Source organism: Balaenoptera physalus (genome assembly GCF_965194825.1).
Source record: "Balaenoptera physalus genome assembly, chromosome: 7".
NCBI lineage: Eukaryota > Metazoa > Chordata > Mammalia > Artiodactyla > Balaenopteridae > Balaenoptera > Balaenoptera physalus.
Genome location: NC_138886.1, coordinates 80,017,976 through 80,089,741, shown reverse-complemented (window position 1 = coordinate 80,089,741; position 71,766 = coordinate 80,017,976). Strand labels below are relative to the sequence as shown.

General features: G+C 39.5%; 2 protein-coding genes and 2 long non-coding RNA genes across 9 annotated transcripts; 2 read left to right on the top strand and 2 right to left on the bottom strand.

Annotated features, from left to right (window-relative positions):
* Window positions 1–32,847: 32,847 nt before the first annotated feature.
* On the top strand, window positions 32,848–44,079 carry NDUFB6 (NADH:ubiquinone oxidoreductase subunit B6). 2 transcript variants are annotated; one of them, XM_082467661.1, is made up of 4 exons: window positions 32,850–33,162; window positions 35,105–35,197; window positions 40,448–40,492; window positions 43,901–44,079. In XM_082467661.1, exons 1-4 carry the CDS (start codon window positions 32,983–32,985, stop codon window positions 43,967–43,969), a joined length of 387 nt encoding a protein of 128 aa, XP_082323787.1. In that variant the 5' UTR covers window positions 32,850–32,982; the 3' UTR covers window positions 43,970–44,079. The 2 variants fall into 2 exon arrangements, with proteins under 2 accessions (XP_082323788.1, XP_082323787.1); XM_082467662.1 differs by lacking the exon at window positions 35,105–35,197 and having other exon boundaries at window positions 32,848–33,162.
* A 441-nt stretch (window positions 44,080–44,520) lies between these two features.
* On the bottom strand, window positions 44,521–45,214 carry LOC309663582. The gene is made up of 2 exons (XR_014265348.1): window positions 45,055–45,214; window positions 44,521–44,740 (listed from the first exon to the last, which is right to left on the bottom strand). It is a non-coding gene; the product is annotated as an uncharacterized lncRNA (long non-coding RNA).
* On the top strand, window positions 44,779–55,397 carry TOPORS (TOP1 binding arginine/serine rich protein, E3 ubiquitin ligase). 5 transcript variants are annotated; one of them, XM_082467555.1, is made up of 5 exons: window positions 45,319–45,436; window positions 46,606–46,800; window positions 47,228–47,435; window positions 50,209–50,335; window positions 51,831–55,397. In XM_082467555.1, exons 4-5 carry the CDS (start codon window positions 50,333–50,335, stop codon window positions 54,765–54,767), a joined length of 2,940 nt encoding a protein of 979 aa, XP_082323681.1. In that variant the 5' UTR covers window positions 45,319–45,436; window positions 46,606–46,800; window positions 47,228–47,435; window positions 50,209–50,332; the 3' UTR covers window positions 54,768–55,397. The 5 variants fall into 5 exon arrangements, with proteins under 5 accessions (XP_082323680.1, XP_082323682.1, XP_082323683.1 ...); XM_082467558.1 differs by lacking the exon at window positions 50,209–50,335; XM_082467554.1 differs by lacking the exons at window positions 45,319–45,436; window positions 47,228–47,435; window positions 50,209–50,335 and adding an exon at window positions 44,779–45,100.
* On the bottom strand, window positions 54,706–70,471 carry LOC309663584. The gene is made up of 2 exons (XR_014265354.1): window positions 70,303–70,471; window positions 54,706–69,998 (listed from the first exon to the last, which is right to left on the bottom strand). It is a non-coding gene; the product is annotated as an uncharacterized lncRNA (long non-coding RNA).
* Between the last annotated feature and the right edge of the window lie 1,295 nt (window positions 70,472–71,766).

Sequence of the window (71,766 nt, the reverse complement as noted above, 5' to 3'; positions counted from 1 at the left end):
TTAGCTATGTTGGGTGTCTTTTCATGTGCCTGTTGGCCATCTGCATGTCCTCTTTGGAAAAATGTCTATTCAGGTTTTCTGCCCATTTTTTAATCGAGTTGTTTGTTTGTTTACTTTTATTTTATTTATTTATTTATTTATTTATTTATGGCTGTGTTGGGTCTTCATTTCTGTGCGAGGGCTTTCTCTAGTTGTGGCAAGCGGGGGCTGCTCTTCATCGCGGTGCGCCGGCCTCTCACTATCGCGGCCTCTCTTGTTGCGGAGCACAGGCTCCGACGCGCAGGCTCAGTAATTGTGGCTCACGGGCCCATTTGCTCCGTGGCATGTGGGATCTTCCCAGACCAGGGCTCGAACCCGTGTCCCCTGCATTGGCAGGCAGATTCTCAACCACTGCACCACCAGGGAAGCCCAAGTTGTTTGTTTTTTTGATGTTGAGTTTTATGAGCTGTTTATATATTTTGGATATTAATCCCTTATCAGTCATATCATTTGCAAATATTTTCTCCCATTAAGTAAATTGTCTTTTCATTTTGTTGATGGTTTCCTTTGCTGTGCAAAAGCTTTTAAGTTTAATTAGGTCCCATTTGTTTATTTTTGCTTTTATTTCTTTTGCTTTGGGAGACGTTTCCAAAAAATATTGCTATGATTTAGGTCAAAGAGTGTTCTGCCTATGTTTTCTTCTAGGAGTTTTATGGTTTCCAGTCTTACATTTAGGTCTTTAATCCATTTTGAGTTGATTTTTGTATATGGTGTTAGGTAATGTTCTAATTTCATTCCTTTATATAGCTGCCCAGTGTTCCTAGCACCACCTATTGAAGAGACTGTCTTTTCTCCATTGTATATTCTTGCCTCCTTTGTCATAGATTAATTGACTATAAGTGCATTGGTCTGTTTCTGGACTCTCCATTCTGTTCCATTGATCTGTGTGTGGCTGTTTTTGTGCCATTACCATACTCTTTTGATGACTGTAGCTTTGTATTATAGTCTGAGGTCAGGGAGTGTGATTCCTCCAGCTCTGTTCTTCTTTCTCAAGATTGTTTTGGCTATCTGTGGTCTTTTGTGTTTCTGTACAAATTTTTAGATTATTTGCTCTAGTTTTGTGAAAAATGCCATTGATATTGACAGGGATTGCATTGTATCTATAGATTGCCTTGGGTAGTATGGTCCTTTTAACAATATTAATTCTTCCAATCCAAGAACACAGTATATCTTTCCATCTGTTTGTGCCATCTTCAATTTCTTTCACCAGAGTCTTATAGTTTTTCTAGTACAGGAAACAGGTCTTTTACCTGTTTAGGTAGGTTTATTCCTAGGTATTTTATTCTTTTTGATGCCATGGTAAATGGGATTGTTTCCTTAATCTCTCTTTCTGATAGTTTGTTGTAAGTGTTCAGAAATGCAACCAATTTCTGTATATTAATTTTATATCCTGCAAGTTTACTGAGTTCATTGATGAGCTCTAGTAGTTTTCTGGTGGCATCTTTAGGATTTTTCATGTATATTATCATGTCATCTGCAAACAGTGACAGTTTTACTTCTTCCTTTCCAATTTGGATTCCTTTTATTTCTTTTTCTTGCCTGATTACTGTGGCTAGGACTTGAATAAAAGTGGCAAGAGCAGCCATCCTTGTCTTGTTCCTGATCTTAGAGGAAATGCTTTCAGTTTTTAACCATTGAGTATGATGTTAGCTGTAGTTTTGTCATGAAAAGGAACCTACTTTAAATATAAATATAGATTAATGTAACCCTGCTCTGCCATCCTGCTCCCACACCCCCTCAACATTTAGACATTGCCAAATTTGTTTTGCTCATTTGTTCAACATCTCCAACAAAAAGTATTGGAATCCACTCTTTGAGTCCCCTGCCTACCAGTATTCTGGCTCAATTCTCCCAAGACAGGCACTGTTCTATTTTCCTAAACATCCATGTGTATGTTTCCTCCTCTGGTTGCTCCTGAAATCTTAATTACTCCCCATATCTCCTTTATTGGCAAAGTTCTTGTGCAGTGGCCACCAGCTCTTTGAGTTGCTAGCAGTCATATTCCCTGTTTCAGTTAATGGCTCCACCATCCACCTGATCATACAGGCTATCATCCAACATTGTTGCTTTCACCACCTGTGTTGTATCATCCAAGAACTTCAGGCAAAATGGACCTCACAGCACCACAGATTGTGACCTACCGATAGCCTAACTTCATAGGATGACCTCACCTAATTAGAGTTGATGGTTCTGCTATGATTCTCCTGGCAGCCTGTTAACAAATGATACTTATTGTTGGATGTATGCATTTCTTTTAACCTAACTTTCTAGGGGCCTGGATGCCCCTCTTAATGCCCCCCTCTCCTTCACACACAGTCCATTAGTAAGTCTTGTGGGTGCTACTTCCAAAACATCTCAAACATATGTCACACATATGTCTCCTTACCTTAGAGGAACGCTTACCTCCTTGTTGGTGGATTGTTGTACTTGCCTCCTGACTGGTTCTTTTTGCTTCCAAGCTCTTCTTTCTCTTGGCTGGCCTCTGCATTGTTGGGTAAATTTTGTTTTTACAAACAAACCCTGTTACTCTGATCATAAAACTTCATGGATGGCTTACAGGAAAGTCTAAACTCCTGGTATGCACAGTTACTCAGTGTCTACCATATCAGCCTCAGCACCCATCACTCTCTCATGTACGTTCCAGCCTCACTGAACATCTCTCCTTTTCCAGAATCCTCCATGTAGCTTTAGGCCTCTCTCCTCCTGTTCACACTTTGTCAAAATACCCTTTCCTTTCTTCTTCACCTAGATAATTGCTCATAATTTCAAACCTCATTAAGAAGTTTTCTACTCTGATAATGCCCAGGAAGTCTAATTCAGGAGTTCCACAATGCACAGTCCTGGGCCTTGCCCCTCATCTCTACTCTTTTCCTGGGTGATGTCATTCATAACAAGGCTTCAATTATTGGCATACATATGACCCACAAATTTATATCTCTCACACAGACTTTTCCTCTGAGTTCCAGGCTCATATATCCAACCACCTACCTGACATTGCCTTTTTTATATTCAAGAACACTTTTAATCTTCATAAAAATTATGACATAAGCACTATTATTATTCTCATTTTGAAAACTAGAAAACTGAGGCTCAGAAAAGTGAAATATATTGTGTAGGTTTGCATAACTGATTAATGTTTGATGGAACTGGAACTCAGAACTCTCTGCCCTCAAACTTTTTTTTTTGGCCGTGCTGCATGGCATGCGTGATCTTAGTTCTCTGACCAGGGATGGAACCCATGCTCCCTGCAGTGGAAGTGTGGAGCCCTAACCACTGGGATGCCAGGGAATTCCCTCTGCCCTCAAACTTTATGCTTTTATCTAACATATCATTATTGCCTCTTAAAATTTACATCAGGGAAATGGAGGTAGCTTGCTTGAAATAATAATAATTATAATAGTAATAGTAATAATAAAACTATTACTGTTAAAAAATGGAACCAACTTGTTTGAATAGGAATAAATCAACACTCTAGACAATTCAAAACTTAGACAATATAATAGAACCTTAGGGCGGGGTGGCATTTTGAAGGTCATTCAGTCCATCCATCTTTCTTTCTTACTTGATTCTGGGACTTTTTTGAGGTCATAGTTTTTTTTTTTAAGAAATATTTTTCATTTGAATGGATTAATATTACTTTTTCTGAGCAATGAGGAGAGAAAATGAATCACCTTAATATTATTTCAACTTCTGACTCCAGTTGTGTCTGATGACCTACCTCTGTGATTTTTTTTTACCTTGCAATTTGTGCATTACTAACCCTCCATTATCCTTTTTTTTTTTAACTCGTTTGGGTTGAGATTCTCTCATTTACTTGATATTGCCTTTTGGGTATCTGAAGCCATTTCGTGGTAAACAGGTTGAATACTAAAACAAATTATTTTCTCTGCCAAACAGGTCCTCTCACTGTGTTCCCTTTCCCAATGGTTGGTACCACCATTAGTCCAGTTATGCCAGTCAGAAACCTAAGAGTCATCCTAGATCCACTTCTCTCTCTCTTCCCACATCTGGCTACCATCACAGCCTGTCCTATATACCTTCTACAGAGCTCTTGACTATCCTTGTCTCTCCACTTCTACTGCCACCACTTGAGTCAACCTCTAGCCTGGATCATTGGAGTAGCCAAGTCACTGATCACTCTACTTCCTTTTCTTGTTCCTTCCATTTTTTTCTCCAGAGTGCAAGTAATCTTTTAGACACACAAATTCAATTATCTCATTCCTTGCTTAACATCCCACAATGGCTTCTCATTGCACTTGGAAAAGTCAAAACCTTCAAACATGGCCCTCAAGGTGCTGAGTGGTCCACCCTATTTTCAGTGCCTGATATACATCATGCTCCCTCCTACCGTGGGACCTCAGAACATGCAGTTTCCTCTGCTTGGAACACTGGTGAATGAAAAATGTTACCTGTCGCATCAGTAAACAAAGAATGTTGCAGCCATCAGCCACTACCGCTGCCCCCAATGGTGAACCTGAGGGAACTCAGGGTGGAAACAAACAGGATGCCCACCATCAAGCCCTCAGCCACTACAGCCACCCCCAACGGTGCATCCTGAAGGGACTCAGGATGGGAAAGAAAAGGATACTGGCCCTAGATAGCTAAGGTGCATATCAAAGGAATTATTTCAATGAGCCCAGTCTCTTGCATGTTCCCATACATAGAAAAGTGCTAAATTCATTAACTTGAGATGTCTGGTTTTCTTTAATTAACAGTAATCTTTTGATGTTCCCACTACCTGGTCTTTGTTGCAAAACTCCTATAAATACTGGCTCCTCCCTCACCTCTTCAGGGCAGTCCCTCAGGGCAATCTGAGAGGCTGCCTCTCAGGCCTGAAGTCCTCTGAAAGTCTGCCAAATAAAACATAATTCTCAACTTATAGGTTGTGCTTTTTGTTGTTGTTGTTGTTGACACACTCTTTTCTATCCTTTGCACCCATTAACTAAGACTCTGCCCCTTACAAAAAACCAAAGGGGGAGAAGACCATTTCTTCTCCCCACATCCAGGCAGGCACATGATCTAAGCCTGGACAAGCAAATAAATCTTGAGGGAAAGTTGCAAAAAGCACAGGGCTGATTAGAGGCTGGGCAGAGGGCGAGTTCAGTGTTGTGGTGGCAAGTATCCATGGGTGGCAGTCATTAGAGGCAGATGCTAGTTCCTGTAGCAGAGTCTTGACTATGCCTAGCCTCTCTTGGTTCCTGCCTTAGTCTGGCTCTTTAACATTTCTATCAATTCTGTGAGTCATCTGATACTCTTGCCGGAGGTTATTTTTCTGCTTAACTTAACCAGAGTCAGGGTAATTTTTATTATCAAGAATCCCAATGAGTAGTGCAGTGTGATTCCTTTATTAATGGCTGACTCATCTGTGGGAGAGGGAGTTCTGTGGCTCTTTTGCCCATCATTGTATTCAAAGCCCTTCATACAGTGCCTGGAATATAATTAGGACTCAATAAATGTTTTTTAGATGAGTAGATAGATCCTTCTCGATATTTCAGCAGCACTTTGCGCTGATGACTTTGTATTGTAATCCTGGTTTTGCCTTTAAAGACACATGCCTTGTCTTATTTATCTTTATGTTTTGCCAAGGGACTGACACTGCCGGACTCATAGTAGGTGCTCTAGGTGTATATGTTGATTAAATGGGAACCACAAATTAACTTGCTTTGTAGAGCTGGCTGGGAGATGCTTATCTTAGCATTGTGTTCCAAATTCACGTCTCTTTCTTCCCCAGCCCACCCCATCTCAAGCATCTGAAGTAGGTCGCATACCGGGGTACCCTTTGTACCTTAGTTAGTTAGTTCACTCTACACTTTCATTTCCTACCAGCATAGGTCTGATTAAAGATTCCAATTGTCTAGGGAACTCAGCATTGGAATTCCAAAGAATGTATGTATATTTTTTTCACCATCCTTATGCAGTGGACTTTGTGGATTTTTCCCCTCTCTATATATTAAAAAAAAAAAAATCAAAAATAAAACCCTTCATTGAGAAATAATTTATACACAATAAAATCCAGCAATTTAAAGTATATACTTTACTGAGTACTAACAGATACATACTGTTATGCAGTCGCTACCACAATCACGATACAGAACATTTCATCACGCCAAGACGTTCCCTGTGTCTCTTTGCAGTCAGTCCTCACCTCCCAGCCCTTAGCCCCTGACAATCTTTGATTTGCTTTCTATCCCTATAATTACACCTCTTCTAAAATTTCAGATAAGTGGACTTATACAGTATGTAGTCTTTGTGTCTGGTTTCTTTCACTCTGCATAATGCTTCTGAGATTCGTCCAGGTTGCTGATTGTATCACTAGGTTGTTCCTTTTATTGCTGAGTGGTATTCTGTTACCTGGACATAGCACCATTTGTTTATCCATTTACCAGCTGATTCATTAGGGTTGTTTGCAAGGTTTGACTATTATGAATATAGCTGCTATCCATATTTGTACAGACACACATTTTAATTTCTTTTGGGTAAACCTAGGAGTGGGATTGCCAGTTCATAAAGTAAATGTATGTTTAACTTTCTAAAAAACTGCCAAACTGTTTTCCAAAGTGGCTATGCCATTAGGCATTCCCACCCCCAACATATGAGGTTGTGATTGCTCCACATCCTTGTAACATTTGGCATTATCATTCTTTTTAAATTGCATCATGTTGTGGGTTTTTTGCTGTTGTTGTTGTTTTCATTTCTCTAATGCCTAATGATGTTGAGCATTTTATTATTTATAACTCTTCTTTGGTGAAGTGTCTGTTTCAGATCTTATACCCATTTTTAAAATCAGATTTTTTGTGTTCTTATTATTGAGTTGTAAAAGTTGCCATGCCTATTAAAAATCTGCTGGTATTTGGACTGGGGTTGTGTTGGCTCTATAGATCAAATTGCAAAGAATTGTCATCTTAGCAATATTTAGTTTTCTGATCCATAAACACGCTGTATCTTTGCATTTATATAGGTCTTTAATTTCTCTCAGTAAAGTTTTGTAGTTTCTCAGTGTGTAGCTCTTGCATTTATTTCATTAGATGTATGCCTAAGTATTTAAGATTTTGGTGTTATTATAAATCATGCTTTTAATTTAAATTTCTAATTGTTCATTCTGGTATATAGAAAAACAAGTGATAGGACCTTGTATCCTGCAATCTTGCTAAATTATTATTTCTAGTAGCTTTATTAGGCTGCAAATAAAGAGGGTTTTAGTTCTTCCTTTCTGATTTGTTTACCTTTTATCTCTTTTCTTAGCCATGGCACTGGCTAGGGCCTTTAGTACAATATAGTGCAATATTGAATAAAAATGATATGAGTGGGCATCTTTGCCTTATTCCCCATCTTAAGGGAAACCATTAAGTCCTTCTCCATTAAGTATGATGTTAGTCATAGGTTTCTCACAGATGCTGTTTATATGGTTTAGGAAGTTCCCTTCTTCTAGTTTCCAGAGAGTGTGTGTGTGCTTGTGTGTGTGTGTGTGTGTGTGTGTGTATTTGTGTTTTAAATCATGAATGGGTATTAAATCTTGTCAAATGTTTCTTCCTCGTCTAGTGAAGTGATTATGGATTTTCTCTTTTTTTTTATACATTTATTTTATTTTATTTTTGACTGCGTTAGGTCTTCGTTGCTGCGTGTGGGCTTTCTCTAGTTGCAGTGAGTGGGGGCTACTCTTTGTTGCAGTGCGCAGGCTTCTCATTGCGGTGGCTTCCCTTGTTGCGGAGCATCGGCTCTAGGCACGCAGGCTTCAGTAGTTGCAGCTCGTGGGCTCTAGAGCACAGGCTCAGTAGTTGTGGCGCACGGGCTTAGCTGCTCCGTGGCATGTGGGATCTTCCCGGACCAAGGATTGAACCCGTGTCCCCTGCATTGACAGGCGAATTCTTAACCACTGCGCCACCAGGGAAGTCCCTGGATTTTCTCTTTTAGTCTGTTAATATGATGAATTCCACTGACCAATTTTTAGAGAATAAACCAAAATTGTATCCTTGAGATAAGCCCTATATGGTCATGATGTTTTTATCATTTTATTGGTCTGGCCAAAAAGTTCGTTCGGGATTGACCATAAGCTGTTACAAAATCCCGAACGAACTTTTTGGCCAACCCAGTATATACTAGAGGAGGTGATTTGCTAAAATTTTCTTCAAAATTTTTGTATCTATATTATAAGGAATGGTGGTCTATAATGGTGTTTTTTCTTAATGTCTTTGGTTTTGTTATCCCTCACAGAATGACTTGGGAAGTGTTCCCTCCTCTTCTATTTTCTCAAAGAGTTTGCATAGAACTGGTGTTATTTCTTCCTTAAATGTTTTATAGAATTCACCAGTGAAGCCATGTGAAGCTGAAATTTTCTTTGTGGGCGGTTTTTAAACTACAAATTCAATTTTCTTAATAGATATAGGGCTATTCATGTTATTTATTTGTTACTGTGTGAGTTTTGGGAGTATGTGTCTTGCAAAGTATTTGTCTATTTCATCCAAGTTGTTGAATTTATTGGCATGGCGTTGTTCATTACACTCTGTTATCTTTTTTTTTTTAATTAATTAATTTATTTATTTTTGCTGTGTTGGGTCTTCATTTCTGTGCGAGGGCTTTCTCTAGTTGTGGCAAGCGGGGGCCACTCTTCATTGCGGTGCGCGGGCCTCTCACTATCGCAGCCTCTCTTGTTGCGGAGCACAGGCTCCAGACGCGCAGGCTCAGTAGTTGTGGCTCACGGGCCTAGTTGCTCCGCGGCATGTGGGATCTTCCCAGCCCAGGGCTCGAACCCGTGTCCCCTGCAGTAGCAGGCAGATTCTCAACCACTGCGCCACCAGGGAAGCCCTGTTATCTTTATTTTCATGTATGCAGGATCTGTAGTGACATTATTGCTTTCATTCCTAATGTTGGTGAATTGTAACCTCTCTATAGTTTTTCTCATCAGTCTGGCTAGAAATTTATAATTTGCTTTTTATCTTCTCAAAGAACCAACTGTTAGTTTCATTTATTTTTCTCTACTATCTTTCTGTTTCCTCTTTCATTAATTTCTGCTCTTTTTTCACCTTTTGCTTACGTTAGTTTATTTGCTCTTTTTAAAAAATTTCTTAAAGTGGAAAATTAGATAATTGATTTAAGGCCTTTCTTCTTAAATATTATTGTTTAATGTTATAACTTTCCCTCTGAGCACTGCTTTAACTGTATCCCACAAATTTTGATGTGTGTTTTTTTTTAACATCTTTATTGGAGTATAATTGTTTACAATGGTGTGTTAGTTTCTGCTTTATAACAAAGTGAATCAGCTATGCATATACATATATCCCCATATCTCCTCCCTCTTGCGTCTCCCTCCCATCCTCCCTATCCCACCCCTCTGGTGGTCATAAAGCACCGAGCTGATATCCCTGTGCTATGTGGCTGCTTCCCACTAGCTATCTATTTTACATTTGGTAGTGTATGTATGTCCATGTCACTCTCTCACTTCGTCCCAGCTTACCCTTCCCCCTCCCCATGTCCTCAAGTCCATTCTCTACATCTGATCTTTATTCCTGTCCTGCCACCAGGTTCTTCAGAACCTTTTTTTTTTTTTTAGATTCCATATATATCTGTTAGCATACAGTATTTGTTTTTCTCTTTCTGACTTACTTCACTCTGTATGACAGACTCTAGGTCCATCCACCTCACTACAAATAACTCAATTTCATTTCTTTTTATGGCTGAGTAATATTCCATTGTATATATGTGCCACATCTTTATCCATTCTTCTGTCGATGGACAATTAGGTTGCTTCTATGTCCTGGCTATTGTAAATAGAGCTGCAGTGAACATTGTGGTACATGACTCTTTTTGAATTATGGTTTTCTCAGAGTATATACCCAGTAGTGGGATTGCTGGGTCGATGTGTTTTGTTTTTTACTTTCAGTGAAAAGTGTTCCTAATTTTTTAATTTTTCAAAAAAAAATTTCTTATTTTTATTGTGATTTCTTTCTTGATCCATGGAATATTTAGAAATGTGCTGCTCAATATCCAACTAGTCGGGTATTTTCCAGTATTTTTTTTTTCTGTTATTGATATCTAATTTAACTCCACTGCAGTTACAGAATATGTTTTGTATGATTTCGATTCTCTTAAATTTGAGGCTTACTTTGTCATCCTGAATATGGTTTGTCTTGGTAAATATTCCACATGCATTTGAAAAGAATGTGTCTTCTGCTACTGTTGCATAGTATGTCTTATAAATATCAATTAGATCAAGTTGTTTGGTACTTGATTACTCACTGTGTACTCACTGATTATCTTGATATTTGTTCTATAAACTACTGACAAAGGAGTGCTGAAGTCTCCAGCTATAATTATATATTTATCTGTTTTTTCTTCCATTTCTTTTTTTTTTTTGGCTGCATTTGGTTTTTTTTGGTTTGCAGCACATGGGATCTTCGTTGAGGCAACGTGGGATCTTTCGTTGCGGCACGCGGGCACTTCATTGTGGTGTGCAGGCTTCTCTCTAGTTGTGGTGTGCAGGTTTTCTCTTCTCTAGTTGTGGCACGCAGACTCCAGGGCATGTGGGCTCTGTAGTTTCCAGCACGCAGGCTCTAGTTGAGATGCATGAGCTCAGTAGTTGTGGCACGCAGGCTTAGTTGCCCTGAGGCATGTGGGATCTTAGTTCCCTGACCAGGGATTGAACCCGCGTCCCCTGCATTGGAAGGCGGATTCTTTAACACTGGACCACCAGGGAAGTCCCTCTTCCATTTCTATGAATATTTTCTTTGTGTATTTGAAGCTCTGTTATTAGGTACATACACATTTGTCATTATCAAATGTCTCTCTTTGTTCCAGATATTATTCCTTGTTCTGAAATGTACTTTGTCTGAAAATACTGGTGTCTTCATGGTTTATCTTTTCTATCCTTTTACTTTTAATCTATCTGTGTCTTTGTGTTTATACTGTTACAGTTTATGTGGGACTCCAGTTTCACATATTGATATTGTCTCCCAGTACACTGATGCTCTGTTTATTTCTTTCAGTATTTTTCTCTCTGTGTTATTCATTTTAAGATAGTTTCTATTACTGTGTTTCAAGTTCACTGATCTTTATTCTACAATGTTTAAGCTGTTGCTAATGTCATCCATTGTATTTTTCATTTCACCGATTGTTGTCTTATTTTCTAGAAATTCTATGGTTCTTTATTTATATCTTTCAGTCTCCTCCTGTTCATTCTTAACTTTCTTCTACCTTCTTTAATATATGGAGCATTTTTATAATAGCTTTTTAAAACATCCTTCTCTGCTAATTCCACTATTTCTGTCATTTTTGGCTCTGGTGATGAAACTTATTTTTCCCCCCATTATAGATCTTAGTTTTTCTGCTCCTTTGCATGCCTGGTAATTTTTTTAAAAAACTGAATTCTGTACATCATGTTGTTTACTTTGTTGGATGATGCATTTTGTTGTATGCCTTACATAGTGTTGGACTTTTTTCCTGATATATAATTATGTTACTTGGAATTAGTTGGATTGTTTCAAGGCTTGCTTTAAAGCTTTGTTAGGATGAATCCAGAGTAGCCCTACTACCAAGAAGGCAATACGCTCCTCAGGTCATTACCTGATGTCTCTTGTATTCTGAGATGTTTTCACTATTGCTGGTAGGGAACATGAACTGTGTGAGCTGCAGGCACTGTTTGGTGTATGGCTTCCTTGGGTTTCTTTCTCTGGACTCAGGTGGTTTTCCCTCACACATGCATAGATCATTACCCAGCTGAAGACTGCAGAGCTCTCTCTCCACTAGCCCCCTCCTCTTGGAAGGAAAATCTAGCTGCCTTGGCCTCTGCAGACTTCAGTCTCTATCTCCTCAACTCAGTGAGACTGCTGCGCTCTGGATTATCACTTTGTGTTGTACAATGTAGAAACTTCTTCAGGCAGAAAACTGGGGCAATTGTAGTGCTCGCCTCATTCATTTCCCTTCTCTTGGGGATTATAGTCCTATGTTGCCTAGTGTCCAATGTCTGAACACCATTACTTTTGTTGCCTGATTTTCTAACTGTTTAAGGCAGAAAGGTAAATCCAGTACCTGTTACTTCATTGTGGCCAGAGGTGGAATTGCATACACCTTAGCTTGGCCAAACTTAATCCTTCAACTCTCTGGACACACAAATGTGGAAATTTTGTGGTCTAGAATTTAATGGTTAAGGATATATATGACTGCCATAAGTTTGGAAGAACCAGGATGGGAAATGTTTTCAATATAATGTCTAAAATAACTCAGATGACCGCAGTACTAGTGGGAAATTATTCTAACCTGAATGTACTGCTCTGATTTCTTGTCTACAATTGTGGATATATATTAGAATGGTTTAGTAATGTTGAGTGTAGTGTGACAGCTCCATTTAAGTATAGGAAGCATTTTGAAGGATGGTAAGAGGGGAGGAAGAAGGCTCTGGTCTTGGCTTCCTTTGTTTCTGGGAACAAACCAATGTTGCTATTATCAGATTTGCTAGAGGGATTATGAGAGCTGAAGTGGTAGGAGACCCCACCATTGGTCCCTTTGAGCAAGACTGAAGGTTGGGGAAGGGCAGGAAGGAGAGAGTCAAAGACCACTATCCATTTCCTTGACTTTCTTTATTTTTAATCAGATGAACTACTTTCTTGCACTGAGAGCTAGCTCCTGATACAAAGGACGCCAGTTTTAATGGATACTTAGATAGAAAAAAGAGATACTAGTTCTCTCTCGTCAGCCAATTCTGGAGATGCCTTATAATGGCAACTACCAGGCTCTGGTTGCTAAATACTGGGTTTGCAGCTTTTTATTATAATCATCCCATTTTAGTTTCAGAGCATATTTTAATTGGATGGTTTTGACTTATTTGGAGTTGTCAGAATCCATATAACATAGCAGAATAACCTTAGGGATTTTGAAATGTGTTTCTCAAAATAGAGCTGGAAAAAAAAGGAGTAGAATCTGTGTTGGTTTTAAAATCCACTTGGAGCAGAGGAAATTTACAGCTCGGGCTGCTTTGTGGACTCTCACGACATCACTGCTGATTCTGCACTTTGGGGAACAGTTTGTCATTTCAGTTTTGCCAGGTTGTTCATTTTAAATGATCTGTTCAGAACAAAATACGCTCTGTTAAGAAAACTTTGGGCTAAATTCTTTTACCAAAACAGTTTCCATGTCATACTAAAAGATGAGATTTGCCACATCAATAGTATTTTAGGAAAACCGGCTACAATTGATAATGAAGTGCCCTAAATACTTGAAAAGGTATGAGAGTTACAGTTCATCAGGAAGCTGTTCATCTCCAGCTTTGTAATATTTTGAAACAGGGCCATCTAGTGGAATTCCCTAACTATGAAAAAATGGGTGCATCCTCTAAGATCTTACATTCAAGTTTTTAAAATAAAATAAAATTTTTTTTATCTCAAAATAAAAATTCAAAAATTCTTTGTAACGCCTCTAAATCCAAATTAACTGTTCCTTATATAAATAGTCTGCTCAGAAATAAGTATCTTTCCACTCAAATTCCTGTGTTGATTAATTTGATATCATAATCTGTGGGTACACATTCAATTAAGTTTCTAAAAGTTCTAAATTGTTTACTTTTTTCTCTTCCTATGAAAAACAGCCCCTTTTAGCCAGCCTCCTCTCATGCCTCCCCACCCCTCCACCTCCTCCACCCCTTCCACCAGGAAATCTCATTGAAGAATTAAGGAATGTAAATGTGAGACAGTCTGAGAATTTTACAAGGCAGTGTATGACATAGGATAAAGACGTTTGTTACAAATGTAACTGCAGATGAACGATCAAACACATTGTTGGAATTGTATGAGGTGTCAAAGGGTGTTTCATTGGACTGACTGGAGAGAACAGGCCCCTAAGGAGAGGTATATACAAATTTCTCCCTAACCAAATGGGATGGAGGGTTTGTTCACCATACACATTTTGTTCTCTTCCTGGAAACTTAGCTAAATTACATTTCGCAGCATCCCCTGCAATTCAGTGGGGTTCTGTGATTGAGTTCTGGCAAATGGAATGTGGATGAATAAGATATACAGCCCTTCCAGTCCTGACTCCTAAGATACCCTGCACCAACCTCCATGTTTCTTTAGTCTCCCTATCAATCGCCATCTGGTGGGTGTCATTGCCCCCGTGGACAACAGGAGCCTTTATCAACTTGAGTACTTCAGTGTCTGTGTGGAGCCTACCCCTGCCCTCTGATCAACCTATAACAACTGTGACGTGGACATGAAATATGCTTTTATCATTTTAAGCCAATGAGACTTGAGGATTTTTTGTTAATTACCCTGATAAATACAGGAGAGAAGAAACAATGGAGGAAAGAAAGAAGATGATGTGAGAGAAGGGCAATAAGGTCCAAATTTCCTTCAGAGACACTGGGGAGCATTCTGACTCTTCTCCAGGTTTCAGAGTAAGCACATGGTTGAGGAGTTCTGAAAACATCTAGCAGAACAGCTGGAAGGAGAAGCACAGAGTGCCTCCAGATAGGGTTTGAGGTGATGGGGTCAGAAAGGCGGGCTGTGGATAGAGATGATGAAGCTTGGACAGAGATGCTTCCCACAGCTTGAGACATGGTGACTGCAGTGTGAAGTGTTTACAGTATGAGAAATGGGGGAACAGGGCTTGTCAGCTTTAGCCACCAGGCACTTACTTATGTTATCACACATTGTTTCAGGCTAATTAAACTTCTCAGTTAACTCTTTTCCAAGATGTCCTACAAGATGTGGTTACGTGCCTGACTCCATATAGTAATTGGTGTTCCAGGTATATTCAGGCTGGGCAGAGTGGGATATAGGAAAACCCTTCACCTGAGCCACTTGTGGAAGCAGTACTTGGCACACTTTTAGCACACAAGGAGTCCTTTATTTATTTTTTAACATCTTTATTGGAGTATAATTGCTTTACAATGTTGTGTTAGTTTCTGCTGTATAACAAAGTGAATCAACTATACATATACATATATCCCCATATCTCCTCCCTCTTGCGTCTCCCTCCCACCCTCCATATCCCACCCCCTAGGTGGACACAAAGCACCGAGCTGACCTCCCTGTGCTATGCAGCTGCTTCCCACTAGCTATCTATTTTACATTTGGTAGTGTTTGTATGTCCATGCCATTCTCTCACTTCGTCCCAGCTTACCCTTCCCCATCCCTGTGTCCTCAAGTCCATTCTCTCTGTCTGGTCTTTATTCCTGTCCTGCCACTAGGTTCTTTGGAACCTTTTTTTTTTTTAGATTCCATATATATGTGTTAGCATACGGTATTTGTTTTCCTCTTTCTGACTTACTTCACTCTGTATGACAGACTCTAGGTCCATCCACCTCATTACAAATAACTAAATTTTATTTCTTTTTATGGCTGAGTAATATTCCATTGTATATATGTGCCACATCTTCTTTATCCATTCATCTGTTGATGGACACTTAGGTTGCTTCCATGTCCTGGATATTGTAAATAGTGCTGCAATGAACATTATAGTACATGTCTCTTTTTAAATTATGGTTTTCTCAGGGTATTTGCCCAGTAGTGGCATTGCTGGGTCATATGGTAGTTCTACTTTTAGTTTCTAAGGGAACCTCCATACTGTTCTCCATAGTGGCTATATTAATTGACATTCCCACCAACAGTGCAAGAGGGTTCCCTTTTCTCCACACCCTCTCCAGCATTTATTGTTTGTAGATTTTTTGATGATGGCCATTCTGACTGGTGTGAGGTGATACCTCATTGTGGATTTGATTTGCATTTCTCTAATAATTAGTGATGTTAAGCAGCTTTTCATGTGTTTGTTGGCAATCTGTATGTCTTCTTTGGAGAGATGTCTATTTAGGTCTTCTGCCCATTTTTGGATTGGGTTGTTTGTTTTTTTGATATTAAGCTGCATGAGCTGTTTGTATAGTTTGGAGATCAATCCTTTGTCAGTTGCTTCGTTTGCAAATATTTTCTCACATTCTCAGGATTGTCCTTTCCTCTTTTTCATGGTTTCCTTTGCTGTGAAAAAGCATTTTTTTTTTAAAGGTTATTTTTTATTTTTTTAAAGATTTTTTTTTTTATTTATTGATTGATTGATTGCTATGTTGGGTCTTCATTTCTGTGCTAGGGCTTTCTCTAGTTGCGGCAAGCGGGGGCCACTCTTCATCGCGGTGCACAGACCTCTCACTATCGTGGCCTCTCTTGTTGCAGAGCACAGGCTCCAGATGCGCAGGCTCAGTATTTGTGGCTCATCGGCCCAGCTGCTCCGTGGCATGTGGGATCTTCCCAGACCAGGGCTCGAACCCGTGTCCCCTGCATTAGCAGGCAGATTCTCAACCACTGTGCCACCAGGGAAGCCCTGAAAAAGCTTTTAAGTTTCATTAGGTCCCATTCATTTATTTTTGTTTTTATTTCCATTTCTCTAGGAGGTGGGTCAAAAAGGATCTTGCTGTGATTTATGTCATAGGGTGTTCTGCCTGTGTTTTCCTATAAGAGTTTTATAGTGTCTGGTCTTACATTTAGGTCTTTAATCTATTTTGAGTTTAGGTTTTAGTAAGTGTTCTAATTTCATTCTTTTACATGTAGCTGTCCAATTTTCCCAGCACCACTTATTGAAGAGACTCTCTTTTCTCCATTGTATATTCTTGCCTCCTTTGTCAAAGATTAGGTGACCATATGTGTGTGGGTTTATCTCTGGGCTTTCTATCCTGTTCCATTGATCTGTATTTCTCTTTTTGTGCCAGTACCATACTGTCTTGATTATTGTAGCTTTGTAGTATAGTCTGAAGTCAGGGAGCCTGATTCCTCCAGCTCCGTTTTTCTTTCTCAAGATTGCTTTGGCTATTCAGGGTCTTTTGTGTTTCCATACAAATTGTGAAATTTTTTGTTCTAGTTTTGTAAAAAATGCCATTGGTAGTTTGACAGGGATTGCATTGAATCTGTAGATTGCTTTGGGTAGTAGAGTCATTTTCACAATGTTGATTCTTCCAATCCAAGAACATGGTATATCTCTCCATCTGTTGATATCATCTTTAATTTCTTTCATCAGTATCTTATAGTTTTCTGCATACAGGTCTTTTGTCTTCTTAGGTTGGTTTATTCCTAGGTATTTTATTCCTTTTGTTACAATGTTAAATGGGAGTGTTTCCTTAATTTCTCTTTTAGATTGTTTGTCGTTAGTGCATAGGAATACAAGAGATTTCTGTGCATTAATTTTTTATCCTACTACTTTACCAAATTCATTGATTAGCTCTAGCAGTTTTCTGGTAGCATCTTTAGGATTCTCTACGTATAGTATCATCTCATCTGCAAACAGTGACAGTTTTACTTCTTCTTTTCTGATTTGGATTCCTTTTATTTCTTTTTCTTCTCTGATTGCTGTGGCTAAAACTTCCAAAACTATGTTGAATAATAGTGATGAGAGTGGACACCTTGTCTTGTTCCTGATCTTAGAGGAAATGCTTTCAGTTTTTCACCATTGAGAACGATGTTGGCTGTGGATTTGTCATATATGGCCTTTATTATGTTGAGGTAGGTTCCCTCTATGCCCACTTTCTGGAGAGTTTTTATCATAAATGGGTGTTGAATTTTGTCAAAAGCTTTTTCTGCATCTATTGAGATTATCATATGGTTTTTATCCTTCAACTTGTTAATATGGTGCATCACACTGATTTCCATATATTGAAGAATCCTTGCATTTACGGGATAAACCCCACTTGATCATGGTGTGTGATCCTTTTAATGTGCTGTTGGATTCTGTTTGCTAGTATTTTGTTGAGGATTTTTGCATCTATGTTCATCAGTGATATTGGCCTGTAGTTTTCTTTTTTTGTGTGACATCTTTGTCTGGTTTTGGTATCACGGTGATGGTGGCCTTATAGAAATGGTTTGGGAGTGTTCCTCCCTCTGCTATATTTTGAAAGAGTTTGAGAAGGATAGGTGTTAGCTCTTCTCTAAATGTTTGATAGAATTCACCTGTGAAGCCATCTGGTCCTGGGCTTTTGTTTGTTGGAAGATTTTTAATCACAGTTTCAATTTCAGTGCTTGTGATTGGTCTGTTCATATTTTCTATTTCTTCCTCGTTCAGTCTCAGAAGGTTGTGCTTTTCTAAGAATTTGTCCATTTTATTGCCATATAGTTGCTTGTAGTAATTTCTCATGATCTTTTGTATTTCTGCAGTGTCAGTTGTTGCTTCTCCTTTTTCATTTTTAATTCTGTTGATTTGAGTCTTCTCCCTTTTTCTCTTGATGAGTCTGGCTAATGGTTTATCAATTTCGTTTATCTTCTCAAAGAACCAGCTTTTAGTTTTATTGATCTTTGCTATTATTTCTTTCATTTCTTTTTCATTTATTGCTGATCTGATCTTTATGACTTCTTTCCTTCTGCTAACTTTGGATTTTTTTGTTCTTCTTTCTCTAATTGCTTTATGTGTAAGGTTAGGTTGTTTATTTGAGAGTTTCCTTGTTTCTTGAGGTGGGATTGTATAGCTATAAGCTTCCCTCTTAGAACTGCTTTTGCTGCATCCCATAGGCTTTGGGTCATTGTGTTTTCATTGCCATTTGTTTCTAGGTATTTTTTGATTTCCTCTTTGATTTCTTCAGTGATCTCTTGGTTATTTAGTAGTGTACTGTTTAGCCTCCATGTGTTCGTATTTTTTACAGTGTTTTTTCCTGTAATTGATACCTAGTCTCATAGCGTTGTGGTCAGAAAAGATACTTGATACGATTTCAATTTTCTTAAATTTACCAAGGCTTGATTTGTGACCGAAGATATGATCTATCCTGGAGAATGTTCCATGAGCACTTGAGAAGAAAGTGTATTGTGTTGTTTTTGGATGGAGTGTCCTATAAATATCAATTAAGTCAATCTTTTCTAATGTGTCATTTAAAGCTTGCGTTTCCTTATTTATTTTCATTTTGGATGATCTGTCCATTGGTGAAAGTGGGGTATTAAAGCTCTCTACTCTTATTGTGTTACTGTCAGTTTCCCCTTTTATGGTTGTTAGCATTTGCCTTTTGTATTGAGGTGCTCCTATGTTGGGTGCATAAATATTTACAATTGTTATATCTTCTTCTTGGATTGATCCCTTGATCATTATGCAGTGTCCTTCTTTGTCTCTTGTAATAGTCTTTATTTTAAAGTCTATTTTGTCTGATATGAGAATTGTTACTCCAGCTTTCTTTTGATTTCCATTTGCATGGAATATCTTTTTCCATCCCCTCACTTTCAGTCTGTATGTGTCCCTACATCTGAAGTGGGTCTCTTGTAGACAGCATATATATGGGTCTTGTTTTTGTATCCATTCATCCAGTCTATGTCTTTTGGTTGGAACATTTAATCCATTTACATTTAAGGCAATTATCGATATGTATGTTCCTATTACCATTTTCTTAATTGTTTTGGGTTTGTTTTTGTAGGTCTTTTCCTTCTCTTGTGTTTCCTGCCTAAAGAAGTTCCTTTAGCATTTGTTGTAAAGCTGGTTTGGTGGTGCTGAATTCTCTTAACTCTTGCTTGTCTGTAAAGGTTTTCATTTCTCCATCAAGTCTGAATGAGATCCTTGCTGTGTAGAGTAATCTTGGTTGTAGGTTTTCCCCTTTCATCACTTTAAATATGTCCTGCCACTCCCATCTGGCTTGCAGAGTTTCTGCTGAAAGATCAGCTGTTAACTTTATGGGGATTCCCTTGTATGTTATTTGTTGTTTTTCCCTTGCTGCTTTTAATATTTTTTCTTTGTATTTAATTTTTGATAGTTTAATATGTGTCTTGGCGTGTTTCTCCTTGGATTTATCCTGTATGGGATTCTCTGAGCTTCCTGGACTTGATTGACTATTCTTTTCCCATGTTAGGGAAGTTTTCAACCGCAATCTCTACAAATATTTTTCAGACCGTTTCTTTTTCTCTTCTTCTTCTGGGACCCCTATAATTCGAATGTTGGTGCATTTTATGTTGTCCCAGAGGTCTCTGAGCCTGTCCTCATTTCTTTTCATTCTCTTTTCTTTATTCTGCTCTATGGCAGTTATTTCCACTATTTTATCTTCCAGGTCACTTATCCGTTCTTCTATGTCAGTTATTCTGCTATTGATTCCTTCTAGAGCATTTTTAATTTCATTTATTGTGTTGGTCATCATTGTTTGTTTGCTGTTTAGTTCTTCTGGGTCCTTGTTAAACATTTCTTGTATTTTCTCCATTCTATTTCCAAGATTTTGGATCATCTTTACTATCATTATTCTGAATGGTTTTTCAGGTAGACTGCCTATTTCCTCTTCATTTGTTTGGTCTGGTAAAAACCTGTTTTTTACCTTGCTCCTTCATCTGCTGCATATTTCTCTGTCTTCTCATTTTGTTAACTTACTGTGTTTGGGGTGTCCTTTTCACAGGCTGCAGGTTCGTAGTTCCCATTGTTTTTGGTGTCTGCCCCCAGTCGGTGAGGTTGGTTTAGTGGCTTGTGTAGGCTTCCTGGTGGAGGGGACTGGTGCCTGTGTTCTGGTGGGTGGGACTGGATCTTGTCTTTCTGGTGGGCAGGGCCATGTCCAGTGGTGTGTTTTGGGGTGTCTGTAAAGTTAGTACGATTTTAGGCAGCCTCTCTGCTAATGGGTGGGGTTGTGTTCCTGTCTTGCTAGTTGTTTGGCATGGGGCATCCAGCACTGGAGCTTGCTGGCCATTGGGTGGAGCTGGGTCTTAGTGTTGAGACAGAGATCTCTGGGAGAGCTCTTATTGATTGATATTACGTGGGGCTGGGAGGTCTCTGGTTGTCCAGTGTTCTGGACTCAGCTCTCCCACCTCGGAGGGTCAGGCCTGACAGCTGGCCGAAGCACCAAGACCCTGCCAGCCACACAGCACTCTTGTTTCCAACAGACCCTGCAGGCAGAGATCCAGGAGACTGACTGATGTGCTAGGAATTCTCACCTTCTGCTGGCTTCTGTCAGGTATCCCAGAATCTCTTTTTGCAACAGCTTTGGGGCAAGTAGTGTCCAGCCAGTAAAGCTGCATCCCAATCTCATCCCAGCTGTTGGGTAGGAAGAAATTGCCCTCTACCCTTCTAGGTTCTTCTGGCTAGTCAAAATGGTTGAAACTCTCACCTTAAATACCATCTTCTACTCAAGGAGTCCTTTAAATTGGCAAAAGAAATAGAAATCACTGGGCCAACAGAGGTCAAAGGTTTGCAGAGGAACTGGGACTTGAGCTTAACTAGGGACTAGCAGAGGAGAAGGAGGGAAGCATGACTGGTGGCAGAAGGCGAAGAGAGAGGAGTGAATAAGGAGATATTGTTGAGGGATAGAAAGGCAGTTGGTCTTATAGGATTGAGGTAGAGGAAGAGGGTGAAATTAAGCAGCAAAAACAAAATGAAGGAAGGTTACTAAGAGCTTTGAAAACTGTCACTGGGATTTGGATTTGAAGCCAGATTGGATCGGCCAGAGCTTCCTGGCCAATCAAATGTTGTCTAATAATATTAATTAATAGGGACTTCCTTGGTGGTCCAGTGGTTAAGACTCTGTGCTCCCAATGCAAGGGGCCCTGGTTCAATCCCTGGTCAGCGAAGTAGATCCCACATGCTGCAACTAAGAGCCCGCATGCCACAACTAAAAGATCCTGCATGCCACAACTAAAGATCCTGCATACCTCAACTAAGACCTGGCACAACCAAATAAATAACTAAATAAACAAAACTATGGTTTTTTAAAATAAATTTATTTTTTTTTTTGGCTGCGTTGGGTCTTCATTGCTGTGCGCAGACTTTCTCTAGTTGTGGCGAGCAGGGGCTACTCTTCGTTGCAGTGCACAGGCTTCTTTCTCATTGCGGTGGTTTTTCTTGTTGTGGAGCACAGGCTCTAGGCATGTGGGCTTCAGTAGTTGTGGCACGTGAGCTCAGTAGTTGTGGCTCACGGGCTCTAGAGCACAGGCTCAGTAGTTGTGGCGCATGGGCTTAGTTGCTCCACGGCATGTGGAATCTTCCCGGACCAGGGCTCGAACCTGTGTCCCCTGCATTGGCAGGTGGATTCTTAACCACTGCAATGCCAGGGAAGTCCCCAAAACTATGTTTAAAAAAAAAAATTTAATTAATAGATAAACTGGTCTTACCCAATCATTTGTTCTGGTACCTGCCATCATTCACTTTTCCCCCATGGCACACTCATGGGCATTTCAAGCTGAGAGAGGGTCTGACTAAACACCTAAATCTGAACACTCACAGATAATGAAAAGTACTAGTCTGTGCTTCTTCCTTGAGTACCCTCTCTCCTCCTCTGCCCAATGAGGCTGTCTAGATCCTGTTCTGTCACCTTCTGTACTGTAAAGCCTGCCCTGAAGCCTCACCAAGATAGCTGATCACTCCTTCCCTTGTGCAGCCACAGTACCAGATATATGTCATTTCTATCTCTTGCTTATTGCAAGTATTTATTACTTATTATTTATTACTATCTGGCTCCCACACTAATTGTGGATTCCTTGAAGGCAGGAGCCATGTCTCATTTAACTCTCTATCCCTGACACTAAAGGCAAGGCCTGCCATCTCATGGGTGCTCAAGATTAATATATGATATACAGAGTGAAGTAAGTCAGAAAGAGAAAAACAAATATCATATGTTAACGCATATATGTGGAACATAGAAAAATGGTGCAGATGAACTGGTGTGCAGGGCAGAAATAGAGACACAGATGTAGAGAACAAACATATGGACACCAAGGGGGGGAAAGTGGTGGCGGGGTGGTGGTGGTGGGATGAACTGGGAGATTGGGATTGACATGTATACACTGATATGTATAAAATCGATAACTAATAAGAACCTACTGTATAAATAAATAAATTAAATTAAATTTTAAAAAAAGATTAATATATGACAAATGCACAGATGGATGGATGAATGAAAAATAGGTAGGTTTATTTTCCCAAGGCTGGAGACTTCACTCACACATCCAGCCATTACATACACTTATTTGCCTGCACTTCTGTCTTTCTTTATTAGATTGTAAGGCTCCTTGAGTCTTGTTCACAAATTTATTATCAGCACAGTTCAGTGTCTGGCATATGTTGGGGAGGAAGAAATTTTTCTCTACCTTTCTAGGTTCTTCTGGCTGGTCTAAGTATTAAATTGACATGAGACTAACAGGAGATAATCAAACAAAAGTTTAATAACACATATACATGGGAGAGACCCAGGAGAACAGAGTAACTCCCACAACAAGTGAAGCCCTCATCTTAAATATCATCCTCAGCTAAAGACAGAAGAGGATGTTGGGGACAGTGGTGTGGGACTTCAAAGGGGAAGAAGGCAAATCACATGGAAATGGAAAAACAAAAGTTTGTTAAACAAATGCTTACTGGGCCAAGTAGAGACAATGGGACACAGAGGGGAATTTTAACAAATGGGCTTTGCTAAGTTCTTCCCTGTTTACACACCTGGTTCATACTGTAGTTATCTATAGTGATAGCTCCCTTCCTGGAACAGGTCCTCTATTTACGTTTTTCAGGCAATTAGGGGGAAGGTTAAAGGTTCTTCCTGAGTCTTTTGGGCCTTAAAAATAATCAACTTAAATCAATCCTATGCCAAAGAGACATTTTGGGGCAGCAAATTTTGCTCCCCTTACATGTATATAAAACATTAAGTAAAATGTTTACTGAATAAGTGGATGGATGGATGGTTCTTATAAGCACTCACAAATTTCCAAGATTTGGTGGTGTGGTATGGGGTCTTGGAAGGAATTTGGTAACTGAAAATTGTATATTATTATAAGTAAACAGTTGCTAGAAGAGTGCTTACATATTCACACATGGTAAGACACAAATTTGAAAGTAGAAGACACAAACTTGAGAATGGAGCATATTTGAAATAGTATTATGATATATTGTTTGAAGTAAACAAATTGCAGAAAACTTAGACACAGACTTTTTTTTTTTTTCGGTTGCGCTGGGTCTTAGTTGTGGCAGGTGGGCTCCTCAGTTGCAGCATGCAAACTCTTAGTTGTGGCATGCATGTGAGATCTAGTTCCCTGACCAAGGATTGAACCTGGGCCCCCTGCATTGGGAGCACAGAGTCTTAAACACTGCGCCACCAGGGAAGTCCCCATTTTGAGTTTTGGCATTGAAACCTTTTCTCCCTGCATAAGATAAACTAAATTGAGCCCATTGTAGTTAATCTCTTGCTTTTCTGAGGAGCTCTTGTGAGTAAATAGGCCAATAAAAAGTAAGCTATAGTTTCTGATGTAGCAGCCTTGGGGGATGTAGACCAGTGAGGAGCTGACCTCCATCTGACAGAAGTAAGTGTGCTGGGCCCAGCCATGGGAGGTCTGTTGAAGGGTACATCCTACTAGTTCAGATGATACATTGAGACCTAACTCGACTGTGACTTCCACCTTCCACCCAAGAGGAGCCACTGATCTTGCATTTATACCCATCCAAATCCAAGAGCAGTAGAAAATGTCTGGGCATGTGGTTTCTTTTTGTTCTTGATTCACTAAAACAAACAAACAGGCTTCTTTCCTCCCTTTTTAAGAGGAGGGGTTAAAAGTGCTTCATTTAATCTTGAGTGGCTTGGGAAGAAATGAAATAGACCATTTCCTCTGATCCTAATTTCTCTAAACAGCTCAGAGTTTACAGAAAACACAGACTCAAAAAGTTGCTGTTAGCATTAAACGCGACATATACATGAAAGTGCTTTACAAACTGGGGAGTACTGTGTCAATAATAGGTCCTATAATTAAGGTTTACCCACAAAATGCACATTGTTTTCACTGAAAAAATATTGGTATAATCAGTGCGTGAAATATTCCTTCCCTAAAGATGCAGATAAATAGTTCAAGTAACATTCAATGAATTGAGCAATGCTAACAAGCACTGGTATAATTCTGGCTAAAATAAATATTAAGAAAGGATTTTATCCTGTTTTATGTCTCAACTCTCCACTTTATTGGGCCCAGCCTAGACATACTGCTTCTTCATTTAAATTTGCCAGAGAAATAAATCGATGACAGTGGTTGTGGCGTTATTTGAAGTAAGCAGAATCTATCCGTGTGTGTGTGTGTGTGTGTGTAACAAGGAAGTGAGGAGAATAACAATAACTCTTCCAGACTATGACCATGGCATCTTCATGCTCATGAAATGCAGAAGTACAGAACAGAGAACAAAGAAGCTATTCAAATATTCCCATCACTCATCTCATTACAGAAACCCATGAATACACCAAGGCAGGTGTGTGGTGACCAGAGATAACTTATGAGCAGCAAAGAAATAAAATGTTATTTCAAAAACTCAAATAGAAGACAGCTGCATTTTCATAATGATGAAGGGTTTTAATGTTAATTAAAAATTTTAAACAATACTTTTCCTTTTTAATAGTAATAAGGACCTAAAGAATCTTACGTCAGATCTAGTAAGTAAAAAGTGAAGACAAAGTTTATCAATTATTATGTAAATTTTTGTTATAATCCATTGGGATGATTCACATTCCACCTCCCTCCCTTTCTCCAAAGCCATCTCTTTCATCCAAGAAAACCAACTAAAATTATGGAGGAAAAAAGACAAAATTAGTTGGGGAAAAAAGAAAAAGAAAAGAAGAAAGAAAAGAAAAATTGTCCTGCTGGCAGACCTCAGAAAATCTTGGGCTTAAACACTTTGCCCTGATATTCTGTAAGATATATCATTTATGAAATGTAATTTACTACGTTGAAATTAAGGAATGATCTCTTATATAAGAATACTAGATCTTACAAAAAGCTAGCTGTCACTCTAGTCCCCAAAAAGCACAACTGTTCTTATGACTACATGCTTACTGTTTTTTTCCTTAGTTTATTCCCTGTTGGTCATTATTAACTTTATACTTTATATATATTAATAATATATTGTTATATATTTTATAATTTATATATGTTAATAATATGTAGTTATGTAATATTTTTAAGAAATAAACCCATGGGACTTCCCTGGTGGTCCAGTGGTTGAGAGTCTGCACTTCCACTGCAGGGGACACGGCTTCCATCCCTGGTTGGGGAACTAAGAAAAAAAGCGGGGTTGGGGGGAGAAATAAACCCGCATGATGTTACAACGGTGTTCGTCAGTTTTTTTTTTTTCACATTTTTTTGGACCTGCTGTGCGGCTTGCGGGATCTTAGTTCCCCAACCAGGGATTGAACCCAGGCCCTCAGCCCAGACGCCTAACCACTGGACCGCCAGGGAATTCCTGTTTTTCAAATTTGAGTAATGTAATAATCCCTTTTAAAGGAGAGAAAACAAATTCTTGCATATCCCTAGAGTAAAATAATTTTCATTATAACTTTACTTAAATATTCACAAACACGAATTACATATAACCTCACTGTCTATATTCTGCTTCAACTATGAAACAGAAATTAACTTACAAATTAAATGAGAACAAAAATATAACATGAATAAGATTCAAATAATGGATTTGTTTTAATAAAACAAAAACAATGATGTTGGGTTGAAAACTGGAAAGATGTGTTTTGGGGTTTTCTGCTTCATTGTATAGTGCCTTGATTTTGAACATGCTGGAACACTGAGTTATTGAGTGTTGCTTTTTATTTTTCCTTTCAAACAGTGATATTAATTTTAACCAATTTGTTGTTTTGTTGGGCTGATCTGCTTAATAGCACCCTTCAAATTGCAATAGTAACATAATACCCCGACAATAAGAAGGCATAATGAAAACTTTTTCATTTCGTCTATTTATTACCTTATTTACTGAATGAACTGTTGCTAGTCAATATATACAAAGATGGAATCTTTGCTGTGAGGTGTTGTGTGCTGTGAGGTGGCTCCATTTACTGCTTCCCTACCCATGGTTGACTGTGAAGCCTTTATTTACATAGTGTGTCATAATATCACATGGCCTCCACTTGGCAATTGTAAACACACATGCAAATTTAGGTATTTGGTTATAAGGTGGTTATTGAAACGATCTAGAGTACGCTCACACTACATGTTAAAAATTATCATTAAAATGAAAACAAAATTTAGAAACTCTTGTAGAGAACTGGAGGATACCTTCTTTGTTACAGAGATAATGATTTTCATTAATCACTCTTTCTAGGGTGATTTCTGATTGGCATCACTTGCCACTGAAAGTGCAGGCATCCAAATAGAAGTAAAAACTTGAGCAGTGGACATTGTTGTGGACTACTAAATGCTTAAGATGTCCAACAGCTTGGTCTGCTCTACCAGTCTCAGAAGGAAATTAAGACGCTGTAGTCATGCCAACCATGCTCCATAGATGGAAACTATAATGTTAAACTAAGGTTTCAGCTCAAAGCTTTATCTGTGGCACACGGTGTGTGATCTTCTGCCTCTGTTAGTAATGAACTTCACCATGAAGTTGCTCATTATATTAGTTTCTGTACACCCCTAAAACATTGGTTTAAAAAAAAAAAGCTTCAGAATAGGGATTTGTAGGAGAATGCCCCCTCTTAAGCAGCTTCACAGATTTTTCTGATCAACATAAGCGAGCATCCTTTTCCCCTTTGCCCTTTTGGAAATAATGATGCCTTGTATGGTAGGAAGATACAGTGTTTTTCTTTAAAGCAGAAGTACAAGATGAAAGAATCTTACTGGGAGATAAAGGAATTTGTAGGGAAATTAAATATTTTTTCAACAGTAGCCTTAAGCAGTACTTAAAATGAAGACAGCACAAGGGTTTTTAAATTTTGACTGAAGGAAGGAAAGGGAACTTTGATGTGGAATGCTCATCTCAATTCCTGCTGGCAGACTCAGACTCGTGTGTGTGTGTGTGTGTGTGTGTGTGTGTGTGCGTGCGCGTGCGCGTGTGCGTGTGTGTGTGTGTGTGTGTGTTGGGAGGGAGGGGAGGTCCTGCACACAGTTCAGCCTTCTGTCCCACACCACCTGAAATCCATGGCCTTAATCTTGTGTCTACCCCGACTAGTGCACTCTTGCAGGGGTCAAACTGAACTGGCTTATAAAAACATAGCTGGAAGTATAGACCCTTATTAGACAGATCCAAAGTTGAAGAGGTAAGTTTACTGACAGAAGACAACTTCTCGCTTTATCCCCTTTTCCCTGTCCACCATGCCTTAGCTCTTTCCAAGTTTTATGGGCTGGTTAATTAGACCTTATATAAAACCCAATTTAATTGATTTTATGATTTTTCAGAAAGTTAGAGTGCCCTCTTGTGGGAATATCAAGTAGTTAATCCAGGTGCTGCCAACCGTCTGATTTTGTGAGTCCATTTCCCAGGTGTGCTGAGCTGGACATGCTCCCCAGTTGTGCTTTATTCTTCTTCAACTCATCTTGATGGATTTCACAGCCACAGGTAAATGGGAAGGGGTGGAAATATGGTAGGCAGTAGCCAGTGGTATAAGAATATATTTTCCAAAACAATGTTGATTTCATTTCTTTGTTTTCCTTTTTAAATGTGGTGTTGGTGGGAAATGGGGGAAAGTGTGCTAGGGGTCCAGAGCAAGTCAACATGAAGGCCCCAAATTCAAGAAACTACTAGGCGTCTTTAACTCTACTCACAAAGGAAACGCTTATTTGGGCTCTCAAATGCTTCACTGCGGACCTAAACACAGCCCTTCTGGGGATAATTAGCACTCAGGGACTTACACTTGTTTTTTGCTGTTGTTGTTTGTGGTTTTAATTCTTTTTTCTTAAATTTTTATTGGGGTACAGTTGATTTACAATGTTGTGTTAGTTTCAGGTGTACAGCAAAGTGGATCTGTTATACATGTACATATATCCACTCTTTTTTTAGATTCTTTTCCCATATAGGTCATTACAGTGTATTCAGTAGGGATCTCATCATGACAGAGTTGAGAGCCTAAGTATGCTGCATAAAGGCATAAATCTTTAAAATTCTTTTATTTGGAAGAATTTCAAACATATACAAAATAGTATATGAGAGGAGAATAATCAACCCCTACTTACCTATCAGTCAGCTTCAAGAATTACCACTCATTACTAATCTTATTTCCGCCATACTTCTTTCCTCCCTCTTCCATTATTTAGAAGTAAATCTCAGGCATCATATCCCTCTCATTCATAAGTATTTTAGAAGGTATCTCTAACAGATAAGAACTCCCCTTTAAAAATATAACCACAATATCACCACCCATAAAAATGAACAGAAATTTCTTAATATCATAAAAGATGGAGGTATTGTTCAAATTTCTCTCATTGTCTCCCTTTTTAAAAAAAATTTTTTTTTAGAGCAGTTTTAGGTTTACAATAAAATTGAGAGAAATGTATAGAGATTTCCCACATATCCCCTGTTCTCAGGCATGCGTAGCCTCCCACATTACCAACACCACTCACCAGAATAGTACTTTATTTTTTAAATAAGGATGAACCTATGTCAACACATCATAATCACCCAAAGTCCATAGTGTTCACTCTTGGTGTTGTGAATTCAGTGGGTTTGGACAAATGTATAATAACATATCCATCGTTATAATAGTATCATACAGAATATTTTCACTGCCCTAAAAATCCTCTGTGCTCTGCCTGTTCATGTCCCCACCACCCACTTGGCAACCACTAATCTTTTATTGTCTCCATAGTTTTGTTTTTTAGAGAATGCCATAGAGTTGGAATCATACAGTATGCAGCCTTCTCAGCTTTGCTTCTTTCACTTAGCTATCTGAAATTAAGAGTCCTCCGTGTATTTTCCAGGCTTGAGAGCTCAGTTCTTTTTGACACTGAATAATATGCCATTGTCTGGATGTACCACAGTTTATTTAACCATTCACCTACTGGAGGACATCTTCGTTGCTTTCAAGTTGGGCAATTATGAATAAAGTTACTGTAAATACTTGTGTGCAGGTTTTTGTGTTGACATAAGTTTTCAACTCCTTTGAGTAAATACCAAAGCACAAAATTGTTGGCTTTTATGATAAGGGAATGTTTCGTTTTGTAAGAAGCCTCCAAACAGTCTTCCAAAGTAGCTGTGCCATTTTGCATTCCCACCAGCAGTGAATGAGAGCTCCTGTTCCTTCACATCCCTCTCCCACAGCATTTGATGTTGTCAGTGTTCCAAATTTTGGCCATTCTAATAGGTGTGTAGTGGTATTTCATTGTTTTACTTTGCATTTCCCTGATGACATATGACGTGGAGCATCTTTTCATATGCTTACTTGCCCTCTGTATATCTCCTTTGGTGAGGTGTCTGTTAAGGTCTTTGGCCAATTTTTAAATTGGGTTGTTTGTTTTCTTATTAAGTTGTTTCTCGTAATCTATAGGTTCTCTCTCTCTCTCTCTTTCCCCTCCATATATTTTTGTTTAAGAAACTGAGTTGCGTGTCTGAAGTTTCTACAATCTAGATTTGTCTGAATGTATCATTTTGGTGTCATATAAGGAGTTTTTCTCTCCCTTATATTTCCTTTAAATGAGTGGTTAGATTGAGAAACTTGATCAGATTCAAGTTCAATTTTTTGTTTGGCAAGGCTACTTCACAGTCAGTGAGGCAGTCTTCCACCTCACCTCAGGAGGCGCAGTTGCTCTCTTTTTGGAATGTCAACTTCTTGACAATCAGGGGCATTGATTCATTAATAAACCAACGGTTGCAAAACAGTGATATTCTAACTGCATTCATTCTTCTTTTATTAGGTTTTTATGTTCCTTTGAATAAATTTCCCCTCATCAACTATTTTGTTACTTTAAGATGTTACTTTAAGATATAAAGAGGACAGAAAAATGCTTGATTTTTCCTGTACTTATCAGTTTTCAAAATAATGAGTTGGTTCCCTAACACTATCAAGAAGTGACCAATAAGTTTTTAAAAAATCATGAACTTATGTATGTGAATGTATTTGATATTTTTCATTCCACTGAAGTCACTATACTTATTGACCAAAGTAAGTCTATTGAAGTTCTCTCCTGAATCTTTTTGACATGACCCTACTAGTCTTTAAAAACTTCCCTGCTTTCTGCTAAGACAAGATGTTCCAGGCTTATTTTATATTTCTTAACTCGAACCTGAAATTAGCTATTTCTCCAAGGTGATGGTTCTCACAGTGTGATCTGGGAGCCCCTGGGAGTCCCTGTGATCCTTTCATGGGGTTTGTGAGGTCAAACTTATTTTCATATTAATACTAAGGGCTATTTGCCCTTTTTAACTTTCATTCTCTCACAAATATATAAAGAGTTTCCCAAAGGTTACATGATGTGCAATATTATGATTGAATGCAGAAGCAGTTCTAAGAATTCTGCTGTCATTTATTAAGCCAGACATTAGATTTACAAAAATGTAAAACAATGGTACTCTTCTCACTAAGTAATTTTTGTTAATAGATACTTTGTTATTTTTAAATGTTTTAATTTCTAATTCAGTCAACATCAATAGATATAACCCACATAAATAAAAACGCTTTGGGGCCCTCAACAATTTTAAGAATTTAAAGAGATTTGGGGAGCAAAATGTTTTGAGAACTGCTGCTCCAAGGAGTCTTAGTTTCTTTTAATGGAAAATGGTATTTAGAGATCACAATCTAGGAGCTAAAGATGTTCATGGTTACTGGGTTGGCCATAGTTTTTAGGCCATTTCATAGGCATTGTTAAGATACAATTATATATTTATTTAAAGATAAAATACATCATGAGTTAATACTGTTTATTCCTGTCCAAATTTAGGACTACAGAGTTTTTACTTAAACTCATACAATTTACATTTGTATCTCCTTTCTCCCATAACAAAAATCCCGGCATAAATGTTTATTTTCAGTGTCAGATTAACAATACCACCACTACCATCACTACCAACAATATGATCACTTAAAACAGTTTGACTTCTTTCTTTTCTTTACTTTTTTTTTTAGTTCTTTTTTCTTTGAGGTATATCTCTCCATGGATGTACAGTAATTTGATGGTTTAAAGTTACCTGAAATGGTGTATGTTTTTGAAATTATGCCAACAAGCAGATCAGTTAGACCCATGTATTTTTTCTTTTGATTTTTAAAGGCTGCTTTTTATAAATTCAGAGAAGTTTAGGTTCTCTGTCTGTTGTAGCCTACTGCCTTCCTCTCCCTACAAGTAACATTAAAAAAAAAAATCAGTAATTTTCCTTTCCGTTATTTTTAAACTTTAAGCAAATATATATATATATATATATATATATATATATATAGTATTACTAGATATACTATAGTGTATGTATATATATACTTATTTAGTATTACTACCACCCTCCCCTTTTTGGATGAAAGGTAGTATACTATACACACTTCTTTCCACAGCTTTTTTCAATTAACAATATATGTATTCAGGAGCTCACTCCAGTTGTATATAGAGCACTTCATTGCATTATTTTACCATAATTTATTCAAGTAGCCATTTACTGAGGAACTTTGGGGGCAATTTACAGTATTTTATTACATATGGTGCTGCAGTGAATAGTCTTTCACACACTTTTACACGATATCTTTAGGATAGAGTTCTAGAAGTGGGATTGCTGGCTCAAAGTGTGAATGTGTATAATTCTGCTAGATATTGAGACTATTTTTACTTCTGCAGTACAAATGAAGGAACAGACTGAGACAGCTGCTCAAGGTCGCCTAACCAGTCACTGACAAGTCTGGGGTTTAAACTTAGATGTAACGGGTCTCCACAGACTCTGTAGGTCACGGGAAGAGGATTTGCAAGGTGGGAGAGGCAAATGAAGAATTTTGCATTTGGACGTCACATTCATTGAATCACATATTCTCACCCTCCCAACTCCCAGCACACCAGTTCTTCCTTATCAGAACCTCTAGTCCTCTGACCTCTCATACTTTCTCTCATTCATCACTTCCCTCCTCATCCGGTAACTAAGGCGGTACTACCGCCACTGGTAATCTGGGCCAGTAAACCCGGAAGGTGTGTGGAGGGCTTTGCGCATGCCCAGCCACTACGCGCAGATTGGAGCCGCTCGGAGGCAGGACCAGAGTGACGTCATAACGGTGCGCCGCTCCGTGGCGTCCTAGCAAGGTCGCTTTGCAGAGCGGGAGCGCGCGTAAGTGACAAGACCCTGGTTCGGGGGCGCGCCGTATCCTGCTGCCTTGGTATCCGCGGCGACATGTCAGGGTATACGTCCGACGAGAAACTGCGGCTGCAGCAGCTGCGAGAGCTGAGAAGGCGATGGCTGAAGGATCAGGAGCTGAGCCCCCGGGAACCGGTGCTGCCCCCGCGGAGGGTGTGGCCTATGGAGCAATTCTGGAATAAGTTTTTGCAGGACGGGGCCTCCTGGAAGAACGTGGTGAGTGACGGCCCTCCCACACACCCACCCTGACTCCCGCCCCGTCGCGGTCCCCGGCCTGGCTGCTGGGACGCCTGCTCACCGTAGCCACATTAGGGACTGAGTCGCTCTACCCCCGAAAGTTCCGGTAGTTCCCCAAGGGAGAATCAGGTTCTACCGAGACTTAGGTTTAGCTGGGACGCTCTCTGGAGCTCCCAGGAATCATGGGCTGGGAGTCAGGAGTAAGGAGTCCGGAGCTTGTATGGCTTTGGGATGGTCTTGCCCTTTGGCTGTCAAGTGTGATGAGAAGGAGGCGAATCTTCGCCTGGGTTTTACAGGACACTGCAGGCTTGGTTCTCTTTTGACTGTGGAGACCTTCCCTCAGAATGATGGCCAAGGATTCACTAGAGTTAAAATTCAATGATTTTAGTATTTGAAGACACTTGTCTGATTTTTGAGGTTGAGATTATAGAGACCAACTAACACTGCACTCGACTACCAGAAGGCACAATGAGCCTCTAGCTGGTAATACAGCTCTATGTAATGACCATAAAAGAAGGGGTCCTATTGGTATGCTGAGTGAGTCATATTCAAGAGCCCCCTTTCTTAACCACTACTACGTACGTTGAACACACGCTTTCATTTAAGAATGCCATTCCTGGACTTTGCAGAAAATCACTCACTCAAGTGCTATCTTTATTTTCAGGGTCTCCTGACATTTTCTTGAGGTCGTTAATTAAATCACATCAATTATGAATGATGAATGCTGTATCTCAGAATTCCTTGCGAGTTTGGCTAATAATAATGGATAATATAAGTAACACTTCGGTGCTTACTTTGTGCCTGGCACTTTGCTGAGGGTTTTACATGTGTTAACTTTATTTAATTTTTTACTTCCATAAGGTAGAAACCATTCCTAATCCTCATTTTAAATATGTGGAAACCGAGACTTGCAAAAATTCAGTGATATACCTGTGGTCCCAGGGCTAGGAATTGAAGAAGTTCACTTTGAAATCCATGTGTATCTTATTGTGCTACAAAGTCTGGTGCAAATTTTTTTAAGAAAGTGGTATTAGATACTTATTTATGATGGTAAAATTAAACTCTAATTCAACTCTCCTCTCTTCTCACCCTTTGTATCTCTGGCATTACTTAACTGATTTGGCAGCCACTGGTTGAAAGTTGACATCCCACCCGTCAGCCAGTGATGTAAGGAAGTAAATAATCATTTGTTGAAATCTGTCTTACCTTACTTTGAATTAACTTTTTCTTTCATAATCATATCTATTACAACACTTAGAATCTAGATTGTCTTTTCCCTGACAGGATAGGTTTGTTTCAGTCAAATTGGTTGCCATGGAAAAGTTCCATTTTTAGCTGTCTTTTGCCTTTCTTTTTAAAAATACTGTGTCTGAAGGCACCTCAAAGTGAGCTCGGAACACCCTTATCCCAGTATGTAAAACATTCTTTTTCCAGCATTAGTGCAGTCAAGGTTGTCTGCCCTACACCTAGAATGATACAAGTGGTGTTGATTATGGGTATCTGAAATTGATAAATTAGGGAAATGACTTTACCTGAAAATTCTGTAGTTCTGATTACTCTGGTTAAATTGATTAGAATTATTCTTTCATTATTTATGCCATGTTTTATCTTAAACAAACTTATAATAAGGATATTTTTAGAAGTCTTTTTAAAAACATATTTATAAATACAGTACTATAGTTTTGCAGAATGCTGCTTGTCTTAAGCCTCCTTTGCTTTGAACTCTGTAGGTGTCACCTAGCAGGCACTATGTTTAGTAAGAATGTTCGGTGTGTGAGGTTAGCTACAGACTATATGGAAATATATAGCATTTAGAGATTTTACAATAATCGTGATATTGTTATATCACTGATGCTTTTTTTTCTGCCACAAATGTATAAAAAATAAGATATCTATTTCGTTTATGTTTTTTTCCCCCCAGATCTATAAGACGTACCGACACAGTATCTTTGCTTTTACTCATATACTGATCCCTGTCTGGATTATTCATTATTATCTCAAATATCATGTGAATGTAAGTGTGTTTTAAGTATGTATTTTTCAGAATTTATTTTTAATATTGTACAAAATTATTTCCTATGTGGCTATGCCTTACCCAGCTCTACTTAGTGGACATAATCTGCCACTTATAACTGATTTTGAATTACTTTGAATCCTTTTAGGTAAAAGGTTTAATGAAACTTAGGTAATGTATGGTTTTTCGAAAAGTTGATCTTTATATTAGTTGTTTACAACTTGAATTGCATTTCCTCATGAAACAGTGTTTAAGTGATCAGAAATGTAGTTGACCTAATAATACTGGTGCAAACTCGGGGTCCTGAGTTGGAAGGGAGAAAATAATTTCTGCTCCTTTTTTTTGAGCACAGATCTGGTATAAGATAAAATTCACAATAGATAAAGGTTATCTTTGTCATCATTTCCTTTTCCTTTGCTCTGTCTGGTTTTTCACAACTTACTTTCTTTAGAATTCAGCATGTCCAAAAGCTTGAATTTTTTTCACTGAAAGATCTTGCATTGAACTGAGTCTGTTGCCATATTTTAAAGGCTAGGGATACCCTGGTGTAGGGTGTTAAATACCAGGCAGGGTGAGGAAGGAGCGCATTTTGGGGAGTGGCATGGAAGGGAGAGTGATGGTAGTTGCCCAGCATGGAGTTTTGTAACCCAAAGAGTGAGGAGGGCATTCTTGTGCCCAGTGAGGAGGGTTAGATCCTGAGTGGGTTGCTGAGGGGGTAAGGGGACAGGGAATTGGTGAGTATACCTGTTTGGAGAGCAGCAGTGTCAGCAACCTGGTGTAGGATATTGGAACCTGAGCAAGGGGAGGAAGACATCAGGAAGGAGTGTGGTTTGGGGCAATGATGGAGTTGGCAACCCAAAGTAAAGTGTTAGAATCTGAATGAGGTGAGGAGGTTATTTATACTGGAGTGTGATGGTGGAGATGACAGGAGATTGGTTATATACAGGAAGGTTGATCAAATGAGAACATATGTTGATGATACTGGAACCCTGAATTCTCATTGTCAGAAAAGAGAGTTATGCATATGGAATACAGGGAGAAAACCTTGTGGTACTGGAATGGAATTGGAAGTATTGGTGTGACTCATGATTTTTAGTATGTATTGATAAATATAGAAATAAATATAGCTGTAAATGCAGATATTACCTAGCTCTGTCCATTGATAGGGCCTGTGAGCATTGCTACCCCATGCTATCAATAACTAGCACATCTAGCAGCTGGGCTTATTTTCTAAATATAGTTTTCCACTGAAAGGATCCAGAGCTCCTTGGAGAAATGGCTGATTCCAGGGCTGGGGCAGGGAAAGTACAAGATGAGCTTGTGCCAGAAAGTAAAGAAGTGTGTTCAAAGAATGATGGAGATGAATCAAAAGGACAGAGTCAGCTTGAAAAGACTCCCACTGGAACAAATTTGAGCAGCAGAATAAATGATAGTAATAAATGATAGCCAGCTGTATAAATAAAATGAAAATCCATGAGTCCATACTCATATAAATTAATTAATTAATAAATAGATAGAAGCGAAAGCTTTTTTTTTTGTACAGTAGAGTAAATAAGAAATGGACAAGAAAAGTCACCATTTGAGAATCATCATAGAAATATTTTATTCAGCCAGGGAACATCAAAAGTTGCTAAAATTAATCCCCAAATTCCTACCTTCAACATACTTATTTGTTACAAAGGGAAAAAGAGTAACTTTGTAGTGGAGGAAACCTGGCAGACATCATCTTAATCAAGAAATCTAAATTACATTACCAATAATGGGACAGACTGAAATTGTGTACTGCTTGATAGGATGCAATAAGAAGAAAACAATATGTTTTGCGATGTTCCTGCCAAAAATGTATAAGCTGAATCTAATTGATGGACTTTTCTGCATAATAATTGGCTTGTGACCTTCAAAACTGTCAAGATCATGAAAGTTAAAGAACCATGGAAGATTTGTTCCAGATTGAAGAAGACTAAAGGGACTTGTCAACTAAATGTGAACTTGATTCATGGGCGCAATCTGCTTCGTCAAAAAAACAAAGAGGGGGCTTCCCTGGTGGTGCAGTGGTTGAGAATCTGCCTGCCAATGCAGGGGACACGGGTTCGAGCCCTGGTCTGGGAAGATCCCACATGCCGCGGAGCAACTGGGCCCGTGCGCCACAACTACTGAGCCTGCGCGTCTGGAGCCTGTGCTCCGCAACAAGAGAGACGGCGATAGTGAGAGGCCCGCGCACCGCAATGAAGAGTGGCCCCCACTTGCCGCAACTAGAGAAAGCCCTCGCACAGAAACGAAGACCCAACACAGCCAAAAATAAATATAAAAAATAAATAAATAAATAAATTAAAATGCAATAAAATTAAAAAAAAAATTGACCAATGATGAATTTTTAAAAAAAACAAAAAACAAAGAGATGGCATTGGCAGTCAGAACTTTAAACAGCCTACACGATGGATGGAGAACTGGTTATATGAGGGGCGTTTTTGATAACTCCAAACAGTTATGGAGACAAGTGATAAAATTTGAATGGGTTCTTCAGACTAGATAGAAGGTATTAATAAATCAATGTTAATTTCCTGATCCTGATGGCTGTATTGTGATTATTTTAAGAATATTGTCCTTATTTGTAGGAAGTACATACTAAAGTAATAAACCAGTCAGCAATTCACTATGAAGCGATTCAGTAAAAAAAAGTTTGGGACTGCCTAACAAATTGTAGCTAATCCAGTTGAGGTTTGCTTTCCTGTAGCCTGATGAAAGGAGAGTGAAACAAATAACTGGGGTTCTCAGAAAATTCACTCTTATGTCCCTTGTTCTCTGTTGACTGTGTGGGTTCTTTAAATTTCTGATTGCTGACAACACCTTTGCTTTCTTTACTAAGATTATGTCTGTTGATCATCAACTATGGAATGCCTAGTATGTCTTCCTTTATGGCTGTGGAAAGAATATATAAGACGAAATTCCTGACCTCAAGGAGTTTATAATAAAGTTGGAAGATAGGTATGATTTGGGTAAAAGTATGGAGGAGAAAATCTGTTCCACTTAGAAAAACAAGGAGTTAGTAGTTAGCATGGTCTTGTTTACCGAAGATAGGATTGCCTAGAACTGCGAGTCTCTTGGCTTAGTAGGGTGGGACCAATAAATGGAAGGTCCTGAAAGCTAGGCAGAGGAGGTTGAACTTTACATGGTAGGCAGTGGGAAGCTTTCCATTTTTAAATAGGAGAGTGAGTTGATAAAGTGATATATTTAAACATAAAAAACATTGATATGTAGGGTGAACTGGAGGGAGGAAAGTATTGACATCAGGCAAATCAGCTGGAGGCTGTTGCAGTTTAGTAGATATTAGTTGATGAGAATCTGGTTAGGGCAGAGATAACAGGAATGAAAAAGTAAAGTGAAGCCAGAAGATACTTTTTCAGGAAGAAATAAATTAAGTCGAGTTTTATTTTTAAGTATTTATAGGACATATTAATGACCCTAAAAAGGAAAATCTTTTTAAACTTAAAAATCATACATCTAAATCAATTATGCATTTTAACTAGAATCCTAAAACTAATCTTTTAGAATCTCTAATAGCCTGATTATCTTAAACATTACAAACACTCTATATCAGAATATATGGATTGTCCCAGTGTTTTCAGAACTTATTAAATTTGACATTCATCTGTTTATACCCTGGGTTAATTTACCTTGTCATATCTGTATTTAACTAAATATTTCTAGGATTGAAAAAACACTTATCTCCTAAGAGAAGAAAATTTAACAAGCTGCAGTTACTGGGTTGACAATTCAAGACATTAATATGGCTGCTTATCTGAGGGATTCATACTTCCAGGTGATTTTTCCTGAGCCACAGATGGACGTAATTAAAGGTTTTATGTCAGTAGATGTCCCAAAGCCTCTCTTTTACCTTATTCTTTGTCTTGGTTTGGGTAGGCCTGCATCCTCTATGTTGCACCCAGTTTACTTCAGCTAATACCTTTATGCTTAATTGAATTTAACATTCTCTCTGAAGACATTTCAGTATCTTCTTGCCTCTGGCCAGTTTTTAGAGACATTTGAATGTTCTCACATTGTATTCTGAGTTTCTCTCCTGCTTTTGGCTCCAATTTGCCTGAGTCTTACATCATGCCAATAATCTTTTAAATTTTTTGGTGTGGTATCTTGTACAGATGTGTATGCTTAATAAGGACATTTATTTAGCACCTCCTATGTGCAAGGCACTGTTCTTAACACAGGGATATAGCACTGAACAAGGCAGATTGAGTTCCTGTCTTCATGAAATGTTTAGCGAGACTGGTAATAAGTAGATAAGCAAAGAGGTATATAATGTTATAGGAGGTGATAAGTCTATAGAAGAAAAACTAAGGGTAAAAGACTAGAGAATGACAGGGGCTGCTATTTTTATTAAGCTTCTTTGAGGAAGTGCTATTTGAAAAACACAAATGAAATGAGGATCTGGACCAAGCAGGTATTTAGGAGAGGAGCATTTCAGGTAGAGGAATCATTAAGCATAAGGGCTCTGAGGCACAAGCAGGCCTAACTGATTGTATTAATACAAAGGAGCCACTGCAGCTACAGTTCAGAGAGAGAGAGAGAGAGAGAGAGAGAGAGGGAGAGAGAGAGGGAGAGAGAGAGAGAGAGAGGATCAGAGAGGTAGCCAAGGGCCAGATCGTGTTCTTAGAGATCACAGCAAGGACTTTGGTTTTTTTTTTTTTTTTGGTAAGAATTATGAAACTTTGAGCAGAGGAGTAACAGGAGTGATGCATCTTAAAGGAATCACTCTACTCTGCCTGCAGTGTGGAGAACAGACTGTAGGGAGGGCATGAGCGGAAGCTGGCAGACTAGTAGGTGAAAAAATGATAAAGGCTTGGACAAGGGTAGTAGTACTAGAGGTGGTGAGAAGCAACTAGATTCAGGATAAAATCTCCTCCTGCTGAGGAGTCAGGGTTTTGGGCCTTTGTAATGAGGAGAGTGAAAGTGCCATTTACAGAGATAGGGAACAGTTTGGCACTGAGGGACATTAAGTGTTGGACCTGATTAAGTTTGCAATGCCTGTTTCATCAAGTAGAGATCTTGAGTAAATAATCAAATGTATGAGTCTGGAGCTTAGTGAAAGTTTGGGGCTTAAGTTAAAAATTTGGGATATGAGAAAAAAAAAGGGAAAAGCCAGCGTTTCTACTGAAAAAAAAATTGGGTTATGATCTATTTTATTTTAGAAGAAACTCTAAAACTATAATTAACAGAGCATTACTTTTATTGCAGACAAAACCATATGCCATTGTTGAAAGGAAGCCCAGAATATTCCCAGTAAGTCTTAAAACATCTCTGGTTTTTCTTTTGTTTATTATATTTCTCTTTCCTTTCCCAAGTGATCATTAGACTAAAATTTTCCTTCTCACTGAAAGTTTAAGTGCCTGTTTTGTATATTCTTAAAAAAAATTAGGAGGAAATAATGTGAGGTAGCATTTACAGTTGAACTTGGGATGTGGGCACATTTCTTTTCACCCTGGCTGTAAAGCTTGTGTGACCTTTGTAGTCCTAAAGTGAATTGAAGGTACCAACAGGTTTTCACTGGTGCCGTTTCACGTAGGGTTAAGGACTTAGGGCACTAGCCTGAGCAGACACCTGAGCATTGTAACAGCAACTAAATTCCTCTGTTATTATTTCCAAACTATCATTTCCTATGGCAGTTTGACCATAACCTCTCCATCTGTGAATTTATAATCTGTTAATGTGTGCTTTAAATTTTATGTTATGAATATGTAGGCTATTATCCTAATTTAAAATAAGTCTTCATCATTAAAGATTACTTATTAGTCCGTTGGTATTTTACTAGCTGTTTGTGAGGTTATTGTTTAGCAGAGTCAAATACATGTTATGTTCTTGTTCCATTTCCTAGTCACAGATAATGAACTACCATCAATCTCTAAGTTATGTAATTTTAGAAAACAAAACTCGATGTAGATTCTTGCTTCTATCAAATGACATGGTCACAATAATCCATTGACGACTACAACTGAAGGGAATTTTAGGGAGAACTACCAAAATTGGCTAACTCTTCCAGTTGGAATTCTGCTTTAGGAAATAGTAGGGGATTTCTTCTGTATTTCATTGTGTATAATTGATGTGTGTCAGGGCCTAGGTAGGCTCAATTATCTTGTTGGTTTCAACAAGTTAGGTAATTTATTTATTCTTCCATTTATACATTTGTTTATCATTTATTTTGCCATTACTGTTCAAAGGAAAAGAAGGAGGACTCTCTTTAGAAGACCATATAGTGATTCCATAGCATCTCTCCTACTTCCGTATTTTTTGCCACTGTGGTTCTTTCCTGTTTCTGTACCATTGACGCCTTTGAGAAGCTGCCCCTTTGAAGACCTGAAGAATGCTCATCTGTACATACCTTAGAATAGGATAGACAGTAACAAACAACAAAAGTTTATTTTCTATTGACATCACAGACTAACATAGTTCAGACAATTATAGTGAGGCCATTGGAACTATGAGGCTCCAAGATCATAGGGAAAGAGAGGGCTGGATGTCTCAGGGGATGATTTCAAGGTCTAAGCTTGGAAGTAGCTTACATCACTTCTCTTCATGTCCTGTCGGCCAGAACTCATTCTCATGATCCCACATGTCTTTGTGCTTTTTTATGTTTCTCAGCCTCCCATACCTGGAGTCTCTGCCACAGTGTATCCTTCTAGTCAACAAATAGCTCTTTGCTTCCTTCTTCCCACACATGTAACACAAGTCCCTTTTCTAGGGAGAAACCCCAAGGTCCCATTACATCACTGCAACCTAAGATCTTCAGATGATGTATAGTAATATCCGTCAGGGTTATTCTTGGAGATTCTTCTCTTGGAGATTTGAGGATCAATGGCAAGTGAACTGTATCCCTTGCCTCCCAACCACGCCCATTATTCAACGATGGAATTTGGACAGCATAGCAGTCACTTGGCTCTGAAACCCCAGTGGTCAAACACTGTAAAGACTCCTAACCCCTGTGTGTGGGAAGTTACTTGAACAGGACTGATTTTGCTTCTGGAAGGAACACCTTTGTTCATTGTTCTTCCTGGCCCCTGGCTCAGTCTAGGGGGATTCTTTCTTTTCCATTATCAACCTAGACCACATCTAAAATGAGTACTGGGAAGTAGGCCCTCCTTAGGGTTGTACAGCCTTTAAAGTCTCCCTCCTGCTCACAGAAGGTTGAGGGCCAGAGGTTGTTTTAATCAGAAACAGTCATAGGCTTTTATTGTCTGTATGTTTGGTTTCTTTGACCATCTAGTTCTCACATTTGGCAGGCATGGAAAGAAAAATACTTGGTAGGAGTCTAATCTTTTTGCTTCTAGTCAGTCCCACATGGTAGTATCTGTGGTTTCTATACATAGTTATCAAGTTGTCTCATTTCTTTGTCCTTATTCTCCTGCCTCTCTCAACTCAGTTGAGAGGCAGCTATGTGGAGGCCACCAGAAACACACTCTAGTTCAAGGGCCACCTTTGTTTCAGTCTGATCTTTGCCACGGTGCTGGGTCCCTCTGTTTACTGAGTTTTATTGGGCTTCTGTTTCTCAGAATCTTTTCAGTGTTGTTACTGTTTAGAGACTCAGAAACAATCGATCTGATTTTCTAATATTGCAAGGTCCTGAATTTTTAGATTCTTATTTTTATTTCTCCTTTCAAATCAGCCACTTCTTACCTGAGCTTATGTTTCTTAAAATACATTACTAAGGCAGCCACTAGTAGTTAAACACATACTGTAACGTTTTTTCAGGTACTTCTCCTAGAACCTCAAGTTCATTAGACAGTCTGCTTCTAAGTTATTAGTGCCTTTTATTTCCACCTTATAGCCTCCAATGCCAGTGTCCTTGTAGCCCCACTGCTAAGCCAGTGCCATGTGGTTCAATTTTTATTACAGCAGCATTAGTACCACTTCAAGTTATTAATTTCTGTGTTAGGGTAATGCTAGCCGTGGTAACAAGTTTTCCCCCAGGTATATAATGGCTTAAACATAATACAAGTTTATACGGTCCTGAGCCGTACCAGGTCAGGGAATGGTAGGTGGTGATGGGGATAATTCTACTCTACTAAGTCAATTCATGGACTATCAGGCTGATGGAACCTGCTGTCTTAAACAGAGAGCTGAAATTAAAGCTAAGTACTTTGCCTAAAATTATACAGCTTGTCAGTGGAGGGTTCCAGGATTCACACTACTTGGTTCTGGCTTTAAAGTCCATGCCCATTCTGCCATACACACTGTATCTAGGTTTGGAAAGACACCCGAACCAGCTGCCCAAGGAAAGTTTGCATTCTGTCTCTAATATCCATTCTGAGCCAAACGGTAAACTGGTGACTGCCTAACACATTCAGTTGCTGGGAGTACATTACCGCCTTATACTGAAGTGAAGATGTTTACCTGCAGCTTTCTAGGGCTTCTGTTTCTTGGGGCCAAGCAAATAAAGATTATCCTTTTATCACTTTGTAAAGACAACTTTCATGTCCTTTCTAGTCATTTTTGAGTGAAACTTCCCCTATTCTTTCCCTTATACCTTAAGATTTTGAATACTGGTTGCTCATCTTTAGACAGCTTCTGTTTTGCCTGTGTCCCTTTTAAAGTGTGAATGCCAGAAGTGAACTAGATTTTCCAGTGAGGTCTGACCAAATGGAACTATCACCTCTGCAGACAAGATTTTTCACTAATGCATCTTTGTTTTTCTAGGGTGATACAATTCTGGAAACTGGAGAAGTAATCCCACCAATGAAAGAATTTCCTGATCAACATCACTGAAGATTACTTTTAAAATTTCGAAGGTGTTTGAGCCCAAGTTTGTTGCTACATTACCACACTTACTGAATATATTTTCTGGAAAAGTAACTTTAATAAAGTTTACTCAGATATGTGTTGTCTGTTTCTTCCCAAACTGTACGATTCTCTCTGTACAATTTGAGACTCTTTGACTTACCTAACAATAAGTAAAAAATAGACATGCTAAAAAAATGGTATGGGCAATCACCTACTTTTTCTGGCCATTTTTAATTTGGAAAACAGCATGTAGAAAATTATTTAGTCACATGATAGTTTTTTCTTAAACAGTACTTAATCTACTGTGATGTGAACGTATACAATGTAATGAAATGTTGCAGTAAACAAATAAAAGAACAGAAGTTCCACACACTTTTAAAGGCGGCTTTCTGAAGCATTTCAAAAGTATTTTAGAAACTCTAGATTAAAAGGCCTAGATGTAGGTTGCTTTGTTATGTGAGAACGTAAAAGACAAATCTCTAAGTATATGAAAAAGTAGCATATTAGTGGTTATTATAAAGGACGGTATACAAAAATGAATTTCAAAGCATTTTAAAGATTTTACATTAAATCGAGACACGTGTCAGATGAGCATGAGGTAAAGAATTGTATATGCATGGAATCAAATCCAGAGGAATTACAAATTTTCATTCATCCCGAAGATTTTGGGTATTTCTTCCTTAGCTGTCGTCGTGCAGCTACAGTTGATGCATAGATGACGTATCCCCAGGAGAGCAATACGACCGCGAGGAGCAACTAAGAAATGCAAGAGGAGGAGTAAAAGCAAAAACATGTGAGTGGCACTTCCTCCTCCCCACCCCCCATCAGGTTGGTGGGAATTTTAGTGACAAACTCGTATAAATGTGGTTCCGGAAGCGAGTACACCAAGCCGCTCTTACGTAAGAAGCGGAAGAGCGTGTCCTCCCGGAAGAGGCGGAGTCGAGGTGAGGGAGTGAAAGGCTTAATTCAGCAATGGATTTTGGAGTTTCTGGGCGCTGAAGAAATAGCGGGCTTTCACCCGTGTGCCTCAGGAGTCGACCCCGTGGAGCCCCTCCAGGCCCGGGACCTACCGCTGAATAAATCCGGTCCAGGGTGCGGCGACTCACTGGCTTCATGGTAAGGAGACGGCGGTGGTCCGCGGGCACGGGCGGAAGCCGCAGGCCCTAGAGTAACCTCCGGGGCGGTGGCTGCCGGGCGGCGGCGGCCATCTTTCAGCCGGGCGCGAGCGCCCGCCCACTCGCCTTCCGGCGCGTTTCCCCTCGGCTGGGCCGGCCTCTTCCGCCCGGAGCTGTGGGCGGTGTCACGTGACCCGGGGGCCAAGCCCGCCTTTCGGGAAGGAGGTGAGAGAAACGAGAAAGTATGTTGGAAGTGTTTTTTGCCACTTAAGAGGGATAGGCTTGACTCGTCAGCCGGTCTTCCTTCAGTTCCAGAGCAGTATTAATACGAGATAAGGTACCGTCGTGTGCATTTAAAAGTTTATTTGGAAAAATAATCCACGATTTAAATACTACGCCGACGTCTCGCGCTCAAAGAATTAATGTTTCCTTCCGGATCTGTTCCCACAATGTAGGTAGTTCGTGTATTCATCTTTGATGTAAACAAGAATACCACCCGCTTTTATATAACTGACGAATCGTTGTGGGGATCCCTGTTAATTGAGCTTTTCTTCAAGAAACAAGTCTTTGAGAACGCAGTGGCTTGTTGATGTCAGTGATACTTTTAAGAAGGAATAACGTGGCATGAATTACCCGGCAGAATGTAGCTGCCAATCAACAAGTGTTTATTGAACGTTTCTATGCTTAGGACGGTAGCACGATCAAATATTAAACCGAAGGACAGAGTTTGGCACGCGGAGCCAAGTTCAGCCCTAGAAAGTTCGGTACACTCACATTTGAGGCGAAGAATGGGGCAGAGGGCCGCTTTAGGCTCCAGACGTTATGTCTCTGTAATCTCAGCTGTCGCCTAAACAGAGTTTTAATGCAAATTTTGGAGAGTGGGGAAGGGTAAAAACGTTATCTGTTTTGGGAAGATTTCAAGGCCCTACTCTCTTAGGTTAAATCCCTGTTTATCCCTATACTGGAGTTGATCTCTCTCTGAAAACTGTAGGCCTCTGATTTGGGTATTCCATTCGAATCCCGGTGTTGCTTCCTAACTCTGCAGCCGGAGGTAGTCCCTTAGCCTCCGGGTAACTCAGTTCCTTTATCTATACACCAGATACAGTTTTAGTAACTTCTCACAGAGTTTGGTGAGGTTTAAATGAGACTAAGCTAGTTATCGTGTCTTCCGGGTAAATTAGAAGCGAACTTTAAACTAGTGCCCCTGTAATCCCCAGAGATTAGTAGCAACCAGAGTGACGGTATGATAGCGATTTCTGCCTCGGAGGGTCAGGTCGCTCTCATTCCAGGAGCTCTCATTCCTGGAGGGGGTTGGGGGAAGGGCCGGGCCCGGGCCGAGCGCGCTAAGCCCCGCCTTCAGTGCCGGCGTCCTCTACCGCGCATGCGTTACGCAGGCGGGTGCTGTGTTTTGACTTGCTGGGGGTCGCGGAGTGGGTTTCGCTTTCTGCCACCGCTTTCTGCCACCGCCCCCAAGCAGCCATTGGTGATGAGCGCTTTACGTCGCAGGGGTCGCAGCAGCCGCCGGGGTCTCCGCTGTCTCGCGAGGAGGGTGAAGCGCCCCTGCCTACTCCCGCTCCTGAGGGCCGGCGGAGAAGTCGCCGGGTTCGCCTTCGCGGGTCCTGCCGTCACCGACCCAGCTTTCTGGGCCGTCGGGAGCTTGCCACGAGCTCCCCAGCCGGGCCTGCGCCTGTATCCTCCGAGGTGAGTGAGATCGGGAACAATGGGGCGCCGGGGTCGGAAGGGCTGGGCGATCTGAAGCTCCCGCCTGCAGCTAGGCCCAGGGTCGAGGGAGCTGCGGTCCGGGCCTGAGGCGCCGTGGCTGCCCGGCGGGCCGGCGTCCCGGCGGCTCCCGCCGCGCACCTGTGGATCCGTGCCGGTGGGCGGGGGAGGGCTGCTTTCCGAGAAGCGCTCCCGAGGGCGCGAGCCCAGCCGTGTACTGGAAGGAGCTTGGTCTCCGGGGGGAAAAGCCGACACAAAACACAAAACGTTCGAGTCTGAGTCGTGGCATCGCCGCTGTCAGAGATGTGACCTTGGGCGGGCCCCTAATCTCTCTGAGTATGTCTGTAAAACGGGAGTAACGGTATTTTAGTTCGTTGTGATTATGTAATGCACGCGGTGTTTATCTTAGATCCTGGCAGTTGGCAGTTCTCAGCCAAAGGAAGTGACTGTCGCCGTGACTGTTGGAGTTTGTACACTGTTTACACCCCGTGAGCCTGTGACTTCTTCATCCATCAAGTCAGCGCAGCTTTCCTCATGGGCTGATTGGTAGACTGGAAGGGGGCAGTACTGAGATGAGGCAAATAGTGATTTGAGAGGAAAAGTGAATAGAATTTTTGGTAGGTAATTTTCAAGATTGTTTAAGATAAATTCAGAAAGAGTTACCGAAGATTTAAGTTAATAGCGGTGAGGGTTGGGCTTTTTAGTTTGTTTTTAGTCAGTGACTTTGAAAGCTACAGAGTCAGCCAAAGCAGTCATGCTTATCTGGAATGAGTGGCTTTAGAGGGGAATGGTTCCCAAGCAATTCTTTTTATTGCTGAAACTGGAATTAAATTTCGTAGGGTCTGGTCAGTATTTAAGTTTTCTAGGGTCTCGTTAGTAGATCCTATAACTTCTGTTTGATTTCTTGGAATTGGTGATTAGATTGCATTTCAGAGACGTACATGATTTCTTTAAGGTCACAAGAGATTGGGCCTAGATTGTTTTTAATACTTGGTATATTTCTAGTTCATCCACTTGTGAACCCTTTTTAGCCACATTGCTTAGATATATTAAGTACAATATTGATATTAATATGAAAATCATTTAGTTATAGACTGTCATCTTTCTGGGCATTTTATAATCAGTTATGGATGATGGAAATGATCAAAATTAACTTTATTTTCACATAACATAGGAAAACAGTATTAAGTTCTTATTGCCCACCAAGCACTATGCTATGGGTTTACGTGGAATATATCCCTTCACACAGCCACCTTTTCAGGTGGGTACTGTTACTCAGCCTGTTTTAGAATTGAGAAAATGTAAGATTTTGTGAAATAAAATAACTTCCTCAAGATCACGCCACTAGTAAGTGGTTTTGATTCTCAGCCGTGGCTCTACATTAGAATTAACATCACTCCGTCAATGTAATCAGCTAGTGATTAAATTGTATATACAGTGATAATTTAAGGAATGCCGTAGAAGATACTTTTATAGGAAGTCTGGTTTTATTAAATATTTAATTCTGCAGAGCATTCCTAGTTTGTATCCCTGTGCAGTTTTTTAAATGTCTGGTTTGTGGTCTAATTTAGATTCTAGCCTCCCGACTCTTTATCACCCTCCACCTGTCCACCCCCATCCATTTTCCCTAGATATGTATGCTCGTTGATTATCTGAAATTTCCCCCAACATGTGATATGGAGGGTTTTTATCCCTGTTAAAGCCAACACATTTGAAGATTTGGGGAAGGGAAGGTTTTGCTTAATCAATTTATTCTAAAGATGGTAAACTTTATTTAGAATTTGGGAGGCAGTTAAGGAAAAGGGTTCAGAACAACTGATTAACTTATCCCCTATGGGGAAATTAATTTGAAGTCCTAATTCCTAGAGTGCTCGGATAGAGAAACTTTTATCACAGGCTTCTTCTAGAACCTGAAGCACTAAATCTATCATCAGGTCCACCTTTGCTACCTGACCCGGAACTCGCCCGCAGACCTACAAATCTTAAATCTGTCTCCTAGCCATCCCTGTTCTATGCCTTAATTTGTATTTTTGAAACAGTTTTGAGATATAATTTATATTTCATCCATAAAGTTCATTTCTTTAAAATATAAAATACAGTGGGGTTTAGTGTATTTATGGAGTATATTTGTGCAACTCTAATTGAACATTTTCATCATCCTAGAAAGAAACCTCATAACCCCCCCCACCCCGCAACCACCAGTCTGCTTTCTATCCATTTGCCTATTCTGTAAATTTCCTATAAAATAGCATACAACATGTGATCTTTTGTGATTGATATTTTTTCATTTAGCATAATGAAAAAACTCAGCCATGTTGTAGCATGTGTCAGTACTTTATTCCTTTTTATTATCAAATATTCCATTGTGTGGAGATTCTATATTCATCAGTTGATGGGCATTTGGGTTATCTCCACTTTTAAGCTCTTAGGACAAACACTGCTATGACTATTCACTTACAAGTTTTTGTGTGGGCATGTTTTTGTTTCTCTTGCATGGATAGGTGTGGAATTGCTGGGTCATGTGGTAGTTCTATTTCATTTGAATTAGCACATATTTTAATTTTAGTATTTAGTGATGATTTTGAAAGAGTAAATTCTTTATATGATGATTTATATTCATTGCCATTATTTGGTGTTTCCAATGAATGCCATTCTTTGTACCGAAAGATATTCCTGTATAGAAATACAAGACAGGACTAATAATTTGTTCTTTTTTACCTACTATGGATGATGTTACTCGTCATTCTTTAGACTGGTGCTGTCAAATTGGTTAACGGACTTTTACAACTAGGGAAGGGAGGACTAAAATTCCATTCAAAAAATTATAATTAGTTGAGATTTTGTTTTATTTGAACTTCAAGTTATTACCAAATATTTTTTTTAATGAATGCATTCTGGGTTGTAATTTTTATGTGAACTGGAAATGTTTAGTAAACACTAAAATTCTGTATTCCAAAGAAACAAATTAAGATAAAATGTATTAACTTGAATTTCACCAGTCTTTTTAAAATTCTAATTATCCCCTTCTTATATAGAGCAGCAAACTAAAGTCCAGAGTTAATGTGAATTTCTCCAGTTGACGGAGTTAGTTTTAGGTGAAACCTGGTCTTCAATCCAGATCTGATAATCTCTCCAGTGCCCTGTTCACTCTTCACTCCTTCCCCTAATGCACATGCACAGTCTCTTATCCTAATAGTTTTTATTTTTAAGATTTTTTTTTTCCTGAGTAGGAGAATTTAAAAATATTAACAGTAGGGGGAAATGCTGAGAAATTTATGTAACATTAAAGTTTCAGACTTTAAATATATTAGCAAAAATGCAATTAGTATTAATATATTTATAATTCTCTTCTATTTAAGAACAATGGTAATTTTTACATTTCCACTCTAGAAACAGAGGACTGGAAGTATTTGGAACCCCCTGAAGAAACTTGTTCAGCGTTAATTGGTTTCCTATTAAGTTATAGCTCTGAGAAAGCTAAGACGCCCCAGATGAGCAGTTTAATTTGAAGTCTATGGTGAAGTACTTATATTTTACAATAATATTGATAGGTTTTTATCGTGGGCTTTGTTTTTGTTAGACCTAGGTATGGCCAGTGAGTTTCTTGTTTAGAAAATTGCAGTTCTATTATTTGACTAGATAGCAGTTGACTCATGATGGGACTTTCTGTGATGGTGGAGAAAGATCATAATAGGCCCAGGAAAACATAAAGGAAGAAACTAATATTTAACGTCTGTAAAATGATTAGTATAGAAAGCAGCTAAAGAGGGATTTTATAAGATAACAAGGCCAAAATGTAATGCAACTAGATTTCAGCTCTGGAAAATTCATTTTGTAAGTTATGGGTCTATATAAACTGACAGATTTAAAGCAAACAGAACTAATCTTTAAGATTCTAGTGATCCTTGTGAGAAAAGATAAGGAAGAAGGCTGAAAACATGATTTCAAGGTACTTAGTGACTGACTGGATTAAATAAAAAGGCGAAGAAAAGCTTCTTAGGGATGCTGAAAGGAGTCAGTGATGAACTGAATGTAATAGTGTAGTAAGAATAGTGTAGTATAACAGTAGTGTAGTAATAATAACAGCAACTAACATTTACTCAGCAGTTGCTATAAGCCAGACACTGCCCATGAGTGCTTTTATATTTTGTTATTTCATTTAATCTTCACTAACAGATCCTTTTTTGTGTGTGAAAGAATCTTCCACTAAAAACCACAGAATTGGTTCAAATAGGTGAACTTTCTGGTATGCAAATTTTCTCCCTAAAGCTGTTTTTAAAGATACATGCATAATACTTACTACAAACAAAACAATTGAGTAGTCCGTAGTGTTTGGGGCATATGTATGCAAGATATAAAACCATGTGTAGAAATAACTCCACCTAAGTGGAGTTATTCTCATAACCTGAGAATTATGATATTTTTGGTTTTTGTTTTCTAGAGAAGGATGGCGGGGGCGGCGGGGAAGCACATAAACGGACATTTTAAAAAATCGGGAAAAACCATGAGAAAATGTTAGCTGCTAAGTCTGAGTGGAGGATACATGGGTACTTGGTATATTTTCTTTTGCACTTTTTTGTATATATCAAATCTTCCTCAAATTATTTTTTAAAAAAAGAATAATAGAATATTATATAATATTTGAGAGCTTACTATGGACCAGGCACTTTTTCTAAGGGCTTTTTTTTTTTTTTTAAACATCTTCACAAATCCTGTGAGGCAGGTTCTAGTATCAGTGAGCTACAGATGAAATTGAAGCATAAGGATGGTAACTAGTAACTAATCCATAGTCACACTGGTAATGTGCAGGAGGATTCAAACCCAGGAAATCTGACTTTAGAGCTTGTGCTTTAAGTACTGTATTACTATGCTACACTGCCCCTTTATGTTACAAAGACAATAAACTACTTAACTATTTTTACCAAAGTATGTTTCACAGTCATTTGCATTTTTTTCAGATTTAGTCATTTCTTTTTTATCAGGTTACTGATGTATTTTTTTCCCTTTTACAGATAATGGCATCAGCCGCTAAGGAATTTAAAATGGACAACTTTTCACCTAAAGCTGGCACTAGCAAATTGCAACAGACAGTACCAGCTGATGCATCTCCTGATTCTAAGTGTCCTATATGCTTGGATAGGTTTGATAATGTGTCTTACTTAGATCGCTGTTTACATAAGTTCTGTTTTCGCTGTGTACAGGAGTGGTCAAAAAACAAAGCTGAATGTCCACTATGTAAACAGCCCTTTGATTCTATTTTCCATTCTGTGAGGGCAGAAGACGACTTCAAGGAGTATGTACTAAGGCCTTCGTACAATGGTTCTTTTGTTACCCCTGATGTTCGACGATTCCGCTATCGTACAACTATGACAAGGGAACGAAGTGCTTCTATTTATTCACCTAACAGTACCATGAATAGAAGAACAACAACTCCACCAGATAGTGGAGTAATATTTGAAGGGTTAGGCATTTCAGCAAGAGCTAGAGATGGTGAAATTCCTCCATTTATGAGACAGATTGCAATAAGGAGGCCAGCTACTGCAGATGAAAGATCTTTGCGGAAAATTCAAGAACAGGATATTATTAATTTTAGGCGAACTCTCTATCGTGCTGGTGCTCGAGTTAGAAATATTGAAGATGGTGGCCGCTATAGGGATATTTCAGCTGAATTTTTCCGTAGAAATCCGGCTTGCCTTCACAGATTAGTCCCCTGGTTAAAACGTGAACTCACAGTTCTCTTTGGAGCTCATGGATCATTAGTGAATATTGTCCAGCATATCATCATGAGTAATGTTACTCGCTATGACTTGGAGAGTCAGGCATTTGTGTCTGATTTAAGGCCATTTTTACTTAATCGGACTGAGCATTTTATACACGAATTTATCAGTTTTGCCCGATCTCCATTTAACATGGCAGCCTTTGACCAGCATGCAAATTATGATTGTCCTGCTCCTTCATATGAAGAAGGTAGCCATTCTGATTCTTCGGTCATAACAATATCTCCCGATGAAGCAGAGACCCAAGAGCTGGATGTTAATGTAGCTACTGTTAGTCAGGCACCATGGGATGATGAAACTCCAGGGCCATCTTATTCAAGCTCAGAGCAGGTACATGCTGCCATGTCTTCCCTTTTAAATACTTCCGACAGTTCAGATGAAGAACTTGTAACAGGAAGAGCCACATCTCAGATGCAAGCAGTACAAACCAATGACAACATAAATAACGACAGTGATTCTTCTTCAGATAATTGTGTCATTGTTGGGTTTGTTAAACCACTAGCTGAGAGGACCCCAGAACTTGTTGAACTGTCCTCTGATTCTGAGGAGTTAGGTTCCTACGAGAAAATGGAGACCGTGAAGGCACAAGAACAAGAGCAGTCTTACAGTTCTGGTGATAGTGATGTTAGTAGATGTTCATCTCCACACTCTATCCTTGGAAAGGATGAACAAATAAATAAAGGTCATTGTGATTCTGGTACAAGAATCAAATCAAAGAAGGAAGAGAAACGGTCTGTATCATTGTCCTCTCCCAGAGACCTGAGCTCATCCATCAGAGGAGACAGGGTATATTCCCCATATACCCACAGACACAGAAGGAGGGGAAGATCCAGAAGTTCAGATTCATGTTCCCAGGGTAGGAGTGGGCATGATCAGAAGAATCGTAGGAAGCATCATGGGAAGAAAAGAATGAAAAGCAAACGATCCAGAAGCAGGGAGAGTAGCAGACCTAGAGGCAGAAGAGACAAAAAGAGATCAAGAACTAGAGATAGCAGTTGGTCAAGAAGAAGCCAAACTCTGTCTCTAAGTAGTGAAAGCACAAGCAGATCAAGATCTCGTAGCAGTGATCGTGGTAAAAGAAGATCACGGAGCAGAAATCGAGATCGTTACTATTTAAGAAATAATTATGGAAGCAGATATAAGTGGGAGTATACTTACTATAGTAGAAACAAGGACAGGGATGGCTACGAATCATCTTACAGGAGGAGGACTCTGTCCAGAGCTCACTATTCCAGACAATCTTCAAGTCCAGAATTTAGAATTCAGTCTTTTTCTGAAAGAACAAATGCTAGGAAAAAAAATAATCACAGTGAAAGGAAATATTACTACTATGAAAGGCATAGATCAAGGAGCCTATCTAGTACTAGATCAAAGACTGCATCTACAGGGCCTGACCGGGTGAGAAATGAAAAGCCTGGCGGGAAACGAAAATACAAAACACGGCATTTGGAGGGTTCTAACGATGTGGCCCAACCATCTCGGGAATTTGTTTCTAAAGTAAAGGAAGGTCATTACTCAAAATCTTCATCAAAATTGGATGGAAGCTACAAAAATGAGAGTGACAGCTTTTCAGATAGCCGATCATCAGACAGAGAGACAAAGCACAAGAGAAGAAAAAGGACCCGCAGCTTAAGTGTAGAGATAGTTTATGAAGGGAAAGCTACCGATACAACTAGACACCATAAAAAGAAAAAGAAAAAACATAAGAGGAAGCATAAGAAACACCATGGCGATAATGCTTCACGTTCCCCAGTTGTGATTACCATTGACAGTGACAGTGATAAGGATTCTGAAGTAAAGGAGGATACAGAACGTGACCTTAGTGGTCCTCAAGACCCTCTACAAAACGAATTTTTGGTTCCTTCCTTGGAACCATTTGAAACTAAAGATGTAGTTACAATAGAAGATGAATTTGGTGTCCTGGGCAAGGAGTATGATATTACCACACTTAATAACAACTTGAATAATGCCAACAAAACTGTAGATAATATTTCACCCCAGGCAGCTTCAATTGAACAGACTCTTGATGTAAGAGAAGAGAACACCTTTGCCTCTGATTTGGAGAGCCAGCCCAGTAATGTCTCTTATCAGATTGAGTCATCAAGGCGATTGCCATCTCCACGGATATCATTAATGTCAGTGTCTCTTGGTAGAGACCATGATATGTCTTAAAACTGCCAAAGCGTCTCATTGAGAATTCTGATGGTATAAAAAGGAAAAAAGAAAAAAGAACAATGTCATCTACTGCAGTCTGTTTAAAGATGACACTTGGTGAAAACTTTTTCCCCTTAAAAGTATTTTGTGATTTTTTTTGTGTGTGTGTTAAAAATTTGTAAAAATCATTATTTGTTCAAAAAATATGTATGTCCCACCCTCAGAGATACGCACTTTTAAGTGAAGAAAATGATATTGCTAGCAGTTTATTTAAAACTTGGGATCCTTTTTAAATAAAAAATATAAATTTTAGAAGTTATTTCATAAAGCCATATGGTATTGACATATTTTTAAAGTAGTCAATGAGTATTTTTGAATTTTTTTTTGAGAGTTATTCTGGAAATGTGTTATAAGCTAGGAGAATCCCTTTGGACAGTCTTTATTTTTCTTCTTAAAAATTTGTATGATTCAAAACCATTTCTTCAGGTTAAATTGAGGCATTTTATCTGCACAGTTTATCTTGACTTCTGCCAAAAGAAAACTTTAAATATTTCCTTTATATACTTGTTTATCTGGACTGCCAGTAAAGCAAATGTGTATTCAACAAAAGAAAAAATAAAACAGTAACACTTTAAAACAATCCAAAAATTTTCCTATGCAGTATTGATTGTTTTTTAAATCAAATTATTTTAGTGGAGCTAAACTCTTGTAAATAGTTAAGGATATCCTTGTGTTATAAATACTGAATTTCACAGTTTTAATGTGAACTACATTTAACCTCACAGTTTTAATGATTATTTTGGTTCTTTAATATGATTATGAAGAGTATCTTAATTTGCTGTCTTCAGCAAAATGCAGTTATGTAGTATGTAGCTTACTAAAAACAAAAAAACCCTTGCCTGACTTCTTTTATATTGGTAGTTCTTTTACACAAAGTGGCTGTGTTTGTTTATGTTTTATTCTGGTTTAGAGATGATAAAAATTGCTGTACATCTATAGCCTGACGTAGGATTGCCAGTGAACAGCAGAACTTGGATGAGATCTAAATTTAGCCGTCACTTTGCCTTGCTCCCAAGTTTATTCATTGTTCAACAGAAATTGCAATGTCTGCTGTGTGTGGCAGGTTTTTAGGGATTCAGTGATAGAACAAAGCAGGTATATTCCCTTTCCTCATGGGATATATATATATATATGTAAACATCACAAACTGTAAGCTCTCTGGAGACAAAGTATAATTTCCTGTAAGAGCATACAGTGGGGGCCTAATCTCAGGTGGAAGTAGTGGTTGAACTGAAATCCAGAGAACAAGTAGATAGTAACTAGGAGTAGAGTTGTCAGCAAAGGGGATGTGCAGAGATCCAAAAGGCAGAAAGGGAGTCTGGCATATTCTAAGGACTAAAAGAAACAGGCTTAGCTGAAGGACAGAGAGTGCGGGACCAAGCTTTGTAGGCCCCGCTAAGAGTTTGTGTTTATCCTAAGGGTAGTAGGAAACTGGTTTGTAAAATAATGAGAATCTAAAGTTGACACAGACAATTTTAGTAAGCCCAGACGTTGAGAAATTGTGGGATGATTATAGCTGATCAAAGAATATACTTTGAAATTATGAAATGACTGTAGTTTTTCTTAAGTATTAAAAATGTAAGAATGCTGTTTTATTCCACATTCTGCTTTTGCATGATATTTTAGTGAACACCCATCTTAATGTTTTGAGTTAAACACTTAGTGAAAACCCATCTTGATACATGGCACCATCACATCATCCTCTTAGGTGTCCAAGCCAAAAATTTCCAAGTCTTTGATTCTTCGTTCTCCTTCAGCCCTCTCATCCAGTCACTGAATCTTGGTCACTAGATATTTTTCTAATATTTCTAATGTGTCTGTACCATCATCCAGTCTAGGCAGCCGTGATCTCTCACCTGTACTACCATAATGGGTCTGCCTGCATCCACTGTTTACCTCCATCCATTCTTGATGTAGCTTTCAAAAGACCTTTAAAAACATTTTTCCCCCCTTTCATTCTACTTAAAATCCTTCAGTAGCTTCCTATTATTCTTAGGATATTTATTAAAAGGAAACAGAAGTCCAACAAAATACGGATTACAAATCTCTGCTTAATTAGACTCTAGTCCATCTTTAGCTTTTCTCTCACCATTTGTGCTCTGGCCACACTAGCCAGCTTCAGGTCTGTGGAGTTGCTGCTCCCTACTAATTCAGAGCCTTCATGCATAGCGTTTTTCTTCTGCTGGGAACTGAATTCTCTGGCTAAACTAGGTTAATGTTAAAGTGTGCCCCTCCACTCCATTATTTCCTCTCAATTACTTCCTCTAAACAACCCTGGACTCCTTTAGGGTATGCATCACAAGTTGCAGTTGATTACTAATGTCTTCTCTCTCACCAGTCTGAAAGTTCTTTGGCAACTGTGTGTGTTCTGCTATATCCCTTCTCTATTTTCTTTCACATAGGATATGCTTAAAGCGCTTATTGGGTGGATGTATAGGTGCTAGAGATTTTAAAAATTGGCTAAGACCTGCATTCTGCTTTCACAGAGCTATACTTTCTGTAAACTTTCAACCTAACGCTGCATTCATTTAGCCTATTCATCCAAATTTGTTGTCCATGATACATTTTATTTTACCTCAGGTTTTCAGTGTTTTTGCGACTTATTTCTGTAAAGGAAATGCAACTAGGCATTTGCACTTGCTCGTTCATTGGGCAAGCACTTGCTCAATCTCATCCTCAGATTCACAACAGGAAAACTTGTTATTATTACTTCCTTGTCTAAATAGTCAAATTTGGCCTTAGCTCTTGGGGGAGGCAACCCAAGGGCTTCCCTAACCCATCTAGTCTGTACTAACAATGGGTGGTGTGTACAGAGGAGCACAATTTATGCAAGGTCAGCTGATGGCCTGTACTTACTGGGAATTATTTTTACATCATGGGGAATAATTGCAGTTCCCTCTGCTGTAGGTTGGGGACACCTGAGCCAGCCGGTAATGCGTCTCTGGACTTGGAAAATTTTTTCAGAAGGTGCTTTGGGGTACTGGAAACCACCAGCACCCATTGTCCCCACGAATGGGGGCAGGGGATGAGAAATGGAAAAGGGTTCCTCCACACAAACCAGATTTCATCAGGATTCAGAGCATGGATCCATTTCTGTTTTTTTTAATTTATTCATGTATTTATTTTTGGCCACACTGCGTGGCATGTGGGATTTAGTTTCCCGACAGGCATCAAACCCGGACCACGACGGTGGAATAGTGGAGCCCTAATCATTGGACCACCAGGGAATTCCTGAGCATGGATCCATTACTAACATTAAGCTCATTAGACCTGTGTACTATCGAAATGGTGACATTTTAAATTACTATGATAATGTAGAGACCAGAAATTGTATAGACACATCTGGTGATTGGTGCCTTTAGGAAAACCCACATGGGCATGTAAATCATAATCATTATGTAACCTACTCTCAAATGGTTCAGAAGATGCGTGTATAGTTGGAGAGGAGTAATGATAAGTTGTGGTACACTTTAAAAATTGGTGAACGAGGGTAAAACATACAGAAATCCTTTGTACTCCTTGTAATTTTCATGTAAGTTTGAAATAGTTTCAAAACAAAAGGACTTCTCTAGGCCTGCAGGGTTGCCTGCATGTGAGAATGTGTCAGTGAGTTATCAGCCTTGTATACCCCGCAAAAAGGAGAAAAAGTCACAAAGGCAAACGTGTGACTGTTAAAGCCACTTTCTCCATGAGAAAGAACAGAAGTCACTAGACAATCTACTCTTGATTCCATGCTCAGAAGCAAGCTTGTGAGGGTACAAAACCAAAGAAAGGAGAGTTTGCTTTATTTTTAAAACGTCAAATGGGAGGGAGAGAAGATTTTGGGGAAGGAGGCCCTAGAATAGGAGAAGTTAAAAATACAGGAGAGCGGTAAGTGCTGTAGCGAAGGGGATCCAGAACACGGGTAGGTGAATTAGTAATGGCTATAGAAGCAGAGGCGAGTCTTACTCCAAAGAAGTGGCAGAAGGAAGTAAAAATGCAGAGAGACACTGGTGGGTAGATGATTAAGATGAGGTTGTTCGTTCTCTGAAGCCTGTCTTTTCTCCATGCAGTAGGAAGCAATGCCATCTTCTGAGAAAGATGCATCCTGAGTAGTATTGGGCTTGAGGAGAGGAGTGGAAAAATGTTCCTTGAGGGTCGTGGAGAGAGGCTTAGTTAATTGCTGATGAGTGTTGAGGTCTCACCTGAGATAATGGCATGTTTAAATTTATGGGACCCTGAAATTTGTGATTTTGCCCTGGTAGCATTCAACAATATGGAAATAGAAGCAGAAACTAATGTTGGACATCTAGTATGCATTCAGTATTTCTACAGTGAATGAACAAATGGATGGATTTATCTATGGTTGACATATTGCTGAATGTAAGTAGTAAAAAAAGGGGCAAGGGAGTTGAGGGAGATACTGGTGAGTGTAGTTGAATTGGTGCATTCTGGTGTCTGGGCTGTGTAGGGAAGGAAGTGAAGCTATGAGGTGACCATTATACTTAGAGAACAGTGAGATACCAGGGGATTTATTTTCCAGTGAGGTTCAAGTAGACATAGTGGGGATAGGAGTAAGAAGACTGAAAAAATATTTTAGAGAGCACCTGATTCTAGCCATGACTGGAAGTAACGAAAATGGGTGGAGGTGAAGGTGACTGGAATTGAGGATAATGATCTATGAGGCTGTCAAGTATTCTCTACATGGAAGAACACTCTGGGTGATGGTGGGAGATACAGGATGGACAAGAAAATGGTAGTTGTGTCACGGGTATTATATCTTGTCCTTTACACTCATGTTCTGCTGCAGCAGCTGACTCATGCACAGACGATAATCAAAGCTTGGTAAATAATTGATTAATTCCTCATTTTGAGTTTTCAGTCAATACCTGAATCTCTTAGGTATTGGAAAACAGTAAGTGTTTTATGGCCACTGAAAAAAGTACAGTTGCTTGTTACAATGTCATGGAAATTAGTAAATTCTTTCCTACTTTACTTGCAAGGATATTGGGGGATGGTAAATACCATTGGATCTGTGCGTGAGAAAAGCAAGAGGTAAGGGAAATAGAATTCACCTTAGGCCAAGGTCTGAGTCTAAATTCATCCCAGTAGGAGCCGCAACTGCGATGTTTGCCAGAACATTGGGTGGTGTGCTTTCTATAGACACGGGGCAAAATTAAAGCATCTAGTATTTGCCTGGCGTAGGCTGGCTTCTGTTTCTCTGAAAGATCATCTGCACTTCATATAGGTGAACAGTTCTCTCCTAGGCAAGAGGCTATCTCTTTGCTTTTCTATCTGTAAAATTCATTTATTCATCAGATGCTGTGTACCTGTGGTCCAAGATTATGCTAAATGCTAGGGTTACAAGGATGAGTAGGAGGGCACCAACAAGAATTTTAAAGAAGGTGGGGATGGAACAATTAGTCTTGCTCTTAAGAAACAAGTAGAGATAAGGTAGAAGGTTTGGAGTTGGGAAAGTCTCAGTAAAAAACTTTGAGAAGCCCTTTGCAGTAGTTCAAACCAGAAATCAAAAGGGCCTGTGGAACAGTGACAGTAGGGATCCAGAAGAGACGCTAGATTCAGTAGATTTCTGGGGTAGATGAGATGAGATTTGGGCACCATTTTGATGAGGATGGGCTGTGAGAGATACATGGTGACAATATTCAAGGTAGGAAAAACAGAAATAGGGATAGTTGGGGGAGGAAAGAGTTCAGTTTGAGACTGTTTGAGTTGCCTAGAGCTGTGCTGTCCAACATAGTAGCCACTGGCCACATGTGGGTATTGACCACTTGAAATATGGCTATTGAAACTGAGGAACTTTGGAATTTTGAATTTTATTTACATTTAATAGCCACATGAGGCTTGTGGCTACCATATTGGCCAGTACAGGTAGAAAGCATTTCCATCTCCTCAGAAAATTCTTCGTACAGCATGGAATAGAGCATACCATGCAGATGAAGATTTCCAGTGGGTAGCTGGAAATAGGAGTGTGCATCTTGGAGGAAAAATTGGGGCTAGAGAGGTGATTTAAGAGTCACTGGGAATAAAGTAGTAATGAAGCTGTGGGAATGGATGAGATCTCTCCCAGAGATGGGAGGTAGAGCAAGAAGAGAAGCAGACATAGGTGAGAATTCTAGGGAACACAACCTTAAGGAGGCTGATGAAGAGATGCTTTCGAAAGAGACTGAGAAGTGTTTCTTCTAGTGCCATATACTTTTTTTTTTTTTGCCGCCAATTTTGTCTTGTATCTCCTGTGCTAAATGCAGTGTCCTGCACACAGTAGGGCATAAGCAGATTTTCCAAGAACTTACTCAAGTTCTTGAGAGTACCTCACTGTTAGGTTCATGCGATCATTGTATCAGGAAACGTTGCTCTGGGTAGAGCAGGTGAGGCCACCTCCGAGGATATCTAATGTGATCTAGACAGAGTACAGGACTAGGAATGACAGTCTTTTGACCTTACTCAATCACCCTCTTTTGTTAACACTTTCCTTCATGCCCAGCTATGATTTTCTGGATTAGGTTTAAATTACTTCCTTGCAATACCCTCCAACTCTCTTGCCTTTCTGTCCTCATTCACCTAGTTTAGGGGTTGGCAACCTTTTCCTGTAAAGGGCCAAATAGTAAGTATTTTCAACTTTTATGGGCCATATGCAATCTCTGTTGTATATAGTCTTTGTTTTTTTCTATAACACTTCAAAAATGTTAAAGCATTTTTTAGCTTGCAGCCTGTAAAAAACAAGCCACATACTAGATTTGTCCTGCAAGCAATAGTTTGCTAACCCATTACCTAGCAAGACCTCAATCTGGATGAACCCAGCTCTTAACTTGTCCCTACATGCATCCTGCGAAGCGTTCCTGAAGGAAATCAGTAACTGTATAGATTGGTGTCACCATGAAAACACAATCACCAGCCTCAGCTTCATATGATATACATTACTGTACAAGTTTATTATTCTTCCCCATTGATACAATGGATATTTCACACCTTTTCCTCCTCAAATCTCCCATTTCTCTCTACCACACACTTTCCATATTGGCTGGGCAGTTCTGGTCAGTATCAAGGTCAGGCAAACACAAACTCAGCCTGTTTATCAAAAACAATACCTCTAGCACATTATTAGGGACACTGCCTGCTTACTTGGTCTTGACTGGCTTTCTCATGTGTTCAGTAAACTGGTGGGTCTGCTGATCTAGGATGGCCTCAGCTGGGATTACGGGGCTCTTTCCACGTGGTCATTTGTCTTCTAGCACATTAGCCTGAGCTTGTTTCTATCATGGTCACAGGGGTCCAAGAGAGCAGAAGTGTGCAAAGTCTTTTGAAACCTGGGCTCAGTATCAACACACTGTCATTCCCTCATTGTGTTGCCTACGGCAAAGTCATAATTCCAGGCAGATGCAAGCGGAGGGAAAAGAGACTCCACTGTTGATGAGAGGAACTGCAGAGTTACACTGTAAAAGGTGTAAATATTGGGAAAAGTGAATTGTAATTTTCGCTCTCGACCTACCATGACGTTCATCTCGCCACTCAGTGGATGAAGCCCTCTTTCTCTAGGCCTCTGTTCTCAAACTTTCACACGCATCAGAAGCATCTGGAGAGTTTGTTAAAACATGGATTGCTGGGCGCCACCCCCACAGTTTCTGATTCAGAAGGTATGGGATGCCAAGAATGTGTTTTTCTAACAAGTTTCCGGGTGGTTCTGATGCTGCTGCCCTGCAAAGCAGCTTGAGAACCACTGATGGAGGCTAATCCTCCCTGTGTGCTCTGGATTTCACTTACCTTCACTTTAATCACAATTTTGATGTCTCAGTTATCCTGCTTCCTCCTTTATCTCGTGTTTCTCAGTGACTTTGCTTCTCAGAGTGAGGTCTGTGGACCAGCAACGTCAGCATCACCTGAGAGCTTGGTAGGAATGCAGAGTCTCAGGTCTGCTGGATCAGAACCTGCACTTTAACAAGACCTGTGGGTCATTCGTGTGCGCATTCATGTTTGAGAAGCACCGCCTGTGGATAGTTCTCATCAGCAAGCAAGCGAGCATGTTCTTGATTTCCTCCTCCAAGCTTGCCTCTCTTCCAGCGTCCCTGTTAATAGTTGGCGCCACCATTCGCGCAGTGCCTCAGGTTAAACAAATGGGAGCTCTCCTTGACTCCTCTCTCGCATATCCTTCATCCAGTTCAACAGCAAATTGTGCGGGATTTTAAGGTTATATATCCAGCAACTTCACCACTTCCACTGCTTTGATCCTAGTCCGATATGCCATGTCTCGCACTGCGGCTAGTGCTGTAGCTTCTTACCAGGTCACTGCTTCCCCCTTCCCCCTTGCAGTTTATTTTCTGTTCTCCCTCTCAGAATCCTGCAGTGGTACCCCAGCATATTTAGGATCAAAACCGTTGTCCTTATCTTGATAAGTCTGTCAGGCTCTACATGAACGGACTTGGCCACCTCTGTCTTCCCTCTCCCCAACCCATTCCACCCCGCAACGCTGCGCACCTCCTTTTCTTTTGCGGACCCAGTTCACTACTGCCTTCCCGCCTTGGCACCTTCTGTTTTTTTTGAGTGGAATGCTCTTCACCCAGTTGGCATGCCCTCACTTCGTTTGTGTCTTCCCTGATCAACTCATGTAGTATAAGCAGCCCCCGTTACTCTTTATTCCCTTATCCTGCTTTATTTCTCCTCATTGCCCTTACTACTATCTGACATCTACCAATGCTTTCTTATCCAACTCCCACACTAGAATGTCATAAGCTCTAAACTTAACTTCTCCACTTTAGTCATGGTGCTACCATTTTCACAGTGATTCAAACCAGATACCTGGACTGTAGCCTTGATTCTTTTTCCTCTTCTTTTCTGCTGCCGTTCACGCAATCCTATCACTAAAATATATCTCTTCTTCTACTCCCACTGCCACTGTCCTTATCTAAGCCCTCATCATCTCCTACTTGTGTCACCTCCCAACCGAACTACTCGTTCTGTGTAGGAGCCAGAGAGTTCTTTCAAAAAATGTGATGAGACTATGTTATTTTTTGCTTAAAACCCTGCAAGGTGTTCCCAGTGCACTTCATTCCTTGTATTACAAGGCACCGTTTACCTCTTCAGCAGCACTGCCTACCACTTAACCCCTTGTTCTTGAAGTTCCAGCTACAAGTGTCTTTCACTTTTTCTTTTTGACCTATTTCTGTTTCTGTCCCCCTGCATGGAATCCCCCGTCCTGGCTTTTTTTGAATAGTTGATTCCTTCTCATTCTTAAAGATTCAGCTGAAATGTGACCTACTCAGAAAAATATTCTCTTACCATTGTATTAAAATAGTTTTTTCCAATGTCCATTATTTTCCATCTCATGACTCTACTTGCTTTCTTTGTATTACTTCACATTTGGCAATTTCTTAATTGTTTACACTTTTACATCTTTATTGTCTGCTCCCTCCTCCAATCAGACTCTAAGCTTCTGAGGGAGACTGTTTTTCACATATCTCCAGATACCCAGTTCTTTTCACAATACCTGACATACAGTAGATACTCTGTAAATGCATTGGATGAAGTAATGCCCAGGTGAGGTAGAGAGTCTGCTGAATCCTTTCTTCTCACCATTCTGTGACACTTCCCTTCTTCCCCAACCTTGGTCAGATTTTACGTACAAATCTATCACATGACTCTATCTCTGGGACTTCAGTTCTTTGAGATTCTACACTATAATTGTTGATGTTTAATAAATCCACTGTTATTCAAAGCTCTGTTGTTTCCTACTGGTAGCATAAAAGGAAGCGTGTCTTTTTTTTTTTTTTTTTTTTTTTAAGGAATTTTGGATCTGATTTCTTTTTCTCAGTTAAAAATCTAAACCCAACTAGTGGCAGAATAGCTTGTATAACAGTGATAAAAATGGACGAAATATAAAGAACAAGTACTTGAAGGCACTGAAAAAAAAATCAAAAGGCAAAAACTAGAGGGAATTAGACTACTGAAAGACAGGAGCTGTACTGCATGAGAACTGCATTTATTTGGCTTTTCTTCTAAGGGTTGCCCCCCAGTCCACATGGAGGTTTGCAGACAAGCATAAAATCACAGGCATTGAATTAGGAGATGAACCCTGAGGCTGCCAAAGTGACGATACTGAGGGGGAAAATTCTGAAAGAAAGGAAACACAAAGGGGGACCCCTAGAATTCGTATATAACCTTCACTCAAATCCTTAGCCATCCTTGAGATGTATACATGCAGGGGAGAATCCAAGGGGCCCAGGTAAGCAATAGCTGGAAGGCTGGAAAAGCTCAACAGATATCTCAGCTGGGAAGGGAAGGCAGAATTTGGAGTCTGGGTCCCACCAACTTGGAAAGGCAGTGGAAACATGTAGCGCTTTTCACTTGAAACCCCTCAGGGCCCTGCCTTAGCAGAAAAGACTATACCCCTGAATCAGGGAGTCATCTTTCATTAAAGGCAAAACTTTAACAGATGTGTGAAACCCACCCCAATGTGTGAAACAAGGCCTCTGTAATTTCAAAATGAATAGCTGATAAGTTAGCATGCTAGAACAAAAAGCAACACTCTCCAGAGAAAATAACAGAATTCAGAAATTCTACAGCATATCTGTAATGTCCAGTGTAAAATAAAAATTATTAGAGATGTGAAGGAATCCATAGGCAAGAGAAAAAACAGTTACAGAAACATGCTGTGAGGGGCTTCCCTGGTGGTGCAGTGGTTGAGAATCTGCCTGCCAATGCAGGGGACACAGGTTCGAGCCCTGGTCTGGGAAGATTCCACATGCCACGGAGCAGCTAGGCCCGTGAGCCACAACTACTGAGCCTGCGCGTCTGGAGCCTGTGCTCCGCAACAAGAGAGGCCGCGACAGTGAGAGGCCCATGCACCGCGATGAAGAGTGGCCCCTGCTCGCCACAACTAGAGAAAGCCCTCGCACAGAAATTAAGACTCAACACAGCCAAAAATAAATTATTAATAAATTAATTAATTTTAAAAAAATTTAAAAAAAACATGCTGTGAGATAATCCACATGATGGAATTAGCAGACAAAGACTTTAAAGACACTATTAGAAATATATACATGAACTTAAAGAGAAGATAGCTATAATGAACACAGAGTTTCTCAGCTGAGAAATTGAAAGTAGAAAAAACCAGTAGAACTCTTAGAACTTTTCAAAATAATACTTGAAATGAAAAATTCACTGGAAGCCTAAACAACATATTGGAGGAGCCAGAAGGGAAGTGACATCAGATGGAAAGAAACCAGTATCTACAAATGGGAATGAATAGCATCGGAAATGGTAAAAAACACAGGAAAATAGAAAAGACTCTCATTTTCTTATTTTATTTAAAAGACAACTGACTTTTTACAATAAAGCTTATAACATTGTATTATGTGGTTTATAATATATAGAAGAGTAAAAGGACAATAGCACAAATGATGGGCTGGGGTGGATGGAATTACCGGGAAGATCCCACATGCCGCGGAGCAACTAAGCCCGTGCGCCACAACTACTGAGCCTGCACTCTAGAGCCCGTGAGCCACAACTACTGAAACCCGCATGCTTAGAGCCCGTGCTCCGCACCAAGAGAAGCCACTGCAATGAGAAGCCCGTTTACTGCAACCAAGAGTAGCCCCCGCTCGCCGCAACTAGAGAAAGCTCGCGTGCAGCAACGAAGACGCAACGCAAAAATAAAATAAATAAATAAATTTATTAAAAAAAATTGAAAAAAAAAGTAGACTGATATAAATTAAAGATGCATGTTGTGAACAACAGAGCAACCACTATGTGTACACATATATGGGTGGGGGGAGGAAGAGAAAGCTAAAAGAAAACAAAGAATTTATAGCTAAGAAAGATAAAAGTAAAATATATATTTTATTAACCCAGAGGAATAGAGCAGAGGGACAAAATCAGATGCAACAAACAGCAAAATTGCAGTTTTAAACCCATATAATAATTAAATGGAAATAGATTTAATGCTCCAATTAACAGGCAGAGATTGTCAGACTGCATAAAAAAGGAACACCTAATTATAAGCTATATACTAGAGGTGCACTTTAAATATTAACAGAGAGGTTGAAAGCAATAGGATGGAAAAAGATATACCATGCAAACAGTAAGCATAAGAAAGCTGTTACAGGTTTTGTAATAACACATGACGTAGACTTTGATGTAACAAGTATCAAAAAGACATTTCATAATGATAAAGACATAATTTTCAGGAAAACAACAATCCTAAATATATGAATCTAATAACAGAGCTACAAAATTTATGAAGGAAAAACTGCTGGAATAAAAGGGACACATGGACAAATCAATAATCATAGTTGGAGATTTTAACACCCCCTCTCACTACTTGATATAACAAGTAGACAAAATTAGTAAGGGTATAGAAGACTAGAACCACACTAATAAACCAACCTGACATAATTGAAATTTATCAAACATTATACTCAAGAACTGCAGAATACACATTCTTCTTAAGTGTATCTAGAAGATACTTGATATATCAAGATAGTCATTATATGCTGGGCCATAAGGCAAGTTTCAGTTTCAAAAGACTGAAATCTTACAGTGTATGCTTTTGGATCACAACAGTTTAAAATCAGAAGTCAATAACATCAAGCTGTTTAGGAAATTCCCAATATTTGAAAAACAAACAGCACACTTCTAATTAACGCATAGGTTAAAGAAGAAATCACAGGGATATTAGAAACTATTTCAAATGGAATGACATTGAAAATACAATGTATCAAAACTGATGGGATGTTAGAACTTAGATGAGAAAAGGGAAATTTATAACCTTAAATGCTTATATTAGGAAAGAAAGATGTATAAAATTAGTGATCTAAACTTCTACCTTAACAAGCTAGTAAAAGAAGAACAAATTAAACCCAAAGGAAGTAGGAGAAAAGAATAATTTTAAAAAGGGTGCTACATCATGACCAGATGGGATTTATCCCAAGAGTTCTAGGTTGGTTTAATATTCAAAAATCAATCAGTGGGGCTTCCCTGGTGGCACAGTGGTTAAGAATCCACCTGCCAATGCAGGGGACACGGGTTCGAGCCCTGATACGGGAAGAAACCACATGCCGTGGAGCAACTAAGCCCGTGCGTCACAACTACTGAGGCTGTGCTCTAGAGCCTGCGAGCCACAACTACTGAGCCCGCGTGCCACAACTCCTGAAGCCCGCGTGCCTAGAGCCCGTGCTCCACAACAAGAGAGGCCACCGCAATGAGAAGCCCACGCACCACCACAAAGAGTAGCCCCCACTCGCCACAACTAGAAAGAAAGCCGGCACATAGCAACAAAGACCCAACGCAGCCAAAATAAATAAATAAATAAATATCAATGTTTAGTATGTTAACAGAATATATGATCACCTCAATAGACACAAAAAAACATTTGAGAAATTCAACACCGATTCACGATAAAAACTCTGAGCAAACTAGGAATACAAGAAAACATTAATCTGATAAAGGGCATCTACGAAAAAACAACAGCTAACTTGTTTACCAAGTCCAAGCTTGTACTGCTTACCGAACGACAGGCCAATAAATCAAGAGATGAGATGTTGGGGCAAAGAATAGCGACTTTATTCGGAAAGCCAGTGGACTGTGAAGATGGCGGACTAGTGTACCAAAGAACCATCTTGCCTGAGTCAGAATTCAGGCTTCTTTTCTACTAAAATGGGAGGGGGTGTGGCTGGTTGCTGCAGACTTCTTGGTGCAGGAATCCTTCCTTCTTGCAGCTGTCAAGGTAGGTCTGGTCACATGTTCCTATAAACCTCCAACAAGACAAATGTTATTCTCTGTTCTGCAACTTTTAATCTCTATATGAATGGAAAAGTGTTATACCTTTAAAGGTCAGAGCCTTGAGAATGGGCTATCCTGTATATTTCAGGCTGGAGGCAATATTCTTTTGCGTTTGAGGAGCCCTTGGTGCAGAGCCAGCATGACTAAGCACAGGCGACAGAGCACAAAGGTTAGAGCTAAAGGAATAGATTCAACATTGAGTCAGGTTTGTTCTTCTCTGTTACAAACTTTGTAATTAAAGTGAAACATTGTTTACCTGCTGAGACAAGTAATAAGGGTGTCAGTTCTCACCAGTTTTATTCAACTTTCTGTTGGAAGCCATAGGAGGTGCCATAAGGAAAGGAAACAAAATAAAAGGCATAAGCATTGGAAAAGAAGTAAAAACCATGTATTCAAAAATGACATGATTGTTTACCTAGAGATTTTTAAGAAATCTATAGAATAATCACTAGAACTAATAAGGGAATTAGTGAATTCTATATACTAGCAACAAACAATTTGAAAATGAAACTTTAAAAACAATTCAATTTACATTAGCATCAAAGAACATAAAATAGTTAAGAATAAATTTAACAGATATGTAGAAGATCTGTACTCTTAAAACTATAAAATATTGCTGAGGGAAATTAAAGACCTAAATAAATGAAAATGTACGTTCATGGGTTCGAAGGCTTGACGTTGTTAAAAATGTCACTTCTCAAGTTCATCTGTAGGTTCAATGTAATTCCGATCAAAATCCCAATATAGTCAAAAATCCCAGAATAGTCAATATAATCTTTACAAAGAAGAAAAAAGCAGTATCAGCAACTAGATAAGTGGATCAGAATAGAGTTAGAAATAGACCTGCACACATACAGTCAACTGTTTTTTTTTTTGCCAAAGGTGCCAGAGGCCATTCAATGGAAGAAGGAAGAGTTTTCAACAAATGAAACTGTGGAACAATTGGAAGTACAGGAATAAAATGAAACCTTGACCTCTGCCTCACACCACAACAAAATTAATTTGAGATGGTCATAACCTAAACGTAAAAGCTAAAAGCACAAAGACTCTTAAAGAAAACACAGAATATATTTATGACCTTGGAGTAGGCAAAGATTTACTAAAGAGGACACAAAAGGCAGTAAACAAAAATTTTAAAAACCCTATAAATTAGATTGCACCAAAATAGATTTGTATTGAAAAGACACCTTGAAGAAAATGAAATGATAAGTCACAGACTGGGAGAAGATATCTGGAGTACATATATTTGACAATAATGCACCATTTCACACCTGGCAAAAAACCAAACCAAACCAAGCAAGCGAACAAAAAAACTGACCGACGCGTGTATTTCCAGGAGGTGCATCACCTGGAGCTGTCTCACACTCCAGGAGGGAAGGGACCATGGGACGGCCATTTTGGAAGACAGGTGACAGTTCCCTGTAAAGTTAAGACACTTGGCCACAGGACCCACACAACCTGGGGAAGGTGGTTACACCCGCATACATTTTCTAAAACTCAGAATTGTAAATTAAAATCTGTGCATTTTATTTTAACTAAATTTTACCGCTGTAAACGCAAAATAGAAAGTAAGATGAATAAAATGAACGTCAGAAAGCAATTCGCAGGGGTCCTCTTGGGTCCCTCTGGATCAGCGGGTGGGCGGGCCCGGCAGCCAGAGAGGAAAGGAAACCGCGCAGGGGACCTGCGCGAGCGGAGACTGGGCGGCCCCCGCCTCCCCCACCTGATTGCAGTTTCGATTTTTCGTTGGCAGTCCTGGTTTCCATGCAGCTGCGCCTCTCGGTGCTGGGTGCTTTTGTTGGACAATCCCTCCCGGCTCGCGGGGCTTTCTTGGGAGCTGAGCGCAGGGAGCGGAGCGCAGGCGAGGCGAGGACCTCGCGGGGAGCGGAGCCGCAGGCATGACCGCCGAGCAGCTGCAGAGTCTGCACGCCTTCCGGGACCATGTCAGGAACATCGTGGACTCTACCTACATCCTGAGCTACGTGACCCCCTGGTTTAGGGACGGTGAGTGGTTCCCAGCGGCGCTTGTCCCTCGGGTCAAGAAAACAGTTCAGGACTTATTTCCGCCTTGCTTTTCCCCGGTCTTTCAATCAATACAGGTAGCTTGCTGGGAACACCGGGTTTGTGGCAAGATCTCCACAGCGTTTTAGACTGGAGATTGTCAGAGTTTGAGGAGCACTTGGAGACCCAGATGGGGAAACTGAGTCCCAGCGAGGTGAAATGACTTGCTTAGGGGTGCACGTCTATTTAGATTTAAAGCTGGGGAAACAAGTCGCTGTCCATTTCATTTATTTCTACTAATACTTAACGTCTACTGTGTTTGTCTTTGGGCTGACATCAGAGATTCAGAATAAGATACAAGCCCTTCCTTAAAATACTTTAAAGTCCAAGGGTTTGGAGATGGGAGACGGTTGAGGACAGAAGTACACAAATGATTGCAAAGTGCTGTCAGAACTCAAAGGAAGTTGAGGCTTACTCTGCCGGATCTGGATCTTATTTGCACTACCAAATAACTGGAAACTTTTTTTAAATTTAATTTTTATTTTATATTGGGGTATAGTTGATTTACAGTGTCGTATTAGTTTCAGGTGTACAGCAAAGTGATTCAGTTATACATATACATATTCCATTCTTTTTCAGATTCTTTTCCCATATAGGTTATTACAGAATATTGAGTAGAGTTCCCCGTGCTATACAGTAGGTGCTTGTTGATTATCTATTTTACATGTAGTAGTGTGTATACATTAATCCCAGACTCCTAATTTATCCTTCTCCCCTAGGGTTCCCCTTTGGTAACCATAAGTTTCTTTTCAAAGTCTGTGAGTCTGTTTCTGTTTTGTCAATAAGTTCATTTGTATCACTTTTTTAGATTCCACATATAAGTGGTATCATATGGTATTTGTCTCTGTCTGATTTACTTCACTTAGTATGATAATCTCTAGGTCCATCCATGTTGCTGCAAATGGCATTATTTCATTCTTTTTTATGGCTGAGTAATATTCCATTGTATACATGTACTACATCTTCTTTATCCATTCCTCTGTCAGTGGACATTTAGGTTTCTTCCATGTCTTGGCTATTGTAAATAGTGCTGCTGTGAACACTGGGGTGCATGAATCTTTTTGAGTTATGAGAGGAGCAAGACTCCCTGGAGTGAATGGCTTTAGGCTTCAATTCAGGTGTTTCC

Bases quoted from the DNA above. Each gene is read 5' to 3' on its own strand.
- NDUFB6 (XM_082467661.1), top strand. From the start codon at position 32,983: ATGTCAGGGTATACGTCCGACGAGAAACTGCGGCTGCAGCAGCTGCGA. The intron at 33,163-35,104 runs GTGAGTGACGGC...TTTTCCCCCCAG, and splicing joins GGGCCTCCTGGAAGAACGTG to ATCTATAAGACGTACCGACA. The intron at 35,198-40,447 runs GTAAGTGTGTTT...CTTTTATTGCAG, and splicing joins ATCTCAAATATCATGTGAAT to ACAAAACCATATGCCATTGT.
- TOPORS (XM_082467554.1), top strand. The intron at 46,801-51,830 runs GTGAGTGAGATC...TCCCTTTTACAG, and splicing joins CTGCGCCTGTATCCTCCGAG to ATAATGGCATCAGCCGCTAA.